Source organism: Meleagris gallopavo, chromosome 4, assembly GCF_905368555.1.
Source record: "Meleagris gallopavo chromosome 4, MGAL_WU_HG_1.1, whole genome shotgun sequence".
NCBI classification, from domain to species: domain Eukaryota; kingdom Metazoa; phylum Chordata; class Aves; order Galliformes; family Phasianidae; genus Meleagris; species Meleagris gallopavo.
The window spans coordinates 52,664,546-52,736,634 of NC_139407.1; the positions used below are offsets into that span (position 1 = coordinate 52,664,546).

The window sequence follows — 72,089 nt, forward strand, 5'->3', positions numbered from 1 at the left end:
AACCTACTGCCTGACACTAGTAGAGATTACCTAGCTAACACTATTTACGATGGGTAAATCTCAAGAATTTTGCATTCCTAAGAAACTATGACACTGTTCCTTTTAGAAGGCAAGAAATAAGAAAAAAAAAAAAAAACCCTCTAAAAACATTATGTATGATTCTACAGCAAAAGGTATTAAGTCATTAATTGTATTTGTCAGAATTTTCATAAAATTTTTTAAAAAGTTGGAGTATTATCCAGACACTGATCAATTCACAAAATTAAATACAGATTAATTTTAATTAACAAATTAAAATACATATCCTCAGAATCAGAATTCTGGAAGACCGAAATGTATTTCATGAAATAGCTGAGAGGACTCATGCTCCACGCAAAATAGCTGCATGGATGCCAAGAAATCTTCAATATGATCAATTAATCTGTTTAGGATTGTTCAACTGCATGATTTTAAAGAATTTTACAACAATTTTTTAAGTAAAGATTAATTAGAAGTACCAATACATCTGTGAGAGCAGTGTGGGAGTTCCCCGTCTGTCTTAAAGGCAATGTGAATTTGCATTCCAACTTTTAAATGGGAAATTCTAGCTATGATGTCATCTAGAGGTAAATTCCTCCATCTCTGTTTTTAAACCAGATACACCTGTCCTTGAGTCTAGTATGACTGTCATATGTTGGACTTGTTGTGAGCACAACTGTTGGACACAGTTCTGCAGAATTTGAATCCAGGACATCTATCTGATTAGTGAACCCTGTGGGAGTTCAGGTGAGAGTTGAGTGCTAAGACTGGCAGCTTGGCAAAGGATTATTCCTGCAGGAATCCCCCAGTGCCAGAACCCAAGTTCATCAGACAGCATCAGCAACTGAGAGGTTAGACTACAGATTTCCCAAGGCTTTAAGCACATTTCTCTCATAAGTTTTATTTTAGGTATGATTCTTTTTTTCCATGACAAGAGGATTTTTATTTCTTTAAACAAAGAAAAAATACCTTCCTAAAGGAGAAATCATAAACTAGAATAGAGACTGTTCTTTGTACAGTGCAGTGACTGAAGGCACACAGCAGGAAGCAATAAAGAGGGAGCAAGAACAGGAGACAATATGAGAGGTAAACTGAAACATGAAGGAAAAGAGGGGGAGAAAGAGAGAGGAGGACAAAGAAGAAAAAGGCACCTATCATACGAATTATCCTTTCAATTCTTAGTTACTGACACCACTTCAGAGGCCTTTCTATGCTTTGTTATTCAGCTTCTACAGTCTGTTTTCTAATATACTTGCTCTTGTCTTCCCTTTCACTCTCCCCAGTTTAAAACAGGGAAAACACTACAGGAATTACCATGTTCAAAAGCAGCAGGAATTCTCTTTCATTAAATAAATAAATAAATAAATAAATAAATAAAAATAAATAAATAAATAGAAATAAAAATTAGGGAAATTAGAAAAACCAAAAGATTCGATTTAGAATGTTGCTCAAAGAGTTTGAGCAACAAAATTATTATCTAATGTGCTTTGTACTCCTAAGGCCAATGATTTTTAAAAAATTATTTATTGAGAGTAAAGATAATAATACAATATTTTACCATTAAACTACTGTTTACATGAAATATATTAATTTTCCTCCATCAACCAAAATCCAGAATATGGATCCTAACTGATAAAACCAGTAAACGAAGTCTTTTTGTCAACAATTGTTTTTTTCTTCAGCAATTTCTTCTGCAATCAAGGAAATCCAATTTCATTCTGCAGTTCATGATTGGTCAACTGCTCGCATTGTTTTGTTTCTTACGTTTGCTGAGTGATTCAGTGAATAGTGAATAGCAGATATTTTTCTTTATGCATAAATGCTCTTGTTCTAGCTCAAATCTAAGAAACTCCCATGTATTTATGCAATCAAAATCCATTAGTGATAACTTACATCAACAACTACCAACAACTACGACAGAATGTTAGGGACATGCTCATTTCAAACAGCTGATTGTAGTTCGTTCACTTAGAATTCATGAACACACTGTGGGAGGTATTTCAGCATTCCTGACAAGATGTACGGCAGGTAGAATTAGATAATCCTGAAAATAAACATGATGTGTACCTTGCACTACTGAAGTTGATGGGTGCATTAGCACCATAGTCTAGATTTTCAGACATAACTCAAAGGCATAAACACGTCATTGGGAATCAAAAATATTGTAGCATCAAGCTTTAACTGGACAGGCTTTTAGACCAAGATTTAGGGTGACTTCTGGGAGAAAAATGCTTTTATCTGCTATTTTTAAGAACAATGCTACTCCGCTGCTAAGTAAAAGAATGGAAGTTTGTTACAACTAGTTAGTTAGGGCAGCAAGCGTTTTCATTGATCTGCAGAAAGTCCAAGACAGAAATCTAACATTGTTCATAGGGAGTTAGTTAATGAGAAAGCACCCAGTTGCAGGCCTGATGAGAATATTCAGCACAAAGCACGTCCATTAAATTCAACAGGCTAAGCACAAATAAAAAAATCTTTTTTTTTTTTTTTCTGTCAGTATACATGGCTTCTCAGACTGCAAGAGGCACTTATTTTTTTCTCCAGAAACCCTCACCTAAGTTACGCAGCTTACCTAATACTGCTTCTTTTGCTACTTTTTCTTGTGTGGACTCCCTCATCCTGAGTCCTTGCTGTAAATGTCAATTCAAGCAATCCCAACAACACGATTGCAGCCAGAAAATCATTACAAGAAATAAATCCAGAAACCTTATCTAATTGTATCACCTCAGTGAACCTTTCTGTACCCTCAGGTGTATCTAATCTGGTTCAAAGTTTTGAATATATCCAGTTTCTCTAAGCAGTCCCTAACTTGTTCCCCCACTCCTTGTAGTTCCTCTCCTCCCTCAGCTGTGATTGTGTATGCAAAAAATTTTGCTTCTGAAAACAGGCTCAAAAATGGAGTATGGAGTGATTCAACCTTTTCTTTGCCATCTTTTTCTCTGATTCTAGCACATTCTCTCATAATTCCTTATGTTCATCACTAATTTTATCAGCAGCTGGGCTCTAGTTGCTCTGATTTTGCTCCAAATACTCATGCAGTTCTATTTGTATTCCTCCTTTGTTCCATAGTTTCTACTTCTTGTGTTCTTGTGTTTCTGTTCAACCAGATGCTTTCTGCCCAGTCAAGCAACTCTTCTGCCAGAAATTTTCATGTTTTTGCACAAATGGAAGTTCATTCTGAATCCTTAGTAAGTTTTCTTTAAAGATAAACCATCTTCTTTGTACATTTTTTTCCTTCATGACAGTTTCCAGAGGAAATTCTGCATAAGATGAAATTTGGCCAAAGATATTGCCTGAACAAAAAGAAATTTGCTTTTCTGAAGGCCAGAGACTCTGCTGCTCATCTTTTACTTTCCTTTTGACCTTGACCTGAGTCATCAGTAAACAAATGGTCATGTATGCCATTATATTGCTTGACCCCCTCCAGCATTTACATTAGTAAGTAGCCAACAGACAATGCAGTAGTTTCTTGGATTCTTGCAACATACCGTATTATCTTTCTAGATGTTGTCTGGGTGTTTCAAATCCCATGCAAAGCATCAAGCTTCTCATAGATGTTTCCAGAAATCTCAACTCCTCTTGGTGAGATGGCCTGTAGCATAACTGCCTGCACAGCATCCCCAGCATCGCTAATCAGAAGCTCTTGACAAACACATTTCTTGTTCCACATGTGGTTTCTAACAGAAATACAAATTCTCTACTTTCCTTCCAATCTTCCTGGACTGGCTGCAGCCACTCACATTAGTGTCTAAATTGTGTATGCTGTTGTACCCAGCTTTCATTATTTTGAACTTATTGCAGGTTTGTGACAGTGCACAGACCACCAGGCACTTCTTGTTACCACAGCTCAGCACATGGGAGTATAGGCGCTTAAATACAGCCACATATTGGCTTATTTTATGCCATTCCTGCCTATAAATGCGTTTGTTAGCTACAACATGATAAAAGTCTTATCTCTCATTCACTTGACTCACCTTTGTCAATATCTGCAGCAATGCATTTCTTCCAGATTTCTCTTTTCATTGGATCTCAGTTTATGCTGTCAGATTAGGAGCCAATAGAAAAAAGACAAAACAAAAAGGGAAACTATGCTAGTGATGTAAAAAAGTGGTTTACAGGGAGGAAGTAGCATAAAATCAAAGCTTAGACAGCATAAGCATCAAACCTTACTCCCTCTGTTAAAAGAGCAAGGGTGATTAAAAACATTCCTGAGCAAAACTAGCAACAATGAGACATTGAATAAATATATATATCTTATAGAGTGTACACATATCTCATACAGACTTTATGATAAACTATTTACTTTAAAGCCTACTGACTAGCTAAAGCAAAGCAGCCTCTTTCTACAGTGTCCCCTTAGGACGCAGAAAGGCTAGAAGAAATATTGATTTTTAGATTTGTCCAGAGGACCTCATTTTCGTTTTACTCAATAATAGGAAAACAGTGCACGCGCACGCGCGCACACACACACACACACAAACAAACAAATAAATAAATAAATAAAAGAGAGAGAGAAAAGAAGAGGAAGAGGAAGAGGAAGAGGAAGAGAAAAGATAAGAGGAAACTATTTTCTTTATATTTCTCATGAGAAAATTGAAATATGTCCAGACTAGATGCTACAGTAAGTCCAGTTCAAAGAGACATATATGTCTCAGCCTAATAAGGTCCATTTTATTTTCCAGTGAAGAAACTCCTGTAGGATGTGAAAGATAGAAATAACATAATTTGCTCTTCAGAAATTGCTAACATTACTTTTGGTGCATATTAATGTAGCTCTGTACTGTCAATGAGGTGATTATTTGCTCCCTAGAGAGCTCATCTCAGAGAGTTTTCATTTCATGTGGTGCAAGGTATAAGTTCTGTTCTACAGCTGATTCCAGTAATGCAATCCCTCAGAGAAACTATCTCCAGTTCTGCTTTTAGCCATTAATTCATAAGGGTGCAAAAATAACAGTGGCATAATGCTTATCTTTTTAGAAGTTTATATAAAATATTTCTGCTTCTTCTACCTGTGAAGTCCTTTTATCCCTGTAGAGATTCATTTGCTGTACATATATGCACTCTTACTCTTTTCTGGGTACCAAAAGGTGTAAAGAGACCACAGTATTGACTTCAGCAGAGTCAGATTCTCTATGTAAAAAAAGTACTGGTGCATTTGTGTAAGCAAGTTTCTCTACTTTGGCACCCAAATCAGAGCAGTTGAACTCGACTGAGGTGTGCTTAAACTGTCTTTGATCACATATAACTTTTTTTTTAACTTTGGGCTGAATTGAGTTACTGTATTTACTCGTGGCAATGGGAATGTATTTACATTATTGCTTTAATTCAGAAGAATGCATTGAAAGGATTACAGCCTGCACTTTGGCTTAAATCACAGAGGAGTCTTGGAGCACACAATCTGGATGTCCTTTGGAAGGAACTTGAATAAGTACTCCAAGAGCTCATCTTATACTCTAAACACCAATGGGCATTCCATTCACCAAGACAGACTATCACTGGCTGAAAAAATCCTTCTGAAAATTCATAATGTGAAGACACCAGACTCTCAGCACTGATCAGATCATTCTAAAATCTCACTTTTGTTGGCATGTATTGCATCTTAATGTAAACATAGCTAAACTGCAATGGATTTCACAGCCTTTTCTGTTATGAATAAATAATATTACAGACATTATTCTATTATTTTGTGCTACTGCAAGATTTGATCAAGCTTGGATGAAGCTTTCAACAGCAACATTTAAAGTTTAATGAAATCTCATCTTTTATATTTACTTCCCATTTAAGTCCTCCAAATTCTTCTTGTAATTATAACTTGTATTATGAATGCACTCAGGCCAACATGAAGATACCTGTGACATTTTACCACAGTTTTTCTGCTACTCAACAACAGACAGTAGTGTTTCCTTTACACATACAACGTAAATGCATTGTGACATCTACCAAAGCCAGCAACCTGTTCCAGAACTCTGTCTCGAATAAATGTGACAGATCCAGAGGATCCAGTCCTGGACTGCTAAAGCCGGAAGGAAGTACACTTTGCCATGCTATCAAATGCTTTAAAAGGAGCTCAAAGGGCATGTGAAAGCAGTCAGAAAAGAAGTGGCCAAGAAGAGTCTTTTTCTTTTCTGCATTTAGCAGAATTTCTGCATTCTTTTGCGGATGGTTAGGATGCTAGATCATTTTCACAGCCCCTCTTTCTTGTACTGCAAAACTAGCAAGGCTGGCTACCTACATAATAAGTGTTTTGATAGAAGTATTAGTTCTTCTAGATCTAAACTTAGGCCAATTTGTTTTAATGTTCTGAGGACTAAGAACACAACAAATAAATATTCCTGTCTTAGTATTCTACCTTGTTAAAGTGAAAAAGGCATTGTGAGTATGATTTCTAGCATAGTTCCAAAGAACTTTCTCTAAGTGATGGCAAAGAACAACTACGATCTGAGAAATTCTGCACAGATGATTACATTCTTGTGTCATTTTTGAAGATAGTACTTCTGGGCAAAGGTTGAGTTTTCAGCTTGTTATTGAGCATTTTCATCACTCAAATTATTAAAATGAGAAGGAAATACCATACCTTAAAATGGTCTTTCTTTTTTGTCTCCAGACCACTTAATAAGCAGTTTCTGCTTTGTATTCCACAACAGTAGCCTTGTAGTACTAGTTCCTCTTAGAGGCATAAGATGCTGCAGTAGTTATGGAAATTAGCTCTGTGTCCCCACTGGTACACATTTTAAGACAGCATTATCACCACAGCTTTGTGGCATATCATTTACAGCCAGTGTTTGTATACCTCCCTGTAAACAGTCCCTTTTAGTCTTCTGAATGCAGAATCTGTAAACACTTTCAGCAAAAGAAATAGTAAAAATGCCTGGTCACAATGTCACATATAAAAATGTGTATATGTCTGCACATACATATATATACCCATTAAACAAATCCTCTGTACCTAATTCACAGAAGTTAACTCTGCTTGGTCTCAAGAATGGAATTGATATTTAATATTACAGCATATTTACTCGTGGACTATAGCTAAGTATCTTCTTTAGTTATCTTTTATTTCTTTAGTTATCTTGTTATTTCTGTAGACTTGCCCATTAGTGCATCCCATTTTAAGTCATTAGATACAAAAAATACCACCTGTTCATAAAAGCATTTAAATGAAAAGGCAAACTTGATTCCAGTACACTCTGTATAAATTTAGAACTAGTGCATGTTTTTTTCTACATCAGCAAGCACAAAAGAGTTACCAAAGAACATTAATCCTAGATCATTGGCACACAGAAATCAGCAACAAATGGTTTTCTAGCTTTTTGTTGCATAAATCAGATCTCACATAGATGATAGGGAAAAATCCTCCCCTTCCACCCAAAAAGCCTCTTTGGAACTAACCCCTTTGAATAATTATCTCCCCTTTGTAGCATTTGTCATAAATGCTATATGGTGATTACACATGCATTTCTTCCACTCACACACACACACAAAAAAAAAAAAAAAAGAAAAAAAGAAAAGAAAAAGAAAAAGAAAAAGAAAAAGACAAAGAAAGAAAACAGAGTACCTCAAGCATTTTATCTTTGTTACCTAAAATCCTTGGACAAAAACACTATGCCCATTATCCTAGTCTGTGTTAGTCATAGGGAAAATCTGCTCAGGTTTTTTATCATGCTCGTCACTACAGTGGTTTAAGTGACCTGAATAACTTGTACTCTTGTCACAAAAGACAACGTACACAAGCAGTTCATTTAATAGGATTCTCAAAGTATTTTTAATGTATAAATACAAGCACATTGCTGTCTGTTTATTTCAGGGAGGAAAGGTCACAGAGATATATGGTACACTTAGAGCAAACGTATAGTATGTACTTTGTGCCATTTAACAGCAGGGAGCCGGAGCATTTATATCTTTGCTGCCCAGCTGCCTCCCAGCAGAGAGATGATGGAGTTTTTGATGATCTATACTTTTAGGAAATTCATGCCATAGTTTTAGGTTTAAGTTTCTGAACAGATAAGCTTAATTCTACCAAGGAGGTATATTATGTCAGTGTGAAATTATCTAACAACCTTCATTGAGCATCTACAGCACGGACTTTCAGATGCCTGGAGGGGGGCTACGCTTAAACTGCAGCACCCAGTAGCATTTCCCAGCTTCTGGTCCTGGGACATGCTCTGGTCACATCCAGTACAGAGGAGCCCCAATCTCTTGCTCTGTTTCCCATTAGAGCAAATTATTTCTGTATTTGCCAGACGTAAACTTCAGTATAACCTAGCCTGACTGCAGCTTGGACAGTTAAGAGAACACAGCCACAGAACAGAACCTAGAATAGCACTGCCTACATGCGAGCACAAACTATCCTTAACCCAGCATTCTGTGGAAAATCTACACAGAAAGAAGAGAAAGTTATTTAAGAAAACAAGTAGATTTAAAGTGCACTCTAAGTAGTGTACTTAGTAAAGTAAGCTCACTAGCTTTCCACAGTATAAGGTGTCATAGTCCATGTGAGCCCAAGTAAAAACATGGCAATGCAGGAAAGTAAGATAGAGTCCCTTAGCTAATCAAAGACAAGATAGAGCAAAATCAAATGTATGAGTGGCCTCAGTATTCACAAGTCATTGCTATGGAAATTAACTGCTCATGTATTGTGCAAAGAGTCCTATACTCCTCCTAACTAGCAAAAATAGAGTGTAATACCTACAGATGTAGCATACAAATTCTCTAAAATGCAGCTACTTCTCAGTGCTCTGTTGAGACAGTATAATTGGGTCTGATGAAAGACTCTGCCTAAATAATATCCTTGTTATAGAGCTAAATAATATATTACAATGGGCTAAAAAAAAATAAGAGAAGGCAAAGCCATTTTCCTTCCACCAGCAAAGTTCAGGTGTTTCTGTGCAAACATGCTCATTGTTAAACAGCGTCAGCATATTTGGTTCTGCAAGTATTTTTTTTACTTCAGCTTCTTCTAGTTAGCTCATTAGTGAACAGCTCATATAATCAATAAATTGCCAACTGGGAAGCTAAGAGTTTCTTATCCGCAGCCTTGCATGTTTCACCGCTTTCTGAAATATTGATGAAACTGCATCCTGTTTTCCTTAAAACAGCATCTCTCTTTTTGGTTCATTTTAGCTTGTGTATCACAGCAACTGGAATATTCTTGATGCTGTAAATAGTCTTACTGTGCCCGAAGTATTTTCTCTATATGCTGACAAAGCTGAAATAGATTTGCTATCCATTTTATTTTGTTTTTCTAGAGAAATTAATTTGAGTGCCCTCAAATTAAAGCTGTGGACATACAAAAAAAGTACTTGAAAAAAGTCTAGGACTTGAACTTGTAGCATGTCTATTATCTGGTCAACTATATTTTCATCCCTCTCTATTTACTGAGGGGTAGCTAAATGGGCACTCTATTGTACAAGTTTTAACCCATCTTCATTTCACATCCTAGCTTCCCCAGCACTAATTTGTCCACATCTGAGCTTTCAGAAAGTAGAATGTTTTACTTTTATGTAAAACAAAGGTGAAACAAATTCTGTGTCATGTTTTTTAAGAAACACCTTTCTCTGCTTCTTTTCCATATGGCTTTCTCAAATTTTAAAGCAGCCATGGTGTAGCTTTACTCAGCTTATTACCAATTACTTACCCATTAATCACACTTCTCCAAGAACTGAGGTGCTAAGAGATTCTCATCCAGAGTATTGCATGCTATAGTATTAATGGAGCTCTAGAATTTCTCACATAAGTTTGTCCCTCTTCTTTGACTGGAGAATTATTTATAATTGCATATAATTGAATTATAATTGAATTATAATATAATAGTTATACCTGAATCTAGCAGTATATATTTCTACATTCACTTGCCAAGATACTCTGAAACTACTAAAATAGGAAGCAAAGTTAAAACTCAGTTTACTTTTTACTGAAAGAGATGCAACTAAAAATTGGTTTTGTCTAAAACATTTTGGATAGTCAGCCTGACTACACTTGAAAAATGTGGACTAACACTTTGAGCTCTCTAACTAGTCACTCAAACCAGCTTAAAACATTTTCCTGTACAAAAGTCAACAGTGGATCTGGCTAAAATCCCTTACCATCAGGAATGTCTATATGCATATTTAAAAGCAATTTGGCTCTCTCATGTATGAGTTTAATATTCAGTGCATCTTTCCTCACAATAATTCTGCTTTCCCAGCGGTAGATGCTAAGATCTTTACTAATATAGAAGCATAAGAATCAAAATATTTGATCACATCAAGGTTCATCAAGTCTTAATGATCTCTAAGAGCATCCAATGAAATTGTTTCAGAGGAGAGTATAAAAATGTTACAGACTGGAAATTATTATCTACAGCTTGCACCTAGTTTCATGTGGTCTCACATCATTAGAGACAAGTTTAAGTTCCAAAATGTGAGATGTAATATGACTTACAACGCTCTTAGAATTAACTGGAGTAGCTCTGGATATCCTGGTTATCATTGTAAACATGCAATTTCCCTTTAGCATTGCTAAATTTGTGGTCTCATCACTTTCTGTTGCACTACAGTTCTACCATTTAATTACAGTAAATATCAAAAAGAATTATCAGTTTTAAATTTACTGTCTTTTATTACACATGCTTCCGCACTGCTTTCTGTGTTGTATATAGATGACTGTCCAAGTCCTTGTGGAATAGGTTATCCTAATGCTGCATAGAATTTCTGTAAAGATATTTATTGTGTAATTATGTAAGAAAGCCTAGTGTCTTGAACAAGACATCTCTATGATTCTAAATATAAGTAAATAAAATAAATGTTTTCATTAATGCTCCTTTTATTCTTGTGTTATAAAGGAGAAGAAAAAGCTCTTAATCTTTCTACGGTAGTCAGAATTTTGCATACTTTTATTATGTCCCCAGTTACTCATCTCCTTTCTAAGGAAAACACACAGGCTCTCAATTTTTTTTATGTCAGAAATGTTCCGGATTCTCTATAAATGTTATTGTCCTTCTCTGAACCACCTTAAAGTTCTTTAATATCCCCCTGAGATGGGGTGATCAACCCCACACACAGTATTATACAAGAACTCCTATTACTGAGTCACAGAAGCATTATAATAATCTGTTTTTATTCTTCATCCTACCTCATATGCATCCCAATATCTTGCTAACTTTCGTGACTATAAGATGTGCACTGAACTGCCTGCAATTTCTCTCCTTTTTCTTCAAGCAATATTCTTAGCTTAGAATATTGCACAAGTAGCTTTAATTTTTAACTTCAATATGCATTACTTTGTATTTATTAATACTAAATTTCATTATTTCTTTGTTACTTAGCATTTTAAGGTGTCTGAATTTTTTCAATGTCTTCTCTAGTCAAGCAAATTGCTTTAATTTGGGAGAGATTAAAGTGACTATTGGGCCAATTCTGACATGCCAGTGATTATGACTAGGATGATAGAACAGTCAAAGTGACAAGGAATGGATTTAGGTAATAACATCTCAGTTGTCAGTGAACAAAAAAAACCCACCACCACCACCAACAAAGAGTAGTTGACAAGAAATGTGGATAAAGATTTAAATACTTTTCTGGTTATAAACAAATGGCATTTTAATATATGCCAACAGAAACACTACACATGCTACAAAGAAGAATTTATCCCATATTGATACAAGAGATGTTCTACTAACATTTCAAGTATGGTAACATGGTGGTAGCACAGAATATTACTAATGCATTACTTTGCTACCTTGTGTTGTGGATAAGTTTGTGTGTTTAGTTTTTTTGTGTAGGTTTTTTTTTTTTTTTTTTTTTTGGGGGGGGGTGGGGGGGTTTGTTTGGTTGGTTGGTTGGTTTTTTTGTGGGTCTTTTTTTAGCTTAATCAGAACAGTAATAAATTTGAGTCCAACACTGATTTATATTCTTTTTTTTTTTTTTTCTAAAGAGAAATATTACTGTTAACTGGCCATTTCTTTTGTATTTGGATTTTATAATTCTAGGATCCATAGAAAAATGAATCATATTCTAAATGTAATCACTTGCTTCAGATAGAGAAAACATGTCTGACAAAACTGTCAGTGCTTCACATACCAGTAATGTGTAAGCATGACTTTCAGAATCATGTCAATAAACTATAAGCTTTCATATAGACAAAGAACTTATATTTCCTATAACACCTTAAATTCACATAAGAATAGGTTTATGGAAAAATGTATTTTGGAGAATATGTGGTTTAATAGTAATCTTAACGTAACAACATAACTGTGTTCTAAATAGGACTGACTATCATGTCTTGAAACTTTGTGAATACAAAAAGCTAGATGACCACTATAAAAAAGTTCTCTCACTTGTCCTAAATATTCTGGTTTAAGAGTTTTGTTTTTTGTTTTGTTTTGTTTTGTTTTGTTTTTTCACATACTTTCCCATGTTAATTCAATCTTCCTTCTTGCATTATTTTCAGTACAAATCTAGATTTATCAATGATGAGGAAGGAGCAAAATCATAAATGTCACAAATTACCATGTCCCACCTCTGGATATGCTTTCATTTAATTATACAGTATTCAGATTCTTTTTCTGTCTGCCTCCTTGTAATGAATGGCCTTTGCTTAGCCCAGGCATTTTGATCAATTAAAATAGGTTTATTTTTTTATTTATTTTAACTGGGGAAGTTTAATCTCAAAATGCCATTTTTGAGTAAAGCTAAGCACCTCACATTTCTTATCTTGTAAGAGGGAATGACAGATGTTTGTTCTGTTGGATCGTGCTGTTTGTTTTTATTTTTTCTGAAGCTATTTATCAAATTCATTAAGATAATACATCAATATGCCTTGTAGTTTTAAAAACTATTCTCCTGAAATATTTTGGCTTGGTCTAATTATGGCATTGTTTAGTTTCTTCTGGAGCTACAGTGCTCAAACTAATTGCATTTACCCTCAAAGAAAACTTCCTTTTTTTCCCCATCATTCCCTCATCTAATTTTATCGCTTGTTTTTCATGAATGCATGTGAAAATAGCATTAAACAGCTGGGAGTATTCAATTCAAAACTAATTTTGATTGCACATAGTTTTCAGAAGTTTCAATATAGTAAGAAACCTTGCTACATAATCCTCCAGAAAACCATGACCATGACCATGAATAACTATGACCTTCAATCACACCAGAATTTCATTCATGACTTCAGCACAATGTTAAAATATTGAAGCAAAAAGAATTTCAACAAAATCAGTTCAGGTACTGTTATGGAGAAGAGAGAAAAATACATGTATTCCAATTACAAAATAATTTTTGCAGCATTTGAAAAGCTCTAAAATAAAACAATGTAGCAGTGATCTAAAAGAGGAGGCCTTGGAACCTGGAAGATACAAATAAATACCATCTCCATTTCTCCTGCTGTACTCACCTGATCTGTAGATATTGAAAATCTGCACACAAATGAAAACAAGTTCTTAATTATTGTTTTGCATAGAGGGATCATGGAGAAGCTCTGAGAAAAAAGGCCTGGTAGATCAGTCAGTTTTTAATTCACAGTTTTCATTACTGAATATTTTCTATGAAAGATGGAAGGAAAATCATTACTGACTCTTGAGTACTCTGTATAGGAAAACCCATTTTTTCTTACTCAAAATCATGGTCAGTTGAAGTTATTCCTGTACATTCACTTTAATACTTACAAAGACATTAAACGATTATAGGATAACAATGCTGTCAGCAAGACAGTCCAGCATTTCCAAGTTCGTTCCCATCTGAGATGAATCACAGAATCACAGAATTGTAGGGGTTGGAAGGGACCTCTAGAGATCATCGAGACCAACCCCCCTGCCAAAGCAGGTTCCCTACACCAGGTCGCACAGGTAGGCGTCCAGGTGAGACTTGAATATCTCCAGAGAAAGAGACTCCACAACCCCCCTGGGCAGCCTGTTCCAGTGCTCTGTCACCCTCACCGTAAAGAAGTTCTTACGCACATTCGTGCAAAACTTCCTATGCTGCAGCTTATGTCCGTTTTCCCTCGTCCTGTCTCCACGTACCACTGAAAAGAGACTGGCCTCACCACTATGGCCGCCACACCTCAGATATTTGTAAACCTGGATCAGGTCCCCTCTTAGTCGTCTTTTCTCAAGGCTAAACAGACCCAGTTCATTTAGCCTTTCCTCATAGGGGAGATGCTCCAGGCCCTTCACCATCTTTGTGGCCCTCCGCTGGACTCTTTCCAAGAGATCCCTGTCTTTTTTGTACTGGGGAGCCCAGAACTGGACACAGTACTCCAGATGAAGCCTTACCAGGGCAGAGTAGAGGGGGAGGATCCCCTCCTTCGACCTGCTGGACACACTCTTTTTAATGCACCCCAGAATGCCATTGGCCATGAAGCAGTTAGTCTTTTCAATAAGCATAAAAGTTAAGAAAAAAAAACTACAGCCAGAATGATTTTCCAAGTGAGAGCTGATTAAAATTCAGTACAAACTCACAAAACATGAGCAGCTTATACTGATAAAACAAGTGTTCATCATGGGAGGATACAATGGGATTTCAAAGGATCGTGGCTTGAATTAGGAAAGACCAACAGGATCCTGAAGGACATGGGTTATATCCTACATCAAATGCCACAACGCAATTCCAAAAAACTAACGCTGAACTGTCGCTGTCAAACATGGTGTCCATATGTATTTTAAAGCAACTTTTTCCAAAGGAACATACATAAACTTAGTTATTGCTTGCTAATAGATCCCTAAGCTTTTACTCTGAGAAAATGTTTGTGTTTTTTTTTTAAATTCACTGAGATCTCCTGTCATTGTTTTTGGCACTCAGGGATTTCAGTACTGTTCAGTGCATATGTTTACCGAATTCCTCCCTCATCTCCCTACTCTGTTGTCCAAATTGCCCTGCAGTGGCTCTTTTAAGAATTCACTAACTTTAACATCTACTTTTAAGTGAGAGATCCAGTGTACAATAGGTATCCAGAAACTACTGCAAGAAACAGACTCAAGGAGAATATCCATTTTTGCCATCTTGGAATGACCTATATTAGTGGCTGAAATAGAATACTACAATTTTCTCTAAATAAATAGCTGAGAGATGTCTTAAGAGTTCTCATGACACATACCTACGTGTGCACCATGAGGTAAATTTGGTGTTTCATTACACTAATAGCAACCTTAAAATGCCTACTACTCCATAATATTTTTCTTTCCTTCCTTTTGCTCTCTGTCCTCTCAATTTAATGCACTTATTATCTTTTGCCTTTTTCATCTTCTTACTTCACCTCACTGTATTTTCATTTTTTCTTTAATTCCTCCTTTTTTCCTAAACCTCACATAAGCTGTGCTCATTTTGCTTACCCTAGTGTGATTTAGCAATGTTAGCCTTTAACATCTAGAGGATCAGTGGAAAAAAAAAAAAGAGTAATCTGTTGATAAACAGATCAGTAAAGGAAGAAGAATAAATTATTAGCTAGAAGGGCATAGTTGAAGGAAACATAACTATTAAAGCATTTATAATCTTTATTTTATGTGTTCATGGATAAAAATTTCTCTCCAAAATGTGGAATCTCCATTCCTGTGTCCTTCAAATCTATTTTGAACACATCAGGGTATGTTCTCTTCTTAGTTACCTCAAATTTCACTTGCATAGAGTCTCCTGTTTACCAAAAACCGAATTTGGAAAGATGTATTTGTAGAGTCTGCTGCCATTATATCATAAGGCCACTGCAAAGTGGTTCAGTAAAACAGAAAGTACAGCTGCGTTTCAGTACAAGAGGAATCCATCAACCAGAGACAGTTTTTACTTTTTACAATGCTGAAAGCAAAGTCTGTGTGCCAGGATGACCCTGTCAGGATGGCCTGATTCCCACTCTGCTGTTCTCTCCTTTCTCAGCAGGACAGAAGGAGAAATAATATGGATGTACTCATGGATAACAGTGAAAACAGATCACTAACCAATTTACCATCATGAGTCAGACTTGACTTGAAGATTAATCCAACATATTGATTACTTAATTAGAGCAGAATGGTGAGAACCAAAGGAAGAACAAGAAACCCCTTCTCCCCATTTCCCTCCTTACTCCCAGGCTCAACTTCAGTCCTCCATTCCCAGCTCTTCTAACTCCTCCCATCCCAATGGGAGAAGGAACAGAGAATCATGGCTGAGGTTAGCCCCTAACTTATCTATGCTAATCCTTCCTCCTCACACTTTTCACCTGCTCCACCATAGCATTCTTCCACAGGACACAGTCTTTCTTGAACTGAACTCTCTCTAAAGTCACTGGGAACATCTAATTGATTTCTCAGCTTCTATTTCTATGAAAGCAGTTAGTGAAAAAGTGGTAGCAACCAAAATATGGTGATAATTTTATTAGTATGAAGGAGAAAATAAGAGACCTGTAGGATAAACTATGAGTTCTGTTTTTTTGTTGTTTTTTTTTTTTTGGTTGGTTTTTGTTTGTTTTTGTTGTTGTTTTTTACTGTAACTAAGATACTAGGAAAGGAAAATGTTTATTTTTGACAGGTCTTGACAAGACTGAATCTGCTAATAGTGAACAAAATATGGCGTATATAGAAAAGCGGGAAAGATTTCCCAGTAAATGGACCTCATTTGGTACTCACATTTTATCATCAATGTAAGATATTAAGTAGGCATCTTCTGCAAATAGCTTATGCATAAAAAATTGCATTTGATAGTTATCTGAGTATGAGAGCTTAAAAAAAAAAAAGGTATTCACTAGAAAAATATATAATATCCTTGAGGGTCTTTATGGACGAAAAGCTGGACACGAGCCAGCAGTGCGCACTTGCAGCCTTGAAGGCCAGCAGTATCCTGGACTGCATCAAAAGAGGGTTGGCCAGCAGGGAGAGGGAAGTGATTGTCCCTCCTTACTCTGCTCTCTCTACTCTACCCTCTGGTGTGAGGTCACACTTGGAGTAGAGCATTCAGGTCTGGGCTCTCAGCACAAGAAAGACGGAGATTTTGAAGCAGGTCCAGAGGAGGGTCAAGAAGATAACAAAAGTGTTGGAGTACCACTCTTATGAATAAAGGTTGAGGTAATAGGGCTTGTTTAACCTGGAGAACAGAAGGTGCCAAGAAGACCTTGTGTGGCTTTTCAGTATTTGAAGGGAGCTTATAAACAGGAGACTGACTTTTTACACGGTCTTATAAAAATAAGAAAAGGAGGAATGGTTTTAAAAAACTAAAAGAGGGAAAATTTAGGTTAGCTGTTGGGAAAAAAACTCTTTACTCAGTGGGTGGTAAGGAGCCAGAGTAGGCTGCCCTGAGTGGTTGCAGATGCCCCAACCCTAGACACATTTAAAGCAAGGCTGGATGGGCCTCTGGGCAGATTGATCTAGTGGTTGGCAATCCTATTCACCACAGGAAGGATATTTAAGTTTTCTTCCAATTTAAGCCATTCTAGAGTTCCATAGTGAAAAGAGCTTAAGATAGCTAGCTGCCTTCTATCTAGAGGGCGTATTCCTCTTCTTTCAGTTTCCCCAGTACTCTGAAAAAGAAGTGGCCTGTCATCACATAATCAGAGTCTGAATCTTACCACTCCAGCACAGCACCAGGATGTGTTTTGCCAGGGAAGTGGCAGTACAGGAGCCTGTTTTCTCAGGTGATGCAATGAAGTGGGTAACAAAAGAATAAACTGACAGTTTAAGACAAAGAAGACAGAATGCAGGTTACCTGGCAGGGAAGAAAATGTAGCTCCTATGGAATCTCAGTGACAAGGTATTGAGAGAAATACCATACAGGACAAAGAAACGCAAATTAAACTGTGTATATTTCAAAGGTTTTAATTTATGAAGCTCAGGAAGTAGGCAAGAAGAATACATTTCTTGTACTTGTCATGATGGAAGCTGGTCCTAAAGCAGGATTAACAATGCAAACTAATATCAAATACCCATAAAAAATCATGAATATTTATGATAATGTATTTCATAAACACATAGAGCCAATAACTGCTATCCTAGATAATCTGGTGCTGTTAAATCTACCAACAAGAAAGTTACAGAGAGAATGATGCAGCATTTCTATGTAAAATACCTAAATGACATATTTTCAAATAGACTGTAAGAATTACCGTAATAGGAATAGAGAACAAATGAAATAAATGTCATCCATACCAAAAAAACTTGCTAATGTTTCAGCACCAGAGTGCTGCATCCTCTCAGGAAGAAATATATAAAAATAAATAAATAAATAAATAAATAATCTTGAGGCACAGAAGAAAGCCCTGATTTAGTCAAAAACTTTAAGTAATAAACAGAAAGGAGACATAGTCATGTCATCAAATAATCACCAGATAGATAAATCAAAACAAATCACTGACCAAAGAAAATCCAATAAAGACAGAACTTCTGAACAGTAAGAATTTATCAGAGAAAATACAAGAATGGAAGCAGAACTCTAAAGAAAGAATTAAAGTCTGAAAGGGAATGAGAAGGGGATGAGAGCTGAGTTCTGATAAGCTAATAGCACTTTAGAGGTCAAGGGAAGCAATCAGACCTTTGCAAGGACTCCACCCAGTTGTTTTCTGGAAGGGTTACAAAATACTCACCACTTTGGGAAATTTAATCCACAGGGAGGATAAGAAAATGTAAAAAGTAGACAGTGTTTTTAATTTCACATTAGAAAAAAAAAAACACCAGCAAATCTATCAAGAGCTCTGACTCTGCACAGAAGGGCCTGATATACTGTCCTATACTTGCTCCAGGGCAAGCCCAGATAAGAAAACAAAAATTATTCATTAAGCAGTAAAATAAATCATCAGCAAGCATATACATAAAAATTAACTCCCTCAAACAGACAAAAAGAAAAATTCTAAAATGAAAGGAACAAAAGCACCTAATACGACATACAAATGCACATAGTCCCATGATTTCAGTTTTACATTCTTCTAGATATGTCTACAAGAATATCTGCTTTCTCTGTTCAAAGTCACAGCTGGGGATATCCAAAAAACCTGAAATTCAAAATTATCTATAGTTTTCTTTTTAATCACACCATAAAATGATCTGGCATCTCTGCTGTTCAAAGAGGTGATTTTTGTTGTGATTTTTTTTCTACAGCTGCATCCCGTGTTTATTTTGTATTTTGTTCTGCATGACCACCATGCAAAAAAATATCTGCAGTAAAATTTCCCTGCATGTTAGCTAGTTTAACTTTTGTAGTATTTAAATACATCAGGAAGGAACAAATCTTCACTCCTCAGAATCACTGTTTTAGCACTTAGAACATAAAGCATGAAATTGTTTGTGTTACATAATGGATGACTGTTAGATGAATTCGCCTGCAATTGCTGACCAACTGTGTCAAGCCTTTGGAGTGGAATTTCCATAGGAAATAACTTTTTATGCAATTTTAGTATGGTCTATGAACAAACTTCCTATGGAAAGGAAAGTCTCAGTTATCTAAACCCCTTGACTGTATCTATGGTGTATATGAATACAAGGAATGAATTTTTCTATAGTACGTTTCATACTTATCAGTGTATACTTGAACATGTACATATGGTGAAACAGACTCTACGTAAACAGTAAATCAATGTGACAAAGCTATTTTGAATTAATGTACATTTCAGAAAATCTAAGCAAAACCTAGAAGCTAGCTAAGATTTCAGTCAGTGATACATTAGAATATGCATCCTGACATGCCTTTGATTAAGTAACTTCAGCACATTTAGCTGCACTTCTGAACAAAGAGTCAAATGAAAACTTGCAGTTTTTCAGCAATTTAATCTATTCCCAAGACTGCATGAGTGTAATGTGGCAGTTGCCATAGTAACCACATTTTTTCTTGGAACTCAGAGTAGATATAAGCGTAAATGATTTCTCCATCTGATGGTCTAAGTTGCTGTTGTGCTATGATGCTGCAGCAGTAACTCACAGTTGGTAGTTGTTTAAAATATATTTTAAATTTTCCAAAATATCGCATATTTGAATGTTTAATTCTACCTTGTGTTATTCTGAATTTGTATCTTTTCATAAATTCATCGAGGAGGCAATTCAAAGAAAGGAAAGAAGTTGCACAGTTGCAAAAAAAAAAAGTTAACAAATCCATTTATGAATTATGCATTATACTTAAAATTATAATTTACATTTATAATATATTTAAAATTGTCAACACGTTATCATCAAATCTTCTCAGAATGTTCTTTGAAGTACAGTTTGTGGCAAAGTATCCCAAAAGAGTTGAAATTCTGCTAAAAATCATTACTTATTGATGCTTACTGCAAAGTATTTTCATTTGGTGCACACTTTCCCTGAATTCACTCAATCACAATAGTCTAAAACTGAAGCCATCTTGATAACTTACACTTTTGTAAGTGCACTGGCAGGCTCTGCTGCTTTGTTGCCTCTCTTTCTGATTAACTCATATCTATAAAAAGTGCAATACTACTCACATATAATTGCAAAAGACCAAACCTTCTAAGTTTGCTGGAGGTACAAAGGCACAGTAGTACAGGAACAAGAAAATGTGCATTTTTACATTAGCCAATACATCAGTATTTTTATCAGTCAAATTGTAGGGAAATCTGCGATCAGAAGTGTGATGGAATAAACAGAACAGAAACTGAATACATGGTTTCAAGGATTTCAGGGGTGCTGAGTTATCTACATATCCAAGTGAAAAGAACAGGAATTGACGTCAGTGGAATTATACCAGCTTTCAGCAGCTGTGAATTTGGCCTCAAGGTGACCTAATATGTCTATTCCATCTTTCATTTCTGTTTGACAGCTCTCAGCACAACCAAAATATTTACTCTTCTCCACAATTAAACTAAGCAAATACAGAGCAAACTATTCGATATACTGAGGCACTTTTTCTTTGTAAGAATTGACAAAACAACTTGTGATTTTCTTACCTATCATTATTCAATTTCTACAAAGAATATTTTTCTATCAAAAATTCCCATAAGCTCCTCTAAGGCTAATAGGAATCAATTTAAAATTCTGACAATGTATAATTGCTTAGATTGGACAGAATGACCAGTTCATATCTTACATCTGTATGAGTTAATACAAATCTTCAACTTTAATTTTTAGTCCCTATATTTCCAATTGTAAATTCAGCATTTGAATTTTGCAAAGGATCTTTTCATTTTAAATTCATCAGACAGTATTAATCTTGCTCACTAGATTTCTAGTAGAAGGGAACCAGAAGCCGAGGGTTAAAATATGAGTATCACATTCAGACAAGTCTCAGTGGGATCTGCTGACATAGCTTTAGGGAGGCTTGGACAAATCCTCAGTGTCCCAAGGAGTTTCAAGAGCTTGATTTCTGAAAGCTGGCCATGCCTTCCAAGATACTAATGTACATTTCATGCTGCCTGTGACTGCTTGTTACAAAACACTGCCTCTGAAACAAGTGATGCCTTCTTTTATATAATAGGCTACCTGATGATACCAGGAGTCACCAAGGAGGGGAAAATAGGCTTGTTGTTTTCTTAAGTCTCATATTATCCTCATCACTGGTAGAACTCTTCTAAGAGAGAAATGGACATTTTACCACTCCTGTTTAAACCAAACCATCCCACAGGGATTAGTTAATGATGTTCTGGTAAACAGAAAGGACAAAAGTATCATTCTTTACCACATGTTTATATATCCCGTGCACAGTCCAGCTGGGCTGGTCATGAAAAAAGCTAACACTGAAGCCACGATGGACTATTGTGCTAGATGCTCCAAATAAAGCTATGCACAGGGGCAAAAGTTCTCCTTATCCTGGCATGCAGTCAGGAGGAGCTGAATTGGCAGGGATACTGCAGAGCCTACCAGGCTTGGTGCATAAACACATCTGCATATTTCTATATGGTTTCTGCTATACTTACTATGTCGCTTAAAGCTATACTAGCATATGCAGAAAATCGAAATGTGCATAAAGTATGTGTCACAATGCTAAGTAAAACAATGTTTAAATGCCTATAAAAGTTTTTCTTTTTCAGTTTTACCACCTACAAAAATAACAGCATTAATGATGTTGAAAATAATGATCTATTTCCCAGATTTATGGCAAGGATTAATTAGTTTATGTTTATGTGTTATCTCAGAGATAGCAAGTAATGCTGGTAGGATACATGATTAAGTTTGGAGCCAACATGAATCCTCAAGAAAGTTTCCCTACTTTCGGAAAATGAGGACAATGTGACAAAACACTGCTCCCATTGAGTGATGGATAAGACAGATGTCTTTTCCTGCAAGGAAGGATGGTGGTGTGCCCTTTCCTAGTTACCATTCTGAATTAAATTGCATTTTGTAATCTACTCATATGTGCAGTGCAAAGGTCAGATATTTCTTAAGTTTCTCAACTAAAGCAAACCACCTGTCATCTTTTTCTATTTGATATTCTACATAACAGCTTATAACTGCAACAGACCTTGTGACAATTTCCTTCAAGCAAATTTGCTATTTCTTATCTAATCCAAATAGCAGTAATTGTTTACTGTACCTCTCCTGTCAAACTTAAAATATGAAGCCACTATTGTCAACAGCATCTTGATTTCCATGTAGACGGCACTGTTTCTTGGTATAAAATTTTCACTCAGCAAGCTGCCTGTTTCCATTACCCAAAGTTAAAGTCCAGATTACATTTTGCTACTACTTTGCTTTCCCTCATTTAGGGGATTTTCCCCTGTTTCTCCTCTTGATTCTTCCTCCTACTCCCAGTATACAACCAAAATTAGGAACTGGCAAAACAGAAAATAAAAATACTCTTGTTTCATGCAAACATCTCTGGGATACTGACAGGTGAGTTAAACTTGAGTTGTCAGAACATTTGTTTTCAGTTTGAACTCGTGTCAGTTTTTCTCTTAACTTAAAATAGTATTTTTATAACTCAGGTAATTGTAGTAAATCTGCAGAATATATTCAAGAAACCAGAACCAATGCTCTAACACAGCTTAATTGCTAGTAAATTGATTTCTTCTGTGTCCTTACTAAATGAAATTGAAGTGTAATGATTTATAGTATTACCATGTGACAACAGTTAGTACATTAAACATTACATTATCCATTAAGCTGAGAAGATTTTATTTATGCTGCTTTGTTTTTCAGAGGCATGTAATGACCTCCACCAGTAAATAAGTATTATGTCACCCTAATGGATTCCTCATGTAAATTGCAACTCCATCTATAACACAGCTTTCCCAAGCCTGCCCAGTTTTAGTCAAATAAATATTCTTACTAAAGCAAGTAGTCTGTTGTTCCTATTAATCTGTAAAATGGATTAAAGAATCAGATTCCTTGAATGTTAATCTTTTTGCCACATTCTGCTAATATTTTCTGAAGTGTTCAGAGCCTGCATACTTTAAAGTATTTAGGCTCCCACATGAAATCAAGGGAGTTGTATGATGCCAGCTTACAGGATTTAGGCTTTTATCTCATTTCAAATGAGAGTCAGACACACAGATTAGATTCATGGGACTTTAGGAGAAAAATTTTTGGTTCTGTCTTCTTTCCAATTCGTAGAAATACAAAACAAGTCAATTTCTAAATATTTAAAAGCCACTGTAATTGTATTGGAGAGCTCCAACTGGGAAATCAAGAAGTTTGCAAATGGATAATTTCATATTTTAGCAGAAAGGAGAAGAAAGATTAAGAACAAAAGGAAAAGAAGGGCAGGACTGATAATACTCTACATAATAATCATGCTGTCACTGATATTATTTTGTAGTGAGAATACATTTTCAAGTTTTTTATTGTGCTTTTTGTCTGCCCTATTTATCTGTTTTCAAGCATAGACAGTGTAGACATAATAAAGAAGAATGTGGTCTAGGGTCCAGTGCAAGTAAAAGATTAATGCTTTTAACTTTTCTTTCTCATCAGAATGAACACAATATGCTGGCAACTCAAAACAAAGCCTAGTATAGTCAGTCATGTATTTCAAAAGAAGGCCATAAACAATTATTATGAAAATGGGAGTGAGACTCCTTTTGTTTAACCTTTTTAGCTTTTTATTAACAGAAACTGTGTTGTTTTTTTGTTTATGATAATGGTTTTGCTAAAATATCATTTTACTTATAGAGATATCTATTTGAATTATTGAAAGTATTAACTGCCTCACAACTGAAGCCATCTTCTATGGCATCATGCTGACCTACGAGAGACCCCCAAAATCTTAGAACAAGCGCAGTCTAACCATTTTGCTTTACTTGAAAATTACAATGATTTTGATTGTCACCATGCTTAATATATCCTTTGGAATTATCTATTTGCCACTTAGTAATCCTTGGGCTCCATCAAAAGAGGGGTGGCCAGCAGGGACAGGAAGGTGATTGTCCCCCTCTACTCTTATGAGGCCCTATCTGGAATACTGCGTCCAAGTGTGGAGCCCCCAGTACAAGAAAGACAGGGAGCTGCTGGAAAGGGTCCAGAGGAGGGCCACGAAGATGATCAGGGGACTGGAGCACCTCCCCTGAGAAGACAGGCTGAGGGAGCTGGACTTGTTCAGCCTGGAGGTTGCGGGGTGACCTCATTGCAGCCTTTCAATACCTAAAGGGAGCCTACAGAGGGGAGGGGAATCAACTCTTTGAAAGGGTTGATAACTGCAGGACGAGAGGAAATGGTTTTAAGTTGAGGGAGGGAAGATTTAGGTTGGACGTTAGGGGGAAATTCTTTACAGAGAGAGTGGTGAGGTACTGGAACAGGCTGCTCAGAGAGGTTGTGGATCCCCCGTCCCTGGAGGTGTTCAAGGCCAGGTTGGATGGGGCCCTGGGCTGCCTGGTCTAGTATTAAATGGGGAGGTTGGTGGCCCTGCATGTGGCAGGAGGTTGGAGATTCATGATCCTTGAGGTCCCTTCCAACCCTGGCCATTCTGTGATTCTGTAATCCTTAATATTCTAATTTAATTTATATAATCTTTACACCATGAATCAAACAGCAATGTTTAAGCCATTTTACAGTCACAGAGAAGACTACTAAGAACAGTGACTCTTATTCTGATGTAGCTGCACCTATTTCCATGTACCTCATGACATTTATTTAAATGGATTTAGTCCCAGCATGCCTTTGCTTAGATGATATAAGAATTCAGTTTTAACATAACAAGTTTCATGGATTTGTGATTTTTAGTTTTTGGTATTCCACATCACAACATCATGTAGTGCACTGGGAGTTAAAGTGCTAATGCTCCAATTCCAGGTACCTGTCCCTGTACATCACAGAAGTCATGGGATCTGGCCCTTCCTGGTTGGGCGATCTCTTGGTGCCTTCCTAGTCGTACCAAGCTTTTCAGGTTTGGCTCAGTCTCAAGAGCTCTCTCTCTCTCTCTCTCTCCTATTTTATTTGATTTATTAGTCTCAATTTCAATTAGATTGTATTATATTGTGTTATCTTGCATTCCGATATCATAGTTAGTAAAATAAGTTTTCCTCCATAGATCGTTGTCACTGTTTTTTTTTTTCCTTCCTTGAGCCCAGCTCCCACCTCCCTACCCCTTTTCCCTTTTCCTTCCCATTTTGTGGGGCTGGGGGGAGGCCCAGGGGCCTACTGTCCCCCGTCACAGGCATAGATTGATCTAGTTAACTCCGTGACACAAATGAAAGCATTTATTTTTAATGACTTCTTTCCAGTACAGCCACAGAATGATAATCAGCATCTTCACAACAATAAAAAAAAAATACATTATTTTTTAAACTGATGTGAGATTTACTTTCAGGCTGATGTTTACAGACTACATTGTCCTAAACCTTATCGCTTTAATAGCTTGTTAAAATTCTCTGGCTCGTGCTTTTCTCCTTTTTGTTACCACAGGTTTTCTAATTTCTCACTCCAAATTCACAATTAATTTTTTATTCAGCAGGTTTCTAATTTTCCTCCACCACCTATTTAGTTAATAGCTAACACAGTGTTTCACATAATGGGGAAAAAAAAAAAAAAAAAAGAGTGAAAAAGAAAGAATTGGACGCTGGTCTCCTTAATCGATCTGGGAGACCTGGCAGTTTTTGGAGCCATAAGAAAACCACTGCAGTACCCATTCTTCTGTTTAGACATGACCACTCCCATTCAACCAAATTCTGCTCATATTAGTGATACTTCTTTGATTTTGAAGGATGATTGTCTAATAAAATCAGATTAGATTAAGGAATAGTATGCACAATGCATATTTATGCAATATTATACACCAACAATGTATCATCAGTAGGCCAAGAAAAAACAATGATTACATCTAAAAGTAACTGTTACATCATAATCCAATAACCGTACACAGCCAGACTTCCTCACTAAAATTCTCCATTGCACTGGAAGACATCACATAATTTGGTTACCTGACTGTCAGGGTTGTGACTAACAGTTTTGCTCTTTGCAATGAAAGAAGTCTACCTGATATAGCCTGAGAAAAGAAGAATTTGCTTAACGTTAACTAGTACCAATCAACAGTCCTAAATTCCCCTCTGTTTGTAAAAGGAAGACTCCAATTCTTTACTATTTCATCTTGCTAGCTTATGCTGATAAATACTAAAATTTACTTACATAAATCTACTAGACAGAATACCTGCAAATGAACTGGCAGTATGAACAGAGGAGACTGAGACATCAAACACATCAAAAAGAAATTCTTACCTGGCAGTGGTTTTCAAACCTTCTAAAATGCAGGAGGGAAGAGGCAGATATAAATCCAAGCCTGTTCTGAAGAACAGAAAAATTTTATCAGAAAAATGTTGAGAAAAACAAAAAGATTAACAAGAATGAATCAGGGATAAAGAGTACAGGAATATTTCTCTTTCATCTTTAATCCATGAATTGCATACAAACATAAAAAGCTTTGTAGTCAGATATAAGATTAAATTTCCCATATAATTGCATTCAAGATTACTTTTTTTCTGCTTTCTCAGGTATTCATCTTCTAATTAGGCCTAGTAAGATGACTAAACATTTTTATTTCTATTACTATGCATGCAGTATCCAACTGCATGTTGCTAATAAAAGACCTTGTCAGAACCGTACCACAGCAAAAGTGTAGATATACTCTGATCTACCTATTATTTCATTGTATGTTACTTGATGGAACTTAGTGTTTTGGAAAATATTCATGTCCATTCATTTTACAGATGCAAATTTAAGACTGAATGTACAGGCAATGACAACTTGTACATTGTGATATAAATCCAGGTGCCATGTACAAACTGTCATTATCTATGCATTTAGTCTTAAAGCCTTCTTCCTATGCTATAAAATAATATAGCCAAAAATAATCTGCATGCACTTGTTAGAATCGCTATTTAAACATACAAAAACCATACTATGACTGGGGAATATTTCAACTTTTTCATTATTTCTTTTTGCAGTAAGTTTTATTGAGGAAATGCAACTTTCTCCAAGAAAAGCAGCAGGGAAATAAGGGAAAGACAGAATTTTTCTATCAAAAAGTCAGGTTTAATGTCATTTACCAACATCTCCCATCTCCTCACATACTTCATATTATCAGTTTATATCAGGACCATCAGACAGTCAGCCATATTTGCATCTTGTGTAATTTTCCACATTCCTTTTTTTTTTGCACAGCCACATATACGCACAAATACACATAGAATCATACAAACAGATAGGCCAAAAATAGCCAGAAATCAAGGATGTATGTAAACAGACTTTTTAAATTCTAAAATTATCAGAAGAGTGGATTTCTGATGCATTTCATATGGTTATACTTAAATTCGGACATAACATTTACAAAATATATATTGTATACTGAATTTTGCACTGATCTATTGAACTTAGAATGCACTTTTTAATCAACTTACAGTATTAATTGTAAATACTATAAATATACTGTTTTCTTTCTGTTTATATATTGCCAGCAAATAGACACATGACAGCACTTGTGACTAGTGTACATAACCACATGAGATGGCAGCAATTCACTGCTGAGGACACAGCAGGCATCTTCTACGAGGCAGATCGTTAGAACTCAGAGCAGAACCTTGCAGAAATGCTCAGCTAGCACAGAAACAAACACAATATTGCAGTTTATTAATGCATTCACTAATAAATAGTGCCTATGGAGAAGAACCCATTACCTCTGACAGAGGACCACACTAATGCAATTATATTGTTCCAAGAGCCTTGATAGTTACATTCAAGCCTAATTGTAGTATCCCTGCATGTGTCTGTGCCATGCAAACAATCTAGATGGAAACTTCAACAATTTTGGACACTTATATTCATTAACTTGCAAGAGCAAACTTCACCTATGTCAACAGATACCACTCACTCCTGTACATCAGTCTACTTTCCTCTGAAATTAAATAACCCTACAAATGGTCTCAAATATTTCTTTTAACGTTGTATTGAGGAACTTTGGCAACAACCACCTTTCTGAGGAAATTAGCTAATGTTCAGAATTATGTCTATTTGAGAGAAATAGAGTCAATAGGCCCCTCTCTGTGTGCAAGATAATCCCCCCACGTATTAGTGCTCCTCTCAAACGCTTAATTATCACTTTAAAGATCTCTTGAAGAGTCAGGTGAATTCTGAAGTGTTCTGTTTGCAGAAAAAGATTCATTTTAACTATTTTCTGAATTATTTAAATAATCCTCAGTCTAAACCACTGCAATATCTCATCTCATGTATCTGGTTTATCACATAACCCTTTCCATCGTGCTTTCCAAAGATGTCTGATAAAACACATGTAGTGCTGTTCAGTGCATGCTTATCGGTCAATATTTTTCCCCTCTAACTTACCTTTAACTGTAACAAGCATGACCAAGAATCCAAGGTGTCAGAGTCTTCATTTCCGCTTAACCTCTATGAAACTATGCAGCAGGGTAGAAAACAGACTTTGCATTAATTTCCCTGCTTATGAAAAGACTGTAGCATGAACTTCTATTCATGGACACAGATGATTATATAGGTCAGAGTTGTAGTAAGAACTCATCCTCCCTCAGACTCAGGGACGCTTATTCCTACGGTATAAAACTCTAAGAGCTAGGTCTCCTTATTTCCACTGTTCATTGAATTACCTGTGTCATACTAATATATACCAAATGCTATGTTATTTTGAATATTCTTAAACAGAATTAACATACTACGCTACTCATAACAGTGCAAAAGGTATGAACATGGAATTGTCGCATATTAATATGTGAGGAATCATGAAACAAAACAATTTTCTCAAAATGAGTACATCTGATGAAAGATATATGGTGAAGTGCCAGTACAGACAAATTGCGGGCTGACAAGCAACATATTCGCTCCTTTTTCTTGCTTTGTGGCCTCTAGGCAATATATGAATTAACATCACCAGTCAAGAGAGCAAAATCTGCTGATTACAGACTGTGGCAACATAAGGCATTCAAAGATTTCAGCATCTGCTCTGTTTCTGTATGGTTGCTGAGAGTGATGCATTAGGCTGCATCTCCCCCTTGCTTACCTCTAAATCTGTATGAGTCAGCAGTGACATCTGTGGAGGACATCAAGGAAGTTCCTCTGGATGCCACCTCTACTGAAATCTAAAAAACAGGTCACAAAGTCCCAGTGGAACAATTGCATTGAGCTTCTGTTAGATTTAGAATCTATTAATCTTCTTACAGAACTTACAAGCAGTAGCTACTACTGAGATATATGGAACCAAAAAACAAAAAAAAAAAAAAAACCAACAACAACAACAAAAAAAAAACAACAGAGAAATTCAGTATCATCTGCCGACAGTACAATCATTGCTAGTCACTACTTGGGGATCCTCTCTTGGATTCCCTGTTGTTCTTTCTACACCCAAAGAGAAAAGCTCCTCACTCTTGGCAAACCACAGAACACTTTGCAATGATTTTTGCTGTTTTGCAGATCTGAAAGTTGAAAGAAAAATCTCTACCCTGCTAGCTTTCACCTAGCAACTTTCAATGAAAAGCATTGTCACATTAAGTTGACTTGGACTTGCAGCAAAAATATCAAGATCTGGGAAACTGGGTCCCTAGAAAAGAATAACATGTCAGTGGGAAAAGTCTGTCAGGTGGAGACTGATAATTACAGATTATCAAGGCTATCCAAAGGAACACTATCTAAACACGTCAGCATAGTAATAATTCAGGGAGTAACACTGTTGTACTGATTCAAATGTCCTCATGATAAAACATTTTTACCTCATTTACAGTAATTAGAAAAAAAAGCTTACAGTTCTGAGTCTTCCTATAGTTTCCCAAAGCTTCTGATCGCAAGGAAATTCATTCTAGAAACACCAGCAACGTCATATTTTGTTATATATTTTCTCATGACTTATTACAAAATAAATAAATATGCTGACACCAAGTTCTCTCCCATTTCTCAGTTTGTTGTCTGATTTGACAAGGGGTTAGATGGGCTTCTCTTGTCACAGAGAGAAATGTAACTTGTAATCCAAAACAAATTTGATTCAAATAATCAGATCCAAAATTTACCAAAATAAGAACAGCAAAAAAAAAATCCCTTTTCACTATCTTTAGTTTCTGTTTACTAGAAGAAATATTTTCTTCTTTTCACATTTTATATTTCTTCTTACATTTGCAAAGCCAAACGTTGTTATGTGACTTTGAATAACTTTTCATAGTAGTAAAAGACTGAAGGCAATAATACAATCAGGATTAGAAACATATTTTCCCCTTTTGATACAATTTATGGATTCTGTCCTTGCTGAACTTTTTGGGCATTCTTTATTCAGGTCATGTCAAAAAAAAAGAGCAGAATGGACCAGTGAGTAAAAGCACTTTAACAAGCTAAGATAGGACACTCCTTCACTTTGTAATGAAATATTCAAACACATTGCCCACTGGTATCAACATGTTCATGACTGATTTAAATGATACATTGAAAAATTTGCTTTAATATTCCATATAATAAATCTTAAAAAATTAAAACTGAAATCACAGTTTAAAGAAAAAATCTAGCAGACATTTTAGTCATCATTTACTTGACTATGCATTTTCTGATATTAAATGGTTGGTTTCATTAAAAAAATTAATACAGCTGCAAGTGTAATGCAGTTTATGATCTAGAGTCAATAACTTGTAAGCCATTGAATGTCTTCACGGGCATTGATGTCATTACCTTTCACAGTAAAAAAAATAATGTTCTTACCAGTTTTTCAACTGTGAAGAACTTGCTAACAAAACTGAAAAGAATATTCGTCCTTAACCTGTTGTCTACCACTTTAAGCATTACTATTTAAAATTAAAATGAGAATACTTGGAATAGCTACTCATTCAAAATAATGTATCTGACTTTGAACACTTAGTTATTTCTTCTGTAATATACATTTGGCAAACAGAATGACTTCTGTACCACAGGTTTAACCAATAAAAATATATTAGCGTAAAGGACTGAAGCACATGGACGAAAGAACTACACACAGAACAGATAGCTCAGTCTTCTTCTCTATGAAATACTTACATTTTAATGAGAATTTTGGACTTCTGTATTTTAATCAATTCTTTTCCTCCTGAACTACAATTGAAACAGAAAGAAATTATCTATGAAATTTACTATGACCCTGAGAGAACGTAGGTAGACCTTTCTTTCCCGTGAGTACTTTTTTAATAGTATTAATTTCTGGGGACAACACAGTCAAACAATTAGCATTTACCTGCATAAATTAAATCACTGGTAGGTACTCATTGTTCCTTCCTTGCTCAAAACTAGAAGTTTTCTGCATGAATGGATCAAATTGCAATCAGTAATAGATATTCAAACATGGAACTGAAAGACACTGGAAAGTTATGACTCCATTCAACTAGTCTAATTTGCTCATTAATTTATTAAAATTTCATGGAAGGGAAAATAAATTCTGAGGCCCACAAAGCCCAAAACTATCTTGCTCAGAAAATTAAATACATACAGTTACCTAGTCTTTAGTAGAATGTTTTTGGTGTTTTTTTTTCAAATACAAGAAAGGAGATTACATCAAAAGTAGAGAAAACTATTTCAGAAACAGATTAAAAATAATTGAGTTAAAACCAAAGGAATCCTATTGGAATACAGAGCTTTTCACTTCCGCATTTGCCAACTAGCTCAGGGACAGCCTTGGCTGAAAGCTGTTTACTCAGAGAAGTCGCTTACAACATGAAGTCATTTGGCAGAGTCTTTCAGTTCTCCTCCTAATACAGAGAACATTTGCCATATAGTTAGCATCCATGCTAGTAACAGATGCAAACACAGAAATCAAGGTCTGAATAGGTAGGAAATGAATCTGACTCTGATTCCTGACGATGATCTCCACAGATCCAAGCTAAAACACAGTAAGTGAAAAAGTTAGTCTTCCAACTTTGTTTCAAGCATCTTTGCAGATGACATATTAACTCTTTTTCAAGTTTAAAATACAAAACCTGATGAAAGGCTCTTGTACTAAAGCTTTCAATTTTTCAGATTATATGAGATGACTTTTTTAAAAAGATAGTGTACCTGTACATAAATCTTCCATCATGTATAGCTCCAAATCATTACAGTTCTGATAATAGTACTACCTGAAATAGATGAAAAGAGCATTATCAGAAAGTATAATCAATTATTTGCCTTGGCAATGTAATATTCCATTGAATAGAATGGACTTCATTTTCCAAATCTCAAGTAATCTTATCTTTAAGTTGATTAAAGCATAACTAGGAAAAAGCAGCTCTACATCCTTATATAACTTGGTGGATTGAGGCTTATTTTCTCTCTTGATAACAATGACGTGAACATCTTGTGAAAGGAAGGATGATAACAATAGAAATATTCTAAGTGTGACTTTCTGAAAAATCCATTGCAGATCTGAAACAAAGGTTTTAGCTTTCTCATTTTAACTGGCAGTGTGTATTCTTTGTGCACTAAATGCTCAATTATACTTAAAACTATGTTTTCAATTATGTGATTAACTTAATGCATTTGCATAGCCCCATTGAGCTTCATAGGATTATTCAAGCAGAGAAAAGTTTGCAGAATTATAGAATTACTTGTCAATAAGGGTTGAGTTTTTTTCAAGGGGAAAAAAAAAAAAACAGCCTTTGTTTCACAGTTATTCATTCATTGAGAAATATGTAGTTGCAAGTATTTTAGTTTTTTAATTGCAGCATATTATAAAATAATGAAGATAATATCTCCCTGGAAACTGTTTATCTCCATTCTATAATTTTACAAGCATAGAAATGAAACTGTCTCTTCTAGAATAACGACATTTCTGAATTGGTTTCTATGAAAGTTATCACTGAATATTATTCTGAATCATAATAAATTGAAGTAAATCATCTGTTAGAATGAACAAGCCCACAGGTTTCTCAGAAACCATGACAGAAATACACGGTGATTTTACATTTTCAGAAGAAACAAAAAGAGCTTCACTTTCAGAAATTGCATTTGCTTTCTCTTGGACAAAACGTACATTCTCATTTAAAAGAGCAATCTCGGCTGATCAATTTAAATTCAATCTTTTCTGTACTTTAAAATTTGTGCATTTTTTAAAACAGTTCCCCACAGAAGTAAGTCAGATAGTGGTCTCGCAAGGGACTGAATTTTTACAGTATTTTCTAATTTGCTGTTGTAACATGGATATGCACAACAAAGTATAAGGGGCAATACCATAAATATGAGCAATAAGAAAAAGCTGACTCAAAAGGAATATTCCATACTACCTTCATTGCTTCAAACTAATTTAGGAGACAAGGAAAATCTTTACATTATTTTTTTCGAATTTCATTTCAAACTGAGGTCATATCCTATTCTTCTTTCATGTAACTAGTGCAATTTAAACTGATACGGAAACATCTTTGAGCAAAGCTCTGTCTGAGGATGTTAGAGAGAATGATTTTGCGTCCATATATATTTTCTTTTTTATCTGCTATTTGCAGTTTTATACACTCATGTTCTCACGTGAACTCTAAATGAAACAACTGTCTTCATATTGTTAAAATATGCTACAAACAATTATAGCTGGAAATCACACTTATACCCATGAAGAAAATATGGAGAAAAAAAGTGAAAAACTTCCAGTTAAAATTCTTGACTGAAAACCAGAAGATCTATGCTCATTGCTGGTTCTAATGGACAGTCATTTAATCTTTCTCATAACTCAAATATAATACATATTTTTAAAGCTCTTATCTAGAACACACTGTTACTCCAATCAGTTCCTTCAATCAAATTTCCCTTGCTCCTTACTTTCTATATGTAAAGAAACTTACAAGTCAACTCTTCTCTGATCTTTCTAGAAAGCACCATAAGAAAAAGAAGTAGTTTTATTCTCAGAAGCAATATGCAACAGTGGTTTCACTTCTACATGAATGACATTTTGGACAATGGACAGAACGTTCGCCTCTCTAAATTTAATGGTTAAGCTATTCTTGCCTTCAACAGAGTGTGTTTACAAAGGATCGATTAACTGGATTTTCTATTTTACTTTTCTCATCTTAATCTTCTTGCAGTAGGAGTAGCACTATTATTTCTGAATAAAGAGAGTATGAGCTTGAACCTGCTGCAGCCTTATTCCAGGTTTAAGGAGTCCACTAGGAACGGAGCAAACCCATTGTCAAATTCAAGGTACAGAATTAATGCTGGATAGTTATTAAGAGTTACGTGCAAATACACTGGTAGGAAAATGCCAAATCTACCTTCAGCCTGATTTCAGGAATTGCACATATCAAAGCTAACTTAGTGATTGACAATTCACTGTATCAATTAAACGAACAATTAAATCAAGACCTATACGTGATGCTGCTCTTCAGATATACCATCTTATTTGGATACACTTCTAAAGTGATTGGGGCCCAACTGGGTTATGTAATCCCAACACTATACTCCTTTATTGATTCTTGGCCACACACTAAATTTTCAGTAAATCAGTCTGTCACTCAAGTATCCAGTTAAAAAATTTCAGATAGCAATTTATTTATGTCAAGTACATTTTAGTGAGTGCATAATATATAGTTCAGTAATACAATGACTTCCATCTTGGTTCTTCTGAAGTTTAATGCATTCCAAACACCTTAATAGAGGTTTTTGATAGGGAAAGGACATAGCACACTAAATGCTATATAGCCTTCTTATTTCAGTAGCTTCCGGTATACATATAGTGTCTTTCTCTTAGCATTGCTAATGTACATGATATCAGAATCTAATTATTAGAATTGGAAGAAATGGTTTTCTATAACAGTAGAATAATGAAGTCAGTGTTCATTTCACAAATGTATCTTCAGTTCAAGTGTTTCACTACAGACAAATTGTGTTATCTTTGCATAAAGACTGACTTTCAAATTAGAGACAGTAACTATTTGTTCACACATACATAATTAAACAAACTGTATGTGGGAACTTTAGAGAATGCTGTTCTCAACAATTATCCTTGTAAGGAATGCTAGCTTTTTTCAACATATCATGAGTGCTAATGGATATTTGAGTAATTCTACACACTTTAGTGAAAGATTACGGGTAGATGCTAATGTAAAAAGAAGCAAATTTGATTGAAGACAGGCATCACACCGCTGTCCAACATTCAGACCAAGTGCAACTGCCTGAGAATTTGGACTGTTTCCAAGTCCTCTTCAGCCTCACCAGTATACTGCAATGGAAAATATCCTTAGAGATCTGCTGAAGGGCATGAAACTTCCCGTCTACATAAAAAGTACCAGTACAGCTCATTTTCCACAGTTTCCATCTGATTGGAATCCCCATTAGAAAAGGTCAGGTTTAATTTGACACAGTTGCTTTCAGAAAGCCTGTAGTACATAGTTCAGGTAAGATAAAGGAAAATGAATGCTGCTTAGCTCACCTGGTAGGAAATCAATCTATTAAACTATGCATATAAAATACGAACTCAAGGGCATGTGGTTTTACTGCATAGCTACTGAATGTTAAGAATAAATAAAAGTTGCTTTTAAGTTATGAAAGGAAGAAGATATTTGAAAAATAAGACAGACATTTTTAAGCATGTACAAGAGAAGAAGTCTAGCAAAATTTAACAATAGGTATTATTACTGCAGCTGTCATATCAGGATTTTGAATTTCTTAATATCCATTTTAAGTAGTTCAAAGATATTTTGTGAAATCCCTGCTATATAATTAGCTTTAAAAATGACACAAGTCAGCATTTTGTCTATACGGCACAAATGAAGGACAGAACTTTAAAACGATGCTGCCTATTATTCACACAATTGAAAAGCTGTACCAATATTATCTTTGTTGTGGAAGCAGCTGCTTGCAAATGTCTTTAGAACTGATTTGGGTCTCTCTGTAAGGTGCTATTGGAATCAGAGCTTTAATAATGTGTGCTCAATGTACACGATTCCTGGGTGATCCTACCAGAGCAGATAATTTCCTAGCAGCACATTAAGGATGCAATTACGGCATCATCATCATATCTGCATAGCCTTTTCTTCATCTAGACTTACTTTTTTCAGAGTCTATCTATTCCTTTATTGATCCCAAGTTGTTAGCTGCCTGAGTTTAGCCACACAGATTTGATATGTACATCTCTCATCTCTCTGTCATCTTACAGCTAATGCTGAAAGAAAAGCCCCAGAGAAACTGATTAAAAAAAAAAAAAAAAAAAAAAAAAAAAAAGAAGGAGAAGACTAAAACACTTCAAACACTTCAAGGAAATTTGGCAGTTCTCTCTTATGGGCAGAGTGATTAAGGAAAGACTGTCACTAAACACCTCTGGAATCAATTCCCCATATTCTCTTGGGGATATTCTCAAGATGGCTCCTGCTCTTGAGCAATGACCTCAGCAACATAGCACACATCTTGCACTTGTGGACATCATCAGTATTGCCAGGCAGTTTCACTGACTTCAGGTCTTAGTGAGAATTAGTGACTGCAGTTAACATGAAAAGTCCAAAGCGCAGTGAAAACAATCTGACATATGTTACAGTAGCAGAATGAAGGGAGATAGGAACTAAGGGCTGTCCTAAGGAGCTAAGGAATAGCACACTGCACTTACAGTGAATTTCTGCATAAAGCAATCATTCTGCATAAAGCAATTCCTTCTCATTTTTCATTTGTATTGCCACTAATTAACTGATGTTGTTCCATGCATTACTTGCAAGAGGGAAACAATATAGTAGACAAAAAGACACTGAAAAAGGCATGTAGGAACTGTTTTAAATTCATACCAACTCTGAAAGCATACATATACCTACCTGGGATTTGACAGATATTTTCTGAAATTAAATCAAGTATATGTAATTTCTTTGCAGGTAGTTTTTTAAAAAACTTACCTATTTTAAGATAACATTTAAAAAAATAAAATCTATTGTCCAAGGAAATTTAAGACAAGTAGAAAAATTCTTGTCACTCCACACTGGCAGAATGAGAGCAAAGTGAAAACTGGGACAGAGGAATAAATCAAGTAGTCATTATTTTAAATAAAATGCTGATCTGGTAGAGGAAGCTACTGAAGGTAAATTAGGAGTGAGACAATGTCTCCTGTCTATATGGTCATCCCATTAGCAGCAGCAGAAATTTCATTCATGAATGGAGCCTTATTGTCATGGGAGTAACAAGAATTAATGACACTGCTTCATACCACTGGTCCATCAAACTATAGTATTTTGCTGTCCAACATATTGAAAGCACTATGTTTCATTATAGGGAAAATTCTTGACTCAAAGAGCACAGCATTTTATTGAATATATTTTTTCCATTGTAACACTACCCCCCAACACAGTACATTAGCTGAAGCAAAAGTACCAGCAGTTTTCTGGTGAAGTGATGGTTCCACATGACATCCCTACAGACAACACAGCAAAACTGCTGACCCTGTACAAGATTAAAAGTCTTATGCTTATAGTCTAAGGATTGAGGTTTAACACATTTTACCTGGATATTGTTTAATACAATAGACTCAACTGGAGTACAGTTCTCAGAAATGAAATTGGACTTAGTGGGCAAGATTATGAAAAGTGCTGAGAGGGATTATGGAGAAAACAGACATAATCAAATAGCAACAGTCATCTACCTCAGCTAAATCAATTGAAGTTAGATGTCCAGTTTACTTTAATGATCTTGAAAATCCTATTAGATAACTCTAAGCATCTAAATATCTTTGAAAACATATCCTTCTGCATATCCATTAATAAGAATCACTGGACTTGAAAGGCTAAAGGGACAGCCTCATCTGCAGTACACAGCGGTACTTTTCAAGCAGAATTCATACGATCTGACAATACAGCTGTCCAAGAAAAGATCCCTCCGCCATCAACAGTGGAAGATAGACACCAATCATAAAACCCCACATAAAGTGTAAAGCACTCTCTGGAAATACCTTCCTCAGACTTGGTATAAATTGGCCTCTGGAAGACACTTAGAGGGACTTTAAATGACTAGACTCATAATTCTTATCTGCAGACTGGGAACACAAAGCAGAATTCTTTGTACTGCTCATTTCAGAAAGTTGTAGCCTTCTCTACCTCAAACAGCAATTAGGTTCATGGCTTAACCGGTACAATTGTGTAGACTATCACATTAGAGGAAAAAGATTCAATCTACACATAATTTTAAGGTACCTTTTTTTTTTTTTTTCTGTCACATTCTCATGCATGTATGAATCCCCAGAGAACTGCTATATACCCATGTGTGGAATCACTGGGTGAATGCATCAGGTCACATGAAGGCACAAAGATGTAACCATGCTTTAATATGCATGTTTATTTAGAAAATTATTTTAACATAGAGACAGTAAAGTGTTCTCTATTCCACTTCAGAATTACACACTCAGGAAAGCTGATTAGTATCGTCTGCTACGGAAGAGAACAAGATTTTAGTCCCAGATTTGACTAAATTTGTGAAATGAAAACAAAAATGAAAAATATTCATTTGAGGAATGGGCAAATTTCAGATCCTACTGGATGAAAAATCTTCCCAGGCTCTCCTTCAAAATACTGATGGATGCTGGGAACAGCAAATGTTGAAGTATGTCAGGAGAGGGTCAGCAAGTTTATAGGCAGAAAGAAATGAAGGGAATTGGTGAATTAGCTTTGAGAAAAATGGCAAAGGTAATGAGGGGATGACAGCAATAACAAATACAATTATTTTTCACAATGTTCCCTATGCTGTAAAATGCCCAACAATTCATTGTGAAGTACCTCACTGAAGGCACAAAATGGAGGGGGGAAATAAAGAAAGAGCAGGCATTCTCATTCTTCCTACACTTTCCATAAAATCTTATTTAGTCATTAACGAACAATTAATGGAGATACCTTTTGCAGCAATTTCATCTCATTGTATTAAGTTTTGCTCGGTTTCTAAGCTTAGAAATGTGACCAACCTGCAAGTAGAATAGCAAGTCAGTTTATCAGTGCCTCACTTGTTTTTTTATCAATTACAATTACAAAGACTATATTTAGCTCCAAAACTAACCTACATGGAATGACCAGTATTTATAATATCAAGAAAACATTTGAATTTTAATAAACATTCCATTTTTGGGGCAAAAAATTTAGTTAAATGGGTCTGAAATTACGTGGCAGAAAATAAAAGAAATCTAGAAGTACTGTTTTATAAGTTTTGAAAGCTGCTCATTTTATTTCAGAATAGGCTTCTTTTTTTTTCACTACAGTTTAACCACTTTTAAACACCACAGTATCCATTAAATTCAAGGAATGTCTAAACAGAGCTATATTATTTATCACTTACCTTTTGGGTTTATTGAGACAGACAAGAAAAAAAAAGGAAGGAAAAGCATTCTAATACAAGCTTCTTGAGCATGAGGAGTAGGAGTTTTTATGCTCACAAAGAAACTCAGCAAACTTTTGATCTGAGAGACTATGAACGTAAATGATCAGAAAGAATGTCATAGAGGATTTGTTTATATTTTTAAAACTGTACATAAAAATTATTTATAAAGGAAACAAAATGCAGGCAAGAAATGAAAGGCATTCTTTGATAAATTAAAAATGTTTGCTTTCTGCTATAATATAAGAAAGCTAGATGTAAGAGAAGTGCATTGTATGTATGTTCAAAGGCATAACAGCATGAGGTATAGAACTATTTAAAATGGTAACAGCTCAGAAAATAGTATAGGTCTTGAAATTAAATCATCCTCATAAATAAATCATCAAATAAATGTAAAATGACAAATTGGTATTAGTCTAATACAGACTTAGCTGATGTACTAATATCTTTTTTTTTCCTTCTCAGAAGGAAACTTACCAATAAAAATTGAGTTCAAATAAATGTCCTTAGGTCTAAGTATTTGTGGACCATTTCTTCACTGCTTTTGAACACTAGTAAAAATTCTAGCGATGTCAAAGATGTCAAGCTATACTGTGATGCATCTTTGAGGTCTGCTCTACTATTTCTGAAAGGAAACTGCAGGTTCTATAACTCTCCATTTACATATTAGCTTTACAGTAGCGTCCTGGGGAAAGGTTCCCTGTACTCCTTCAATTGGACCCGTGCTCTCAATGGCAGCTGTACATCTCTTCCTTGTCTGGAGGACCACGGACCATACAACTGTATGCAAAGGCCTGGTAGGCCAGATACATATGAATAAAAGATAGTTTACTTTGCATGATAGGCTGAACCTAAGATTTCTTATGAAATTTCTTATGAAAGACAGATGAATCTGAGAATATGGGACACTGCATTCAGGAGAATACCTCCTCATAATAAAAATCATATGAATAAGGAAAATCCCAGCTACCTAGTCCTTACCAGAAGAAAATTCTCCTCACAATATGCTGCTGGAAGGAAATTTTGCATCCATTGTCTTTTCAACATACTTCATATGAATGATTTTTTTTCAGATACATAGAAATCTTCTGGCCCTTCCTGCTACCACTGTCAGGCTTCTAATTTTTTGTACCGAAACTAGCCTAATTAAGTGGTGAGAATTTTAGAGTGTGAATCTTTCTAATTGTTGTGTACAGAACATATACTACTAATAAAACGAAATCTTATCTTGAGCTTTGATTGTTGGACTCCTTGTTATCAGCCTGCTTACTAAACTAAAGATGGCTGATATGATCAAGGTGAGCCACATCTCCATGCATGCTTGTACTTCAAAAATCTCAGACCCTTCTGCTCTCTTTTAGCTACATTTACATTCCCACAAAACAAGAGTGAGCTAAGAGATAATAAATGTCTATCATGTTTAACGAAAATGGACAGGTTTACTGAAGATACTACTTCCCTGAGGAAAAAAATACTGCACTGCATTCTCAGTTTGTTTGAGATATTGTAGAACAACAGAAAGGAACAATACTTACAGCTCAAGTCTGTGGGCAGAACGTCAGTCAGAGTTTTTCTTTTTCAAAATCAAGTATGCACCACATTTGTAGGAAAACAGCCTCAACAGTTGTGATGCTCATACAGCTCTTCAAGAACTTGTAAGTGGATCTGGTGGGCAATACCACAGGTCCACCCAGTATCTAATCACTGGCTGTGGTCTACGATGGGCACCCAGTCAAAAGCTCATATAGAGAGGAGTATTTCCTGAGAATACTACTTCAAGTAACGTATGGATCAGGGACATCATGAGCCTGGCATTACGTCTTTGTGCTAACGGCCCTGGATTACTTACAAGGATTTATTTAATTACATTTGGCACTTTAGTAACAAATTCACATTCACAATTTCCCATGAAATTGTCTACAATCCAAAAAAAAAAAAAAACAAAACCTCTTCCCTGTTTATCCACAAACCATAATCTAAATTCTATTGACCTTGGTCATGTTCTCTCTCAGTAGCTTTCTCAACAGCTTGGGGCAAGGAATTAGAACTGATTTAAAAGACACTGGATCTTTGCTGAATTCAGTGGCCTCTGGATCATTTTGAAAAGAGGTTCATGACCCACTAAGTATAGGATCATTTACCCTCTGTACCCAGGCCTCTTGAGATACTTTACGTGTTCTGTATTTCTTGGAAAAAAAGGCCAATAAATTTCTGAATTTTACATTAATATAAACATGATAGAGTTAATTCAGATTTTAAAAAATGCTATGAACATTGTAATAAGACTGTTGTTATCAGATTAAGATAAGCTTCTGATAGATTCACTACCTGAAGAACAGGAAAAAAAAAAAAAAAGAAAAAGCAAATAACTTCACCTTTATCACCAGGGCATACGATGTAAGGAAAAGAAAGCGCTATGGTAAACAAAATGATGGAGCTGGGGTGGCTCAACACCATTTCCAGGCTAAGTTCCAAGTCATTTCTATAATCAAGTTCCAATCCAAGTACATGTTTGCCTCATTTCCTTTGGATCTGACAAACTTAAGTTTAGGAAAGTCAAGGGCTTATTTTTTTTCATTTTCACTTTGATGAAAGCGTTCTTGCTTTTCATGCAGTTTTCAGATCAGATCAATTGTTTTATTTTTCTAAAATGCCAAAAACAGCATAGCTAGGAGGAAACTTATACAGGAAAAGAATGAGCTGTTTTTTATATACTTACTGCACAATGTCACTTACTGTTTTCATATGTTCTATTAGTTCTAGTAAATCCCACGGTCTGTAAAGCTATATTTCAGAAGAGAAAATCTGCAGTAATTATGGCAAAAGATGTCAGGATACACAGCACAACTCTTCTTTGCACCACAACTCAAGGAGCATGGCAGTATTTTGTCACATACCCCTTAAACATATGTGTTCTGCAGTTTGTCCTACATCAAAAAGCACTTCTTAATGCAATGCGAAAAGATATTTAAAAGATAGCATCAGTAGCTGTGAGACACTTAATTTGGAAATAAATCTACAGTATTCCATCAAAGCAGTGCAAACAAAAAAGCACCCTTTGAATTCCAAGGCCAAGTATACAATACTCTACAGGCATGGTGCTTGCTATGCCCTGTACTGGCAGATTGATTTTCGTGTTCTGGCCAAACTAGCAGTTAACAACATCACACTGCTGGTTGGATAGCAACGATGGCACAATTAGAAAACACAGTCAATAAATAGGTCAGGCAGCTGGGGTCCAGATATTCTAAACAAGACTACGTCTTTCAGTCTGTAAAACTTTCTGTTGACCTTTTCCTCACCATAAGTGACCCACGACAAATACATGTCAAGATTTTGTACAGAAACAAAACAGAAAATAAACTATAGCTTATCCAAATAAGTAAATAGCTTAAGAAAACTTGTTGAAGAATTGTTAGCACAGAAAATAAAATCAGGTTATATGGAGCTTCCTGATTTCCCAATAAATATTTGCAGTGTACTGGTTGTTGGGTTCTGGGGAGTGTTTTAAGGCAGTCTGTTCTAATCAGTCATAGAACAATCAGATACACTTTGAATGCTTAGAACTACCCAAACTAGTAAATGGCATGTGTGTATTATTTAGCCCACTTAGTTTTCCATATAAGCACAGACCAGTATGATTTTTGGCTTGAACCTACTTAAATATATATAAACATGTATAGACAAATTCCATATGGATTTGAAGTTGCACAGCCTGAAAGCAGTAGAGATTTCTCAACAGATTACACATATAAGCCAGATGAATGTAAGGCTCTGAAAAGAGTCACAAAAATCTACATAGAAAGTTGCATAAATTACTGTGTTTTTAAACAGTAGGAAGGTACTTCAACTTTTTTCTATCAAATCCAGAGTCCAATGTTAAAGGTATATTATTAGCATTAGAGTTGTGAAACACAAAGTTCATTATGCATAAAGCAAATTTCCACCCCTTCCAAGTCCACACGGATCCCTTAGTTTCAAAAGGGCCAATGTACTTCCAGAAGATTACTGATCTCTTTTACCCAAGATAGGTCTTTTTGTGGTAAAACACAGAGGACTTGATTGCCACAAGCATGTGTTTCTAATACCTTTGTTCTTTATTGAAAACATTTTTACTATGCTTTTTGTAAAATTTCTCTTATTTTCAGAAAAGCTTCTTCTTACACCCAAAAACCTCATTTGACTGATGTTTTTTTTTAACATTATCTAAACCTACCATTGTGTCTAATCTTAAGTCTAGGTAGATTTCTTGTTGTGTATGAGCAATAATAGCTCTGAACATTTATTTTATAATATCATAGAATCACTAAAGCAGAAAAGACTTCCAAGATCATCCAGTCGAACCACTACAATATCTCCCCACTAAACCACGTCCCCCAGTACCACTTCTAAATGCTCCTTGAACACCTCCAGGGACAATGACTCAACCATTCCCCCGTGCAGCCCATTCCAGCACCTGACCACTCTTTTGCAGAAGAAATTTTTCCTAATATCCAACCTGAACTTACCGTGACATAACTTGAGTCCATTCCCTCTAGTCCCATCACTAAGTTCCTCTAAACCTATTGCTATTTTCTCACGTCCTCTGTTTCCAGCTCCTATTATTGACTATTTTCTGTGATCTATGCTATGCTGCAGACATTAAAATAGATTAAGTTTTCCTCTTTGTCTTTGTTTTCCTCTTAATTTCCAAGCCATTTTTCTCTTCATTTCCACATTAGTAATAAGGACTGTTAACAATAGCAACATTTGTTAATGATCATTAAGTTCCTTTCAAAATTCTGCTAGTGATTTCTGTTGCATATGCAGCAATGTCAGCATGCCAATGCAAAATCACAGCATTAACTGAACTGTACTAATGTATTGAAGATTCTGGTATGCACGTGATGCTGTTCTCTGAACTGCAGTGTGGGCACATCTAAAATCTGCTTGCTCACACTACAGAAACTACTTATTAGCATCTGTATGTAACACATCATCACCACAGGGAAAGCTAGTTTAAAATCATAAATGTCAAGACATAATTAACTCAAAGGTCAGGTTTAATTACAGTTGTTGAAACTGAAATATACTAATTACCATTACTATGTCAGAAAATGTCTTAAAATGATTTAAAATGTTTTGTCAATGCTCATACTTTTCTGTAATTGACATCTTTTGTTCCATGATGGAGATGTTTCAATGGGCATATCCTACTTTGAAGCTGAGAGAGAACAAAACAGAAAATCAAAGAACAAAGCACCACCACAAAGTTCAACAAAACCTGTTATCTGCATTATGATATTATCAATTACTTTCTTGTAATTGGCACATCAGATAATTATTTAGATGATAATGAAATTATTTAGAGAGTTTGGTGCATGAATGAATCACATTTTACTGTGTGGCTTTAGGTTTAATGACAAAACAAATCAATAAGTGAAACAGACAGGTGAGAAATAACTCAATAACTGAAAAATTTGCTCTACCTGTAGGCTTTTCCAAGGATTCTACTGGGAATAGTTATTGATTCATGTAAGTATTTTAGTTCTCTCTTTTTCTCAAGGTACAGAAAGTTAGAGTGCTGTGATTTCATTTCTCTGCAGTTACCTAGTGTTCATTCTCCCTTCCTTACCACAATCAGGATCTCCAGCTTACCAATTCTTATAGTTTGTGTAAAATGATAGGCATCTTTTTTCCCTGAAGAAACCTTTCCTAGCTTGGTAAAATGCAGTAGAGAAAAGGTTAAGGAATACAAAGTTGAAATCCCCACAACAGCACAGATTTTTACTGTAAGGACCCTACCCAAAAATTCAGAAGTCTAAAAGTGAATGTAGCAGATGCCTGGGCAAAAATATTGCTAGCTGATGAAAAAAGGCTGCTGATGAAAGAAACAAACTGGTTTATCAAGCTTCCTTCATCCTCCATCTGATTTGCTGAGTCATAATTGAAGCCCTGGTCCTGTGAAAGGGTGCTGGTGCAAACTGCCTAGAATCAGGACAGGCTTATGCAACTTGGAGAGATATATACCTCTAGTAGGCAGCTCCTTGTCATCTGTCTTTCACAAGTCCTGGAGTTTCAAGTACAGCAGCAGCAGCAAAGAATTGGAAAGTCTGACCATAGCTGAATACACCTCAGCTGAAAGACACTGAAAGACATCCTCAGGCACACTGCATGCATACAGCAGAAAAGTGGCTGGCAGATCAGGAACCATTCACAATTTTTTATATCAAAAAGCAGGAAAAATAAGGAAATTTGTGCTACCATGCACCTCAGCGAAGGGATCAGAATAGTATTTAATTAAGAGCTCTCTGTCTCCCAGGTACAGACAACATAAAAATCCACATGGACATAACACATTAAAACTGGCATCAACCCCCAAAAAATCTCACTTAGGATTTACAGCTGACTGTTAAGAGAAAAGTGAAAATTTATTAAAGGATTCCATCTGGCAGAACATATCATTAGTATTCAAACTGATCGCAGCAGTGATTTAAATTTAATAATCCAAGTGGAGATACGCATCAAAAAAAGAATTCTTCTAAAATATGTCTAATAGCAGTAACTGACTTCTTTATTATAGTCTGCCTGTGAAAAATGCCAGATATCAAAGAATAAAACATCAAATGTTAATTTCAGTGTGTTCTTCTAGCTGAAGCTCGATATACTTGGCATGATTCAAGGAGAACAGGCTGTACCTATTTGTGTATTTCTTGAAGAAGACTTGGCACATTAGAGCCCAGAAAAATGTAGGAAACTTCTGTAATAAAAGCAAAGGTTGTATTGGGTGTGTGTCCCTCAGTTTTGGCAGTGAGGGCTGCAATTGTCTTTGTGAGAAAGGGCCACAGCTGCCCTGTGTTGGAAACAGCTGATTTCAATCAGGCTCAATGGCCACACAGCATGACATTGATGGGCCCTGCAGGCAAGATGGCAACTCCTCTGTGGAAAACATTTTCGGCCATGGAGGAGTTATGCTTGAATAGAATAAAAGTGTGAGGAGGAAGGAGCTGTTACAGAGATGAGTCTGGGAAAAAGGGGTGGGGGCTTTATTTTAGCTTTTGTCTTTGTTTCCCATCCTCATACTCTAACTGACAATATATTAAATTCATTTTCCCTAAGTCGAATCTGAGTGAGAGAGCAGCTTGGCGAGCATGAGCTAAGGTCAACCCACCACAGAAGTGCTACCAAATCTCAGGAATCTGTAGGAAACACATCTTCTCAAAGAGTACTGTTGTGTCCCATGTGAGAATCAGACCCAGCAGGCAGCATATCAATCCCTAAAGCATTCCCTTTATTTAATATTATTACAACAATAACAAGCTTTTTACTATTCTTGTTTAATTAATTTTATGGAAGCATAGCTTTACTTTCAAGTAATATAGCTGAAGTTTCATGCGGCAGGTAGCATCTGCTTCTCATTGTCATATTATTATAAAATTATTTTAGACATCTTTCTTTTGTATCTCAACTTTTATGTGTTAACACTGGATTCAAGAACAACTCACATGAAGCCAACGTGACAACACAGTGCACTGGCAGAACAGTCATTCTTTTAATTTTTACTAGCAGTAACGAAGAGCAATCCAAAAATCCCATATAAATTCCTGGTTCTATCATCTACTAGATAAAAAAAATAGATGCACACAGTAAGAAACAATTTGCTCAGGGAAAAAAAATAAACATGAAAATTAAGGCAAAATGCGAGCATCGCTAATTGAAACTGTTGGAGGAAAAAGAAAAGTTGTATTCATTACTAACAAACAGAAATTGGCTACTCGCTGCCAAATTTGCAGTGCAAATCACCAACTCTTTTTACACCTTTTTCCTAATTGCAAATTAATGTGCAGTTCAACTCTGCAGATTGGTGATTTATCACAATTATCTGTTTTTTGATTGTTGCATTTTGTTGGGTTTTGTTGTTGTTGTTGTTGTTTTTTAAGTTCAACAAGAAAACAACATTAGAATGCTCTGAATATGCTTTTGGTAAGAACACAGCTTAGACTGTCTAAATTGAAACAGGTTTTTTAAGCGTTCCACAACCCTGTTGCAGGAAGGAAGACAGTAGCTGTGCATCAGCAGTGTAATAACAAGTGATCAATATCAAGACATTTACTCCTTTGTCACTTCTATCTCAGCAGGGGTGAGCACAGCTTGTGTCTGAAGCAGGAAGGCATTCAGACTCATTAGATGGCTGTACAAGGTATCTTGGATACATCTAATGCAGGGTTGGAGTGGGCATGCCTACGTGATGGTGTCTGAGACTCCCCACCCCTGCTTCTTCCCCCCAAAAACCAGCAAGTGCTCAATACAACAATAAAGAGTACATATTTTCATTTTTAGTATTTTTCCCCCTCCTCCCTTTTTTTTTTTTTCACTATGGTATATAGTTTTAATTACACTGGGTACTCTGAAAATTTGATGAAGATCTACCAGAAAAACAGGTTTTGACTTCAACTTACAAACTCTAAAAACATACCCAGAAAGTTAAGAACTCCTTCTACCTTTCTCAAAGTGAAACACTGTGTGAAATGACTATTTCAGAAAATCTTGATTTTATTTTTAAAATTTCAATTTAAAAGTCATTTTAAATGACTTTTTAAAAATTCCTTTAACAGTGTTAAATTGATACATTCTCAACTCATCAGAAGAAAAGTTTTATTATAAATGAGAATGATTTGTTGCATTCTTCACAAAAACAACAGGAGAAAATCTTGGGGCTTTTTAGCTGTATGTCAAAGTCAGAGAAAAAAATTAGCAATTCAGATTCCTCACCAGCCACTGTTCTACAATAACAGTCTACAGCAGCACTGATGATGTTCAGACTATGCCACATATATATCTCAGCTTAAAAATCACAAAGTTTCCACACAGACTTTGAACTCAAAAGCTCATTATCTTATACAAAATAGACATTGAAAGCTGAGGCATTGTTAAGGAGATAATGGGTGATGTTACAACAGGAAGAGCAAGAGTTTAAAGAACACAGGACTGCCAAGAATACATGGAGAATGCAGCCATTCTAACTAATAATATCAAATTCTTAAAGCTACTGAAAATGTTCCTTGCAGTGGCAGATCTCAGCTTTGCACAATTCAGAGCTTCGCAAGCAGACCCAAACAGCAGTGCCAGGAGGCCCAGCTTCACAGTGAAGACACGCCCTAATTGGCTCTGTAGGAGCTAGTTAAGGTTTGAAGACATTGGGCTATGTTTGAATTAGTAAGCTGATTTGCAATAAAAAACTAATGTCATTGGAAATGTTTTCCTATTTCCCATAAACTTAAAAAATCATTATTAGTTTATTAGCTCATGCTCAGAACTACATAAATGAAACTATGCTGCTCCAACTAAACTACATCTTGTAGAACTATAACTAATGCAGTACACCAAGATTTATGTTCTGATGGGTGACCGTGTAAATCTTCCTTTACACAAACTCATTAAAAGAAAAAAAAAAAGAAGAATGATTGAAGTTTAGAGTTGATTATAAGTAGGCATATGGTGTTCAGCCTTGATAACTGCCATAACTTTTTCACAAATCTTTGTCAGCCCTTTATAAAATTTTATTGCATATATGTATCTTTCCTTAAATTCCCAAAGCTGTTTGAATTGCTAACTCTCATATTTCCTTGAAGAAACGTGTTCATGACTAACCATCAGAACTGTGAGGGAAAATCATCATTTAGCAGCTTAGAAATTGCAAGACAAATAAACAGAACCGAGCATGAACTGTGTTAAAATATCAAGGTTTCTTGCCATGAGTGTGATTTCTAAATGTGGTATCCTTCATACAGAGGCAAAGATTGTTTTTAGCTTTTGTAAGATCAGAAATGCAGCAATGCTTCACTTAAAACAACAACAACAACAAAACATTAAAACAAAAAAAAAAATACAGGTGAATACTTCTTGCATATACATATAAAATTAGAAAAATCTAAATTAATAATTAAATAAATGGATAAATTAGAACTGGTCATAATCTACTTAACCTCAACACCCAGCAACCCTTGATGAAGTAACATAAACATATGCAATACAAGTGCCATTTGAAGCTCACTGAATGTGATGCAATACTGTAATAATAAAATATGCAGTGTAAGGAAACATAACATTGCTCCACTGGAAAAGTCTAAAACATAGAGAAGGCTATCAACGAACCAACAAAATAACCATCCAGAAGCCAAAAACAACCTTCTTTGGTCTATTTGTTGCGGCTAACTTTCAGTAATCTATACAGGAACGCAGAGCCAGATTCATCAGAGCTTTTTTATTGACTCATTAATGTAGCCTTGAATAAATGAGATTTTGTGTGTAGATTTAGTTTGAATGATAACTGTGAGGATTAACAGTGTGAAATGCATCTAAACCTGGGACTACTGCCACTGAATAAATGAAGGAATCATCGCTAGTCAATGTTTGAAGGACAGTGTGTTCCTGGTTGTACCACAAAGTATCAACAATAATTTCTGCAATGAATGGAAAAACTCCATCATTTACAATCATTAGAAGATTTTGCCATTTTACTGAGCCAAAAAAAAAAAAAAAATACCTTAGAAGATTTTTTAAGCTGAAAAATAACAGTAGGGAAAGTGTTTTGAAGTGTTCCTGTATCATATACAACCATGTCTGTAATAAACAACCATATGTGTATTCTTAGACTAATGCACATTTTATAAATTCTTGACATTCATTTGACTGCCAATCACAACCCTCAAGTAAGACAATCTGATACAGAAATTGCTCCTCTTGTCTGGAAGGAAATTAGAACCCCACAGAACTTTATAACTCCTCCAGAACATCTCTTTTAAATGTATATTGTAAAGAACTGTGGGCTAGAATGGCATTGAATCTTGAATTTGGATGGGTCTCTGCATTAGATAGCTCCTAATCCAAGCATCTAGGTCTCAAGATAATAAAACCAACCTGATTAAATAATGATTTTCTGAAAAATAGTTTTCACTACATGTTGAAAAATAACATAAATTGGGGGGCAAGGAGAGGGGGGGACACATAGCACTTGCAGGTCAATTTTGAATATTGGAAGTTATTGGGACAAGGCTGGATTTTCTGATGTGAGACAGAGCTATCCTCTACAGAGAAAACATTAGTCTGGAGTGTCCTGTCTGGGTAAGGAGCTCTCCCTTGATCAGACATGATACACTGAGAGCTTTTACCTGCCCCTCCCGATCTGAGGTGGTTTGCTTTCTCTTGCTGACATGACTCCACTCCAGACCAAGAATTTTTTGTTCATGAACTCTGATTTCCCAGGTTCTACATGACTTCCTGTCCACTGGGCTATACAAAAGCCCCTTTTTTTCCCCCCTTTTCTCCATAGCAAAAGAAATAATATTGCAAAACAAAGATTTTGGTTTAGCTTCAATACACAGTGAGAAACTTTTTATTACTTAGATCCAAAAAAAGTTATCAGTTTAACACTTTCTTAATATATTTAATAAAAATTGCAAAGTATCTACCTTAAAACATTCCTCAGTAGAATGTTTATCTGTAAATGGTCACTACTAACATTCTACTGATATTCATCCAGCCATGCTTAAATAGTCAAGTAATCAACAAAAGTTATTTTCAAATCATAAATGCTAAAGAGAATTTTTCTCACTTTAAAGCTGTGGCATAAAAACAGAATGGATTTAATAGGTAACCTTCCAGAATACTGATTGCCTGCGCCATACAACACAGGAGGGTTGATCACAAACCTAAGAGATTACACCAACAACTTCATCTTTCATAGTAATTACTTTATGAAACAAATATTTAGGTAAACACTTAATGTTACAACAACTCAAATCTATGAATACTTTTCATTTTAAAACAATTAGAAATGTTATAACTAGTGCCATAAAACAAATTCAGTGCTGCCCTGTATGAAGAGTGATGCCTATGCTGCAATTAATAAAATTGCATGTGAATTTGCACAAGCTAGGTTGGTATTTAAGTGGTATTCTGCCCAGTACAGTATTGCATCATCTTCCTCACTCATAAGGGGTACCATAGATAGACAAGAAACAAACTTCTAAACATCTCTCTTTCTCCTTCATATATAACTCACTATTTTGCTGTAACTGGATATTTACTTGTCAATTTACTTGTACTTGGTTTTCTGTTTTTGCATAACAAAGCTGATTTTTTTTTGCAATCCCCAAAGAAAATTTTTTTAATGAATCCATTTGGATTAGTTTGTGAGTGCATAAATAAGCATATATATTTATGCAGACCGGTTGCAGTGGTGGTAGGACTTAAGATTTAAAAGAAGTACATTTACTTTTTTTAGTAGTGCTATCAGAGTTCTAGCATGCTGCCTGTGGAAGGAAATGTGGCAATGAATATTGCACTTTCAAGATTAGATCTGTCTTTCTGTTGCTGTTGTGTTTTTTGCTGTTGTTGTTATTTTTTTGTTGGTAGTGGGTTTTTTTTTTATTTTATTTTTGTTGCATAGAACAAGCGTGTACATTGTGTTCAGGCATAATACATTGAACTGGTGTCTTGCCAGGTACTGTGTTAAACGTGAAACCCAGGAAATGAGTTTCTGGAGCAATTACGCATGAAATGTCTTTTAAATATATTTGTTCATTACTACTGATAAAAAGGTTTGTCTTTAGATGATTCATTCATTTGTTCCAGATGCTAATATTTCTAACTGTACAAAACATAAGCATCTCCTGCTGAAAATGTTATTTTGGAGAAAATGATTTCTGAATATGAAGTTGTGTCATTACGTTTAGATAGTTACGTGTAATCTCTAATAAAATAACACAATAAACTGCAAATTCATACACCTTTTTTTTTTTCTTCAGCCTAATGTTTGGCAATCAGAGACACTAATGAAGTAGACCTTCCAATCTCACAGGAAGTATTACTATTTAACCGATGGGAGCATTGAGGTAAAGAGAAACAAAAAGACAAATAGCTCAAGGGTTTCTTTTTTCTAGGGAAAGGATTGAAAGTTCCTTACCCACACATCTGAAGTAAGATCAGAGTTATGCTCTTTTCTGTAGCATCCAAATTATTTGTAGATCTTTGTCATTCTGAAAAATGGAAGGTACCATAAGGAAAGCATGTCCATTTCTCCATTGCACTGGATATTCGCAGATAAGTAGCACACAATTTAGATGTCATTGAGACCTATTTGAAATCTGTAGTGGTAAAAATACAACCATTATTAAAAGAACTGAATTTCATCCTCATAATCCTCAATAAGGTAGTAGCATTTATATGATTCTATGTTGGAGTTGACCGAATAAGACTCTCAAAACACGTTAATAGATAACAGTGCCCAAAAGTTTAAAGATGTTATCAACTTAAGGATCCTCTTACATTCTGGCTCAATGATGGAAAGCACTGCATCATGAAATATATATGTACCTTGTCAAGTAGACTTGGAGTCTCTGTAGTCTTACACTTCACCTCTGCTCCATAGACCTTGACTCGTTCCCATGTATTTGTACTGTTGTTCCTGTCACAGAACTGCGATTGAAAATTAACTCAATGACACGTCAAACAAATAAATATTCTGGGAAAGTAATGGGTGGAGAAGCTCAACTGATCTGTCAGAATTGCAGGGAACTGGTGACAAATTGCAAATATCCTGATGGAGATGTAGTTACACTGGTAGATTGGTATTGTTACAGTAGATTCCACCTATAGATCTATTGCCTGCCAGAGTGCCTTAATAGTCTCTCATTCTCTCCTAAAACAGCCTCAATATTCTGTGAGATGGTTATCTAGTTATAAATTGTCACTTCTCCTAGAGTTCTTTAGGCCAGTTTTTGACTTCATTTATTCATTTGTGTTCCTTTCCTTTGTCTTCTCTCAGAGAAATATTACTGGTGATTGTTCTTAACTGTCAAAAACTACTATTTTAATCATTCTTTCATCCAGTAACTGGAATTATTTGATTTTATTTCTCTTCTCCATATATTCCTAAACTGCAGTGATCACCAAATCACATCTCTGTATTGTGAACACCATAGTTGAAAGCAAAATAATCACATCGCAAGTTGGCTGAATTAGTAATCGCAGGTATGTGATGAATATCTAAAGTTGCTATATCACTCCAAATTTACTATGGAAAAATAAAAATAAAGCTACCAGTGACTTTCCACTCTTTATGATTCTTTCTCAGTTGCCTTAAGAATTAATAGCAATGAGTTCCCAAAACAACTGACTCTCTCTCTTTAAAGAGCTAAGCAAATTGCTATTTGTAAGCAAACTGGAACATTAGTCTCTCCAAATTTTAATTGATACACTACCATGCAGACAATGCTAACAGTAGCTTGATTTCTAGATTAAGATCAGCAGACCTAAGCTGAGCAGTATTATTTGTTACAACTAACATGATCAAAAACATAGAATAATGATTTAAAAAAAAAGGACAGCATTCAAATCAGAAGAGAGTCTGGTTCCTCATCTTCCTATAACTGCAGCTAAAAATTCATCTGTAACAGGAGTTGGATTGATTTTGTCTGCTTGATATAATGATTTCTGAACAGCTGGCAAATTGAAATGATTTGCCATTTATGTACAGATACTATTGACAGATCCTGGGATCTTGCTGAAGGATAGGCTTCCAAATGACTTTGTCAAAACTGATAGAACAGTTCCTAGTGCTGGGAAACAAATACTGGATTTTTTCTGGAAACTGTCAGTATTTCAAGTAAGTGTTTTTCAAGGAACTTAAAAGTTACTTTTTCATTTTTACCCCTCTTGCCAGTAGTAATTCCCATTAAAATACCTTTATAGATACAAATTTCCCTCCAAAGTTTGTAAATAAAATTAATAGGAGATGCTTATACAAAAATATATTCCTATGCACTGAAAGAAGGAAACTGTGGGACAAAAGTTCGATGAGTATTCCCTTGAAGATTCAATGAATAAATTTAAACCTCTAGGCTTTAAAGATTGTTTATAATGTCAACAGTAAACGATTGAGTTTGTTGAGCATACTACATTTTACGCCAATAACAAGTCAGAATCAAGTCTAATGCTTTACTGTCTGAATAGAGGAATTGGGACAACCAAAACAAAGGCCTTGGTTCAGAAAGTCTCTAACTTCAGTGTCTTCATTTCTAAATACCCACAAAAAGGTAGAGAATGAAAATTATCCATTTCTGTTTCCATTTAATTGCATCTCTGACCCTAAATTCTCTCCTAAATAAAAATTAAGTAGTACAGCATACAAGCCAATATGTTTCTGCTGGTCCTCAGTTAATACACAGCTATACCTGCCTTCATCTCAAATAAACTATTCAATTTTAAAAAGGCACACAGTGAAGATTCCCTACTGTTTCACCAGACAGGGCACCTTGCAACATACTCACACTCCACATGCACACACACAATGTACTTTTATTCAGGAGAAGAGAATTCCCAAACAGAATGTAATTAATGTTACATGCCAAGCCAATTAGTGAAGTGCCATTGGAGGCACAGCCGTTGCATCTACAGCTCCAATCTTCTGGGCCAAGATCCGGAAATTATACCACTTGAAAGCACTTAACAGGAAATAATGAGCATTTTGATGGCACCAGAGACATAATTCATATCAGCCATGTAATGTGTGAACATAATTAAGCAGTCAATATACTTTGGTGTAATGGCTGGTTTTTAAGCTCTTCTCTCCCACTCTAATCATTACAAAGAGGAGTTAAAGAAATCAAAGGTATTTAAGTACAATGAGGTGCAAGCTCCTAGACATTCCCAGTCAAGCATCCAGCATTGTGTTTTAAGGAAGTTGACATTACATAAAGCTTGTTATCCTCATTGAAGAGAACCAAGAGAACAGAGAAGCCACAGCAAAAGTAGGAGAGTTTTCAGGGGAAGAGAGTAAAGGAGAAATTGAGAGAAAGAAAAGGAAGAGAGGGAGGAAGAAAAAAAAAAAAAAAAAAGGAATGATGTATGCAGGATTTCCTTAACACAAAAATTAAAAGGAATAACTTTTTTGGCTTCTGTGGAAAGTACTAAACAAACAATGTCTATGGTATACCTACAGTGGGATACACAAGTTCATTTATACTTCTATTTCCTCATAATACAAGCATAGAGAGACAGTGGAGGAAATTAAAAGGAAGTAAATTTTATATGTATAAAGAATAATAGATTTTATGCAATATATAATTACTATAACTGCCTCAGCCCTTTAAGATATTACTAAAGAAAATAGCTTGGTAAAATTAAATAAATTGCAAAGGTCACCACACCTCATGTTTATAGTACAAATTAATAAGTAGCTTAAATAATGAATAAATTATTCTTACTCTGCCCCTTTGTATACAAACTAAAACTAATAGATAGAATTATGCATGACTGTGCATGAGATGTGCCTTACCCCCTCTGAAGCACATAAAATAGACTGCTTTAAGAGAAAATTACCCATGCAAACTATTCCTGAGTGGAAATTCCTGCATTCCTAAACTGAAATACAGAATCTATCTCTGTAAGTTAGGGAGCCTTCAGTGCTTGGATAATGTCCAGTCTGCACTCACTTTGCTGAAGCTGTAATAATTGAGCCAGTCAAGAAAAGCATGATTTCTATACTAGTTCTGTCTGGAAAAAAATCACAAAAAATCTTATGCTATTTACATATTAAAAGAACATGACATTAACACTTTTTAATGCTCTCTGGCTTGTGCAGTTTGCCATAATGTTTATGTCTACACTGCTTTTCAGAAAGCAGATCTAAAAGCAGCTTTATTGTACTCTATGACCCACAGTCTACTTTTCTGTACACTCACACACTGACTTATGTAGCTCAATTTACAGGCTTGAATGTGTTATGTCTAGTTATTCTAAGAGGCTGTCTGCTTGACTTGGCTGTGTCAATTACAATGCACATCAACATTTCTATAAACAACTATTCAGATGTGACTATAAATTTGTCTCTCCTAGCCATAACGAAGGGTTAGCAAGACCCACGGCTACTATAGTGAAACTCTACAAAGCTCAGTTTATTTTCCCTAAATATACTTCAGACCTGTTTCTAGCAAAGTTGTACCCAACCTGCACTTTAGAATACAGATGTATGTTATACATAAAGTTCTTTCCTGTAACAGCATCTTCATTTCAGCAAAGAAAATTAGACTTACCATTAAAAAAGTTTATAAGCTGTTTATGAAGAAAGCACTAGACGTCATCAACCTAACATGCTTGCTTTAGTGTGCACTGACATGAGAAGAATAATCCTGTGAAATATCCTCCAGTACACCTGAAGGTACTGAAAGATAACAGTCAGCAATGAACAGTCAGGTGCTCCTGCTTTAGATATTTCTCTCTAGCTAAAATTAAGATTGTGAATGTAAAGAAGTTCACTGAAGAAAAAAAAAAATGAGGAGAGCATATTCAACTACACTGAGTTTAACCTATAAATTTTTCGTTCAGTCCCACTAACATGAACACTGTTATATCCTCAGCATCTTCTGAAGAAAAGAGTTCTCACTTTACTCCCTTGTAAATCAAAAACTTTCATAGCCCTCTATCTTGCAGTACATGCAAGTTCATTACAACAAATTACTAACATTTTCTTTCTTTTCTGAATAGCCAGCTGGAGAAACAGTAATTTAAAAAAAAAAAAAAGAAAAGAAAGAAAAAACAATAAAAAAGAGTGATAATTCATTCTTGTGTCAAAGACTGTGAACAGGAGAGAAAATGTGATAAATTAATCCATTCTAATAAGGAGAGATTGCAATAAGAATAGAGACTCATTCAATTAATCCACTCTTAGTATAATCCTATAAGAATGATATGGACCTCCCTAGATACCATATCTCCAGATATGACAGTTCTTTCTCTCTTAGCCAGCAGTTCCTGATTACAGAAAAGCAATTAGGCAGAATTGTCTAATTAAATGGTATTTGAGAGAGAATCAAAACATTATGCAGGAAAGACCAGTCTAAAAATGTAGCAGATTAGTTTATAAGAACTTTTTAAAGATCTAGGTCTAGTGTATGGTAAGTGAACTGACTCACAGCTTGATTCAGAATCTGATTGAGAAAAGATTAGTTTTTTACACCCACTAAAAATATTATGGTTGAAAAATGCTCTATTCAGATTAAATGGTCTATCTAGATACAATAAAATTTGTAAGAAATAGGAGAACTGTTTTTTATGCTCATTAGATATGACTCAAGGCCAATAACAGAGACATAAGAATGCTCCACAGACTTTTACTACAAGTTAGTTTCCCACTGAGCAGTGTGTTAAGAATAAAATGCCTGGATCACTGACTAATGGCTAAATGCAATAGTCTAGGTATAGCATATCCTACACTACCAAAACTTCTACCAATTGAAAAAAAAAAAAAAAAAAGACTGTAATGGGATTTTGATGTATACTCCTCAAGACACAATGAAATCCAATTAAACAAAATTAAACAATTAAACAAAATACGAAACTGTTGGAACCTGCCTTTTTCTCCCCCAACAGTTGCACTGACTCAGGATTCTTTACACTCTATCATAGTTTACAATCTGGCTAATTATCGCCTGATTGTTTTCCTTTGAAGTTTGATGATACTGTGATAAGCATGATCTTTTGGAATACACAATTGCACATTTCTAACTGAGTAATGTTTAACAATGAAGGATGGCATCTTCCCTTCTTTTTTAACTCATATATTGAAATAAACTGAAAACTCGTTGGATCTACTCGAGTTTATCCAGATGAGTTTCTGTCACTTCATATAATGAATACAACATAAGCTCAAATTCTTGTTAAAACTTCAGTCTTCTTCATTGCTTCTGTTTCAGCTGTTTTACAGCCAGTTCTCCCCAGTCCCATATTTCATAACACCTTCTTAGTGGTAATTTGCCCTTTAAAAAATATCGCAAAATCTGATCCACTCACTGGTATTTATGATGATTATTACTGGAAGATGATCTTTTATACCATAACAACTTTGTATACACAAAATATTGTTATATATTTTAGTATGTATTTCATATGGAAGTTTCATATACATATTTCTGTTAAGTTACAGAGGTTTGTTGTTTTTTTTTCTTCACTACGAGAAAAATAGAAAGTTAACAGTTTCAGAGACTCTGAAAGAAAAAATAATATTTTGATGATGGCTTAAGGTTTCCTAGGAATTTATTTCCTTATGATTTTAAGATTTTTTGCAGCATAGAGGCAGCTCTATGGAACATGGCTAACCACCTGCTTTCAACACCAACTAGCACTGCTACATTTATTAGTGTCCTCACTTAGATCTTTCAGTAGCATTTGACATTAGTTGACATTGCTCGTCATGGGATTTTCCTGGAGCATCTGGAATCTTATGCTGGCCTAAAAATCATTACCCTACTCTGCCCAAAGCAGTCAGTTTTAATCTTTTTAATTTATATGTCTTCAGTGCAGTGGGCTTTGCCTCTAGGCTCATTTTTTGTCCCCAGGCTCTTAAAGTCTGCAGACTGCTCTTGGCCATAGTGTTTAAGTAACAGGGCATTTGCTACAGCAATTAGTTAAACAGCAGCATCTTAAAAGTGTTCTCTGACAGATAGAAAATCAAATTTTAAAATGACAACACACTTTGTATTCAGAAGTATATGAATACGTGGATGGCCATTTATTATCTTTCAGTGAATATTGTATCCCCTACTACTATTATTTTCCAGCTATCAATAAATTAATTTTCATTATTGTAGATATATAATAATAATTTTAATTAATAGTGCTTTGAAAAAAAAGTATAACTAAGTTATTTGTGCAGTAGCTGTGATATGAAAATCATCCATACATCTCAAAACAGTGCACTTCTGACATATTCTTTTCATAATTAAGAATTCTTTTGTGAATAATGGAAAATAGTAACAAACAGATACCCTTATTTGCACATAAAAATTAATGCAGATATGAATGCCAGTATTTTTATGAATTACTGCTTGCCAAATACTCCGGAAAACAAAGCCACTGCTTCTTTTAAGCAATTACATTAGTGTACATTAATTTGGCAAAAGCAGCTGGCTTTGATTCATTTTTGTCATAGTCACTAATTCTGCTTTGGAGATTTAAGCTTAGTGAATCTGTATTGGAATTCCAATCATATCTTTTGATAGTATCACAGGTAAGAGGTCATTGCAGAAATGTATAAGGATTCGGATTGGTAGCTTTTCATATTGCTTATCAATTTAATAGACACTTTGGTTGAGAGTTACATTAAGAGTGGGGAAGAAGCTAGAAAGAGCAGGGCACTGGGATGAAGGTAAGGAAACTGAGTGGGTTTTCAAGCAAAAAGGCTGGAAGGCATATTAGAATATGATAGTACAGAAGTACTTAATCACACTAAAATAGCACAGCAAGGAAGATAATCAATGTTAAAAGTAAGACACCAGCACGATTACAGAGTCCAGAGTTGGATTACCTTTATCTCCCAGTTCCTTTTTCAGTTTTCCATCCTTAACTGTTCTCATTCTGAATTTTTCTGAAAAGACATCAAGACAAATATGTAGTATGAAAGATTTTAAGAAAATATGGAATTTCCAGCTAGAGAAATTCCCTGTGTGTAGTGGAAGTACTGAGATCTCTCGTACCTTAAAGGTCTTTAAACAAAAGTAGATATAGATCAAGTCAGAGATCTGTAAAAGCCAGCATTCTGATTTGGGGTAAAATGCCCAGGATATGGGCACACCAAACCATTTCCATTCCAGGAATATGACTTCACAATACACTGTTTTGTGAGAAAATTATTCTCTATTCTCTACAGCTAGTATTTTGTTCTTTCTTCTTGACTTTTTTTTAGCTAATGTGAAAACAGGAGGCCTATGGTAGGTATAAGTTACAACTGCTAGTCCCTTGGCATAAGCTATCTACAGATCTATATTCAGGTTCTTTTCATAAAAAGCTGATCAATCAGGCTTAAATATAGCAGCCCTTAGAAATTATTCCTGTTGAGCATCTTCATTGTAGTACCAAGAAATGCTGCTGAACTGAATCAAATCTATCCACCCAAAGCTCACTTTTTGCTCTTGATTGCATAACAGATTGATTATTAGAATTCTCTGCTTGCTGTTCTTACTGCCTTCCTGCTGAACAGAGACCAACTAACTCCAAGCAACAGCAGAAATGCTGACCTGCAAAAAGTAATCCGATGTATTAGCTCTCCTCTTAATACCTTGTATTGGCTTCTACTCAAGCGTCTGATTAATGTCATACAACACTATCATCTGCCACAAAAACATCTATGGCTCCAGATATTGTAGCCAATTAAACATATTTCTTCATGTTTCCTGCCATGCTCAAAGATTTGATGATGTAATTCACCACTCCTGTAATTTCAGCTGGTTGTTGATTACTCTATTTCTGAAGTTAGCTACTACAAGGTCTTTTTACATTTATTATATACCTTTGCAACTCAGCTCCTTTTGACATCAATAAGATGGATGCAGTAAGCAAGTTTAAGGCAAAGTTTAATTCATTCTGCCTGAAACAGATTTTAATTAGATATCGTTTGAGATTTTTTTTCAATTATTTCTTAGAGCTTCTGGTCATTGAACTCTGTACTGTGCCCTAGTATGATAATGAGAAGTATGCCTTAGAAGTTGAAATGCTAAAATACGAAGTGTAAAATATGCTCTTAACGTTATTCTTAGAATCACAAGAATTCCATCGTTTGCCTTTTGGAAATTACTTTAATAAGTTTTATAAAGACATTGTAGTAGGAAAAAAAAAAAGAGTGTGAACTCTTCAAATCCGAAGATAGCCTTTCTACAGTGTTTTGGGTAGAGAAGATCTCAGAATGTTATTCAAATGGTAGTATAAAACATTTTCCTTTATGCTGAAGATGCTGGAATCAAAAGGTACAATCAGTGGAGGTGAAACTAGATATGAAAATAAAAATAAAAATAAAAATAAAAATAAAAATAAAAATAAAAATAAAAATAAAAATAAAAATGGAAACACAAAAAATGCCAAAGAAAAACAAAACATCTAAAAAGAAAAGAGTTGTAAAGAAATCTTTCTGCCTATTTCACTAACTTTTTGCATCCCAGAAACAAAGGTCATATACTTCTCTTTTGTCTAGGACCACCTCTATACAAATTCTATACATTTTCTCTTGCAATTAGGCTATGGAAACAATACAATGAAATTAGAGGATGAGAGGAAGCGCTTTTGAATAGCTACTGATCCAAACTTGTCATTTTCAGTACTTATTCTATTGTAAAAGTCTGTTTTTGATCACAACCATGTTACCTTCACTAGCAGTGTTGTGTAACTGAAATCAGAGATTCCATAATGGAAATAAAATCAACCTATTGTAAGGCTACTGTCACTAAGACTTCATTTTAGTAGCTCATTATAACTGCAGAAGCTAAAGAAAAGTGCAGAGAGGTAATGTTGTGATACTGTCTTTGCATTGAGTAGTCTCTCTTATACGAAAGAAGCTGTCCTTCTCAGGAGAAATGAATCTCAATAATAAACAGGTAATAAAAGCATCCAAATAGCTAGAAAAAAAAATCTTATTTTATGCAAGAAGTAGGTGTCACAATACCATCCTCCCACTGGAAAAACGCACACACACCTCTTTAATGAGCTTCTCACACTGCTGTCACAGGCACCCACAGCTTTCTATGATAAAATATTAACTCTCTACCATGCTCTAGATCATGTGTTCATATACTCTTTTGGTGTCAGTGCTCTGAAAGCGATGAAAGAAGAATTTATTTGCACAGAAATGATCCAGACCAGGAAGACCGACTACAGCATGAAGCAGGTCTTCTCCATCTCTGACTTCCATTAATCAGATACAAAATCTTTCCTGCAGTGTTGCTTATTTCTGCTCCCACCATTATGTACAAAAATAGACAGGTATTCAGTGAAAACCAGAAAATCGTAAAAAGCTGCTTTTGTAGTCACTCATAGAAAGGAGGAAGGCAGAGCTTTTCTGGAAATGTTGCTTTTCTGGAAATGTTTGTTTTACTGTGTTACTAAATTCTTTAATGTTACCCTTGCAGATAACGTGCATTTTTTGCTGCGTTTGAAATATAATCAGAAGTATAAAAATTCCTTATATAAAGCATACCACAGTAATGGGACAGACATATAGTCAGGCTGGAAACTTTCATTTTTCAAATACAAATTTTCCGTCTCCAAGAATGATTGGAAAGCTGTGGTCAAGATGTCAAGGTGTTAAATATTTTGCTCAAGATTTTTTGTCAGAAAAGAGATTAGAGAAAATAAATTGTTTTACTGCAAAAACACTGAGAAAGTAAAATCAATCTTCCTTGTCCAATAAGCATCATATACACAAAAAGAGTACTTGGTCTGTACCCATTCTCACTCAGTAAGAAAGGAAGGTATTCTTATAAGTGCAGGGAAATCATTTTCAGTGCATATTTTTTTAAGGTTATTTAAGTCTCCCATCCCATTTTTCTTAACTGTTAGACAAGATGATAACTAAAGCTTTGGGATGTTATCTGTAAGAAAAGATACAAGATAAAACCAGAGTTACTTGGACTAATCAAGAACAAATTGCCAAATTGATTAAAAAAAATAGTATTACTATTTCAGAATATCAGAAGAAGTTGCTAATTATGATAGCAACAGCAGTTTTATTGACATTGGAGTTTAATATCTTTGATTTCATACTGCTTACAAACAATAAATTGGAAAAAAAAGGCATTTGGTTAGAACTGATTAACATTTAGATGTGATCAATCCAAGACAAGAAGCATCATTAATCCAGGTAGTGACCCGGGTTATATTTCTCAATTGCTCACAGATCCACAAAGCTTGTAGCATTATCAACAGAGGCATAAGTAAAAACAGTGACACAAGCATCTTTGAAGACTGAAAAAACAATTATGCTCAATTTATGATGCACAATGGGCCAATAGTTTAGTTTTCTCTAGATCAGCTGCATAAATCTCCCTCATTTGAGAGATCAGCTGTTAGGGAACAATTGCAATTAGGAGGTTTTTCACACTTAAGTTCAGCTATATATTTAGGTTTCTGACATACTTAAAATTGGAGTCCTGCATTTTTTTTTTAACCAGTGTTATCAAAGCAAGTAATCCATTAATCTTTTAGCATATGGCTTGCTAAAGACAGATTACTCACATTCTTTCCAGTGAAAGTCATGACATTTGGAATCATTTGTTTATTCAGAAGGAAGTATCCTCAAAGACATTAGTATTTCAAGAAAGATTTCCTTCTCATTATGTAATACTGAAAAACAGCACCAAATTCCTCTACAAACATCCAGCTGCAGGCATCTAGGTCATGAAAGAAAACTTTAGTAAAAAGCATCACCGCTACAGCAAGAACAAACAAACCACGCAAGTCCTAAGAGCTCACTCAATTAAACAGCAGTTTCTAAGATGATACTGAGAAAGTACTGGAGCATTTAAAATGCAGACTGAACAGTCAGTGATGAAGATGTAAGACAGGCTTTCTATAACAAGTTAAAAGGAAAGCAAAACACATTATCAAGAAGAAATTTATATCCTGAACTCATTACAACATTGAGAGAATTGTCATTAAATACAGGACAGAAGGAATTTCAGAAAAGTTGACTTTGTTGATAATATTAAGTCTTTTCTTTGAAATTTATCTAGACACACAAGATATACGTCAGCCCTTTTGGTACTTTAGCATTTCCCTGTAGAGTGGCAAATTCACTCTGTACGCTACAGAGCTACTAATGAAGTTTGAGTCTCAATCTGATATTGATTCCAATATTTCTTACCAACACTGAGCCATACCGAATTTAATTTAAGCTATCTAAGGAATTCATAGCTGAAAAATACTCAGTGATGAAGACATTAGTAAAAGATTTGGAAGAATACAAATTTCATTCTCTTATTTCCCAGAAATAAATGAATACTGTGGGCCAGTACTGCTATGAAAAGATGTCAAAACTTATCCTGCATTCCCTATAACTAAAAAGAAAATAAAAGGACTTTCTTCTTACTTCACTGAGATACCAGAAGAAGGATCACAGTATGACTGGTCAATTTATTGATGGTCTCACAAATGTCACTAACTTATGTAGCACTAAGATGTGTTATGAAGAGTTTGTTGAAACCCTTCAAATCTTGGGGAAACAAATCTAATCTAATGGGGGAAAAAAAAAATAGTAAATAAATTTTTTCTCATTACACAACTAATTTCCCAAAAAAAAAGCAAAGATTGCAAAGACAGCAAAGATTGTCAGATCTTAAAAGCACGGAATCAGACAAATGCTCTCTGAGAACAGTGTCTGCCCTTCTCACTAGTTCAGGAAGTAAAAAGGAGGTTTAAACAGATCATCTTCAAATGTCTTAGAATTATATCCTGGCTCCGTTGAAGCCAGTCACCCTAAGAATATTAAGATACTTCAAAATCACTAATTTGATGCAACAGCCACTTTGCTCCTGTCCTAGTACTTCTGATCTGATAGGCATAAGAAAATACCTAGATGACAGTTCAGATAGGGCAGAGTTAAGAAATAATTTTCTTTCAGAGTAACTATTTTATTACCTAAAGCACCACTAAACTCAGAGAAAAAAAAGTCACAGTCACACCACAGGGCTGCTCTGAAAACAATGCCTCTTTTTTTATTATGTTGGCCCATGATGTCTGAGGCAAATGTCGGTGATATGGCAGTAGAGGTTGAACCTTTCCACCAATATTCTGCTACATTCTGCAGCATGACAGATGGCAGCAGAGGGGTAGTCTGACCAAACAACATCTGACGTGGAATTTCTTATGAGGCTAAGGTAACTAAATTTCTACATTCAGAAAAAATAGCACCCGCTGACATTCGTCAACGCTTACTGAACATTTATGAAGACCAAACACTGGATGTCAGCACAGGGAGATGGTAGGTGGTACAGATCAGCAGTAGCAACGATGTGAAAGACAAGCCACATTGCAGACAGCCAAGCAAACCTTCATGAGCATGTCATGCAGATCTCGTTCCTCACTGGTGGAAACTCATAGGTAACTGTTGTGACTACATCAAAAAATAGTGTTTTCTAGCTGAGAATTGGCTCTAGCAAATGGTGTTATTGTGCTCTTTGTATCTGTTTATATCTATCTATAAATAGGAGGCATTACTTTCAGAGCTTTGCAGAATCACAGAATCACTAAGGTTGGAAAAGACCTACAAGATCATCCAGTCCAACCATTCACTCATCGCCAATAGTACTCACTAAACCATGTCCCTTAACACAAAATCCAAACGTTCCTTGAACACCTCCAGAGTCAGTGACTGCACCACCTCCCTGGGCAGCCCATTCCAGTGCCTGACCACTCTATCAGAGAAGTAATATTTCCTAATGTCCAGTCTAAATCTCCCCTGGTGCAGCTTGAAACCATTCCCTCTAGTTCTATCACCAGTTACACGAGAGAAGAGGCCAATCCCCAGCTCACTACAACCTCCCTTCAGGTAGTTATAGAGAGCAATAAGATCTCCCCTGAGTCTCCTCTTCTCCAGACTGAACAATCCCAGCTCCTTCAGTCACTCCTCATAAAGCCTGTGCTCCAGACCCCTCACCAACTTTGTTGCACTTCTTTGAACCCGCTCCAGGGCCTCAGTGTCTTTCTTGCAGCGAGGGGCCCTAACCTGGACACAGTACTCGAGTTGCAGCCTCACCAGAGCTGAGTAAAGAGGGACAATCACTTCCCTGTTCCTGCTGGCAGCACCGTTCCTGATGCAAGTCAGGATGCCATTGGCCTTCTGGCCACCTGGGCACACTGCTGGCAAATACAGGAAATAGAAGATGCACTATACAAAGTCTGTGTGATTCTCATTCTATAAGGGCAGTATTGTGATTTCATTTAATCTTAGAAACGATGGCAGCCAGTGCTGCCATTAAGCTTACGCTCTTTTAGTCTGTAAAAGAGGTGTTATTTCACAACTACTTGGTCCTTTCCCTCTTATCTTTCAGTAGTCAAACATCTTATACAGTTCATCTTCAGGATATAAGCAACTCCCCTGAAGTATCTGTCATTAAGAGCTACAAAGCATGAACAATTGGATGCAGATTACCTTTTCTATCTGCACTTACACATCCCCATTACCACGGTGCCTGAGCACGTCCCAGTCTTAAACGCACTTATTCTCATAAAACAAGAGAAGCGCTACTGTCAGCATTTTCTTCATAGAAAACAGAGGCACAGAAAGTTTGTGGGACTTTCTGAGAAGTCTGTGACAGAGGCTAGCACTCAGACAAATGAATTCACTTCACACCGCTTTTTTAATTTTGTCCTAAGAGAAGTATTCAGATAGAAACAGTCTAAATATGAAGTTCTCTGGCATTAATCTGCATATGTGCGTATGTAATGCACAGAGCCTAGTAAAATTGTGCCCTGACCTAGTTAGGGGCTCCAGATGTTTCTGTAGGCTAAATAATTATAATAGCAATTATGTTAATTTAGAATAAAGTTACTGAAGCCAATCAAGTTATTCCAGTGTTACATCAATCCAAGATGAGAATTGAACACTGAGTGACACATCCACTAATGTTTTTGGACCTTTTTAGAGTATTCATAGCTCACACGATGCGTTCAATTGCCTCCTTACATCTAAAGTGCGTTGCGAGTACTGGGAAAGTGCTGTCCAAGCAGAAAGCTTCTCCTTCAATAAACTCTATCCTCTGAAGTACTAGCATTATAAGAGGAGAAAAGCTTCTTTAAGCTTTCTTTTGTTATCTCAAATGTTCTAGAACTGTGTAAAATTGTTTAGAGGTTACAGCGACATTTCTGCTTTTACAGCTCATTTAACTATGCAATTAGACATTACAATAGATATGGAAGATTTAAAATTAGATATGCTTATCTTCAGTGCATGGGTCAATACTTTTAACTTTAAAACAAATTAACATTTTTTTTCTCTTTCTCCTCGTCTCTCTACCTCAAAATGAGGGTGTTCATCTTAACTCAGCAATTCTCATGACTTCCATCAGGTGGAAGGAGGCAAAGGAATAGGTTTTCTAGATTTAAAATGAAAGTGCTGCTGTAGTGCAATTGCAAGATAGCCAGGCCAATAATGCATTTTGTAAATGCGGAGGGCAATGTGTATGAATAAAAAATTTCCAAGATAGAAAGGTGAACAGTCTGCCCAATGATGGGTAATTCAATGCTGGAAATTACATCACCCTGAACAGATATACAATATAATATTTCTATTTAAAATAGAGAAACGTAGTGTCAGCGCAGTGGGGGACAAAGTAGCAGAGGAATATTGCATCTTTAATAGGATTTTGAATTCAAATGCACTGAGGATAACTGCTTAAAATTGTATCTGAATAATAAACAGATAACATTTTCATTTAAAAAACAAACCAGCTGCTGGATCAACACCTAGCTATATAATCCATTCTTTTATGAAGAGGATAAGAAAATAAACCCTGGAAATAGAAATGAGAAGAGATTTTTCAGCCATGAGGCCTTCTTCAGGCTATGGAAGAAAAATATAACAAGGTTAACTTTGTTCTTTTTGTCTGCAGCCCAAAGAAAGTCTCAAAGCCACACTTTCGCTTCTCATCACAGTATCTATTTCTAGCAGAGAAGAGGGAGGTTTGAGAGTAGAGGAGGGAGACGTTTAAGCTTTTTTTTTTTTTTCCTGTGCTCTCAGAAAAGCATTGCTTGTATTTAACACAGTCTATCATCTTAGATTATCTAATGTGAGAATGTATACTTATTAGTAAACAAAAACAGTGTAATGGGCCTAGAGAATATCCACATTTCTGGGAGATTAAGAATTCTACTGAATTCAGAAAGAACATACAGAATGACCAACATGAAACATGAGTAAAACAGGATGAAATATGTCTTTCATTATCTTGAGGCTTGGTCTAAGACTCATTAAAAGTGACAGAAATTGAATGGACTTTTTTCTAATCCATTGGGTGTAGGATCAGTTATTTATCTCTTATTCTGAATCATTTCCAATGATGTGTTTTGTCAGTAATGAACTCTTTATCCTCATTGGTTTCAGGGCATCATCAGAAACAGATCATCTTTTCTACATGCACAATGAAAAATAATTCCCTGAAGTATCCCTAGTTTTAAAGCAATACAGAAAGCACATTTTAGACACAAATTTGCAAATAGCAACATGTTTTGATTTTCCAGCCAAAGAAAGGGCTGAATTCTCAGCCTTGCCCAGGTCCCCTTTCACTTGAAGCATTATGTCTATCACTGCTGGAATTACTTTTACACAAAGTGAAAATCTGGTACTTAAGTTGCAAGTATTGAAATAGCTCACAGCTGCTCTCTCAGAGACAGCCAACAGTTAGGTAACAAAATAAAGATGAGAGAGACGTATATGCAAAATGCTTCTTGTCACATGGCAGTCCACATCTCAGTCAGGGATAGTGGCCAGTATCACCAGTGGAGTACAAAATTACTCCAACATTTAACCATAAAAGCAAATTGACATCTTAAGACCTGAAACAAGTCCTTTAATGTGATTATTGGAGCTTGACAGCAGTACAGGAATCTACAAAAAGTATTACCAAATAATCCTTAGTGTCCTGCAGTGAACAGGGACACCACAGCTAGATCAAATTGCCCAGGGCCTTAACCAGCTTTGCCTTAAAAGTGTCCAGGGGCAAGGTATCCAACACATCTCTAGGCAACCTGTTCCAGTGCCTCACCATCTCACTGTAAAAGATTTTTTCCTTATACCCTCCCTAAGCTTGAAGTCATTTCCCCTTATTCTATCACTCAGACCCTTCTTTTCTGTAGCTGCCCTTTAGATACTGAAAGGCTGCTATCAGGTCGTCTCAGAGCCTTCTCTTCTCCAGGCTGAAGAGCTCCAGACTCTCAACCCATTCTCATAGGAGAGGTGTTCCATTCTATGGATCAATTCAATCATTCCATAGATTCCTAGATCAGAATCTTTTTTCTTTTTTTTTTTTAACCAGGCTTAAAAAAAAAAAATCAGTGGCTTAGATTTTCAGCTGTTGTTCTATTCTAACAGCTTTTATTCTCAGGAATCTAAGCCATGCTTAACACCTGAATTAGCTTTATTATTGTTATTATTTGATTAGAAGTAAAAGGAACTGTTTTTCCTCTATCAGATCTTATTTGAGCTATGGCTAGTTAAGTGTTAAGAACTAGAAAATGGAAAATGCAGAGAAAACAGCTTTTTCTCATCATTTCCCTTTCCTAGGAACAGCCTGATAACTTTTAAAAACCTTTTTTTTTCAGTGAAATTCTTTATACCTGTGTCCAGTCAGCTGTGACATCATATCATAGGTTGGTAGGCATATTTGGAAGAAAAGGTTTGTGAATATTCTGAAAGTAAGCACCTAATTGTGAGTGCCTTAAACTTCAACCTGCAGCGTTGTAAAGGCACTGAACAAAAACATTTTCATTTTAAGGACTGGGAGAGCTCTTGTTGTTCTTGCTATCATTGCTCACCTAGCTTTGCTAAGTTGATGAATTAAAATTTAATGAAGAACCAAGTTTGAAATTCTGCCCCATTGCACGAAGCTTATAAATACCCTACAACGATACTGCATCGTTATGATAAATTATACATGTAATGGTGCTGAAAGTTATGTAAATTCAAAAAAACTTTAATAAAGTTGTACACTAACTGACATTGACTGGGTACTGTTGCAGACAAAAGTTTACCACCTGATTCTGAGGTGCAGTAAAAGAGATATATGCAGTCTCTTTGTTTGCTTCTATTTTTCTGGAAGAATAAACTGAAAATCACCAAATTATTCTCCATTCACTACTGTCTGAATATTAATTGCAAGCTTGAAGGGCAACAAAACATAAAGCATTGTCAGGACTACTAATTAATCTGAAAGTTTTAGACTCTGACCTAGTGTGTATATAGTGCAAAAGTGATAACTCAGAGAATGTATTCATCCTTTAATGTTGATGGTCTATGATCTGGCTTGTAGATACAGTCAGAATGAAATTTTTCAGACTACAGACAGATTAAAATACAGACCTTTAGAAATTATCCCTAAGCAAAAACAATGTCACTTTGAAAAGGAAAATTCTATGCTCTCTGTAAGTAATTATGATCCTTAAGTATTAATGAGGAATATTCTTATATTCTCCTTTTTTTTTTTTTTAATTAATTTAAACATGGTGTTTCAACTTATTGTAGAATGAAGTCGTGGCTTAAGCAACACGCCTGTCACTCTGTTTTTTCCTTTTATCCTTTGCAACTGATTCCAGCATAAATGAAATTTGGTAACAGAGAGATCACAGAATGCTAACCAAACTCTCCATCTTTGGAAGTTCATTGCACTTGTAATTGCATTTGTCTACAGCATCTGATGATAAGGATCATTTTCCATTACTCTGATTATTTGCACAAGGTACAATCCTCTGCTGCACACTGCATTATGAAAGGAGTTCTGCTGAAATTACTCTCTCAGGAAAGCATTCCCCAAAGGACTAGTAACTGTCAATGAGGACAGATACAAAGTGTTCCAGTTTTCTCCAGACTAATTTCTCCAGAGAAAAGATATCTCTTTTTGTCTAACTGGAAACAAAGCTCAAAATGGTGTAAACAATGCAGTTACCTTAAAGCACGCAGGGAGTCTGAAATGATGGTGGTTAAACATTGTGCATGTTGCTGCTTGAGTAGAAAAGAAGTAAAAAGAAGGATGAAAACATAGCATGAATGTACAATCCAGCTCAATAATTTCTCTTTCGGAGATGCTTCTAAAAGGTACTAGAGGAATTGATATTTAATTTACATCATTTTCTGTACAACTGTTCACTTTCCAAAAACAGAGAAATAAACTATATTATCAGCTTGATGGCTATAGATACACTAAATTTGAATATGTCCACACAATTTGGAAACCATAGTTGTATTCAAGAAATGCACAGAGAAATAAATATCCAGTACACACAAGACACTTTTCATAACCTCTCAAAAATTAAAGGAAAAGCTCAGATACGCTTAATAATCAGCAGACCTATTACAACATTAACTAGTTAAAGGTTCTGTTGGACATTTTATATGACATTGGATTGAGGTCACACACAAGAATGAGACTACTGACTCAAAAATGTAGCAGTGGGTGTTAAACATTCAAAACCCATACTTTTATGTTCCAGGTTATCTAGGGTAGGCAAATTTTCTATTTGCCATCTTAAAAAGGCTAGTGTCACTGAAGATCTTCAAAATAATAATCATTAAATGATGAAAAAAACCAGATAAAAGACATGACACAAAAACACTTGTCAGATCAGTTCAACAAACCAATCACAGATCAGTGATAAGAAGATATAGATCTCAGACTGAAAGCATCCCAGTTTGCTCATATTCAGGCAGTGACTTAATTCACCTTATTACAAAACTAGAGAAAAACAGTTCAGGTTCAGAACATAACCTTTACTACAAAAAGTAATACTCAGATACGTATTTTTGGAGTGGATTCATTTCTCTTGATGGAGGAGAAAAATGGTAAAGATGGTCAATGATCACAGATTATCTTAAATAAATGCTATATAATTCTTATTAATAACATTGCACACAAACTCTACTTTCAGCAGGATATTCTTTAGTGTGATGTGCCAAATACACTTCAGTAAAAATTTCTGTGGAGATCTCCCTTGCTCCTTGTTGAGT

General features: G+C 35.5%; 1 long non-coding RNA gene across 1 annotated transcript; it reads right to left on the reverse strand.

The window, feature by feature from the left end:
* Positions 1 to 26,531: 26,531 nt before the first annotated feature.
* Positions 26,532 to 29,666, reverse strand: LOC146544515 (uncharacterized). The gene is made up of 3 exons (XR_014882787.1): positions 29,337 to 29,666; positions 28,649 to 28,719; positions 26,532 to 26,596 (listed from the first exon to the last, which is right to left on the reverse strand). It is a non-coding gene; the product is annotated as an uncharacterized LOC146544515 (long non-coding RNA).
* Positions 29,667 to 72,089: the final 42,423 nt, after the last annotated feature.